Below are 72,089 nucleotides of genomic sequence, written 5' to 3'. Positions count from 1 at the left end.
AATCAACGTAACCCCAAAAAGCCTAAGGAGATATGGCTACTAAATGCAATATGGTATCCTGGATGGGAACCTGGAGCAGGAAAACGACATTAGGTTAAAAACTGAGGATATCTGAATAAGGAATAGGCTTTGGCTAATAATAACATATCAATATGGTTCATTAATTATAACAAATGTACCATAATAATGTATTTATAACAAGGGAAACTAATTGTGAGTATAGGGACATTTTCCATAATATCTTTGCAATTATTCTTGAAATCTAAAAAAATTACTTTAAAAAGTCAAAAAGGTACTAGTTAAATAAGTAAATTAAAATGTGGGCATGAAATATTAGAAATCTGCTACATAGGATTATGAGTAATCTAATTTTGTACACTTGATACTATATGTATATATATACTGATATAGTATATAGCTGTATTGGGCAAATATAAGCACAGAATTATGGCTGAGGTAACACTGCTATAACTCAAAAATTAACATTCACTTCAAAGAAAAACAATCATATGGAACAAAACATGAGTGAATTCAGCTTTCATAATTTTATGCCATAGTAACAAACAACTCAATGTTATCACAATTTAGAAAAACAAAGTTTATGTCTCAAAAAAAATTATATCAGCTGTGTTTGGGCAACAGTGTAGCTTTATGTATTTATATTCTTTTACCTAGACTTTAAGTAGTCATGCCTTTCTAGACAAATAAAATAAATGAAATAAATCACTGGCCACTGATTAGTAATATTGAGCATCTTTTCATATGTCCGGAGAAATCTTTATTCATATTCATAAGGAGGAAGTGTAAAATTATTAATCATAGATTGTGACAACAAAGCATCAGATACAATTTATGCTTCCAACAATGTGAAATTAAATGTGTACAATATGATGAATGCACATTATGGAGTAAGCAGAGCATTGAGTAGCAGTGTGCACACAGTAAAATAGTTTTTTTTTGTTTTTTTTTAATCATTGAGTAAAAGGACTAAAGTGCAAAATTACATCTATGGCATAATGCTATTCTTGAAAGTTAAAAATAAATGTATATTTGAATAAAAATAAATAAATGAATGAAGGAATTAAACACGTTAGATTAGTTACCTGTTAAAGGGGAAGGAAATCGGATTGGTGAATTAAATCAAATAAAAGCAATGATGAAAAAGAAAGGAAGGAAGGAAGGAATAAGTGAAAAATAGGTCAAAGCTCTGGATAAAAACATGTTAAAACCTTCATATTCAAAAATCACAAATAATATATTACTATTAAATTGAATTTAATAGTGAGATGAATTGGGATTGACATACATTATTGATACTATGTATAAAATAGATAACTAATGAGAAGCTACTGTATAGCACAGGGAACTCTACTCAATGCTCTGCAATGACCTAAATGGGAAGGAAATCCAAAAAAAGAGGAGATATATGTATACGTATAGCTGATTCACTCTGCTGTAGAGTAGAAACTAACACAACATTGTAAAGCAACTATACTCCAATAAAAATTAATAAAAAATAAATCCAAGTTAAAAAGAAAAGGAGCAAAGATGCTGACAACCCAAAAGTCCTTTAATGGAAGAATAAACAAATTTTGGTGTATTGATGCAGTGAATTCTACTCATCAATAAAAATAATTGAAAGTACATGCAATAATACAGATGAAACTCAGATGCAACATAAGTGAAAAAATTTAGATTAAGAGTACATACTATATGATGCCATTTATATAAATAACAATGACAGCCAAAATGAATTTATGGTAAGAGCTTATTTCAAATTGAGAATTGACTGGAAAGGGACATAAGGTAAATTTTTAGTGTTAAATAACTGCTCTAAGTCTTTTTTTGGGTGATGATAACAGGTTTCTGTAATTGTCAAAACTCATCAAACTGAGGATTTAAGGTCTGTATCTTAATAAAAATAATTTATTTCATGAGATATACATGTATTTACTCGTTTAATGTAAAGGACTAGACATTATTTAGACTTTAAAAATTTGTGGGTCACTGATGTTTAATTATAATTAATAACTGTAATTATTTTCACAAACATATTATTTTACCTAACAGTGATAGTAAGAGGTTAGATCTATCTGCAGATAGTGTGTATTTTATACTGGTGCTTCTGTTTTCATACTGAAAATTGTTATGTCTATTGTTAACATTGCAAGATAAATATTTTCACTACTGTGGCTGTTGGCTTAGCCAGGCAGAACCAGTACATTTGCGTGTCTAATTCAAATGACATTTTGAAATATTTCTGGCTCCTGTTTTTCATATAAAATTGACATTTTACTGTAATTATGCAAATACAGTTTTCTAGTGAGAGTTCCTTTTTTGTTTATACTTTAGGGAATTTTATTTTAAAAAAATAACTCATGGTAATCTCTTTAATTGAGAAAGAAACTGGATGTATTATATTAGCTCTTAGAATGTTAAAATATGAATAAAATTAACTTCTGTATTGCAATTTGTTTAGTTTAACCTCTGAGTTTATTTTTTTCCAAAATGTGCTTAATTAAACACTATGTGAATTTTTTATTCTAGTTCTAAATCACATAGACACAAATTTAAATTATCTATTTACTGAAGGGAAAAATATGTTCAGTCATATTATTGTACTTTGCCAGTTCATATAATTGTGAATAATAAAATCTGTTATTACTAGTTTCAACATAGAAAATTCTACCATGCCAAGGTACAATAGGGAATTTATAAAAATACTTTTGAGAATTGCCTGGTATTGCTGTTTTCAGCAACATAAGGCATTTGCTATTCTGGAAAAAAAAAATCTCATTTAAAAAAACTGAGATATTCTGGAACCAAGAAAACAAACATAACCTCAAGCATGGGCTGCTCTAGAATGCCTTCTAAAATCCAGTAATAAAATTCTTGTGTTTTAAGCAAACACAATGTTAGGTTTAGGGATAATCAGAACTGAGATTAGCCAACATATGCACAAAAGTTATTTCAAAAACATGGGAAGATTGGTGAAAAGATAAAAACAGCAGAAATAAGTGCAGAAAACTTGGACATTCTAATTTTAAATGAAAACCATTTTAAAAGCAAGTAATGATTTTATCAGAGAAAGAAATAAAATGATATCAAAATACTATAATTTAATATTAATATTAAATTTACACTAACACCAAGGTAAGCTGATGCCAAGTTATACGAAGCAAAATAGACATTAAGACAAAATATATCATTATATTTATAGAGGATGTACACAATGAATCACAATTTATTCACCACCCCAAAATATAAAGTTATTAAACTTACAGGTACTAATAACATAGCTCCAATTTTCACAAAGCAAATAACTAATAGAAATGAAATATAAGTTGACAGTTCCAAAATGACTCTAGTAGTTTTAAAAAACATCTCTTCTAGCACAATCAGACAAACATATGAGGATATTTAGTGATGCTTTGAATGGCAAAATTAAGCATTTTTATCTAATATATATATATATATATATATATACACACACATATGGTCCTGGTACTGTCAATACCAGTCTCCTAAAATAAACATAGATCTTTTACTAACACTGATCCAATTTTAGGACAGAAATAAAAGACATGTAGAAGACCTATAGGGAGAAAAATTAAAGGAAAATATACATTTTAAAAAATTAAATAAATAAATATACAAAGATCTACTGACTTCATACAAAGAAAGACCAAGTATAACAGTTCTTCCAGAAGAAAACAAAAATTCAACATAATATCAAGCGCATTTATAATAAGGGTTCTATTGGGTCTGACATAATTGATTATCTTTTTATTTTATTCTGAAAAAAACAATTTCCACAAATAGCAAACTTTTGAAATTAGAGAACAAGAGAGAAAGAGGAGAAGGAAGGGATAGGAAAGAAGAAGAAAATGAAGAAAAGGAGGAGAAAGAGTGGGACAAAGGAGGAGGAAGAGGAGGAGGAGGGTAGAAGGAGAAGCAGGGGAAAGGAGTAAAAGAAAAGGAAAAATGAGAAGAAAATACATGAAAAGATAGTTAACAAAATAGGAAACATTTATAAACATATGAAATGTGAAAATACCACATTTTCAGGAAAATTCAAAATAGAAATACAATTAGATATAATTTCACAAACTTCAAGTGAACTTTTTTTTTTAATCTGGTAATATCAAATAGCAGAAAGGTTGAAAATAAATATCTTTTTTACTTCTAGTATTAATATGCACTGGTATTATTTAACATTACTCACTCAATATGAAGAAGTACCTAAAATAAGATGCAGAAATTCTACTACCAGACATACACCCTAGTGAAACTTACATATATGTGCTGATGTAGACCTGCCCAAGAATATTAATAGATGCAATGCTTATAATAGCCAAGAATTAGAAGTAACTTAAATGTCCAATAGCAAGAGATTAAACATATACATTTTAGAAGCAATGATGCAGTGTACATAAGGGGTATTATTGAAAACAGCATAAGATTTATATAAGGTATTAAAATATCAAGAGCAATACTATATACTCTTTATAGATATGTAAATACACAGAGTTTAAATTAATAAATGATAATGATGAGCAACAATTCTAGGATAGTGATTTCCTCTGGATGGGATTCCATCAGGAAAGAAAGCACAGTTTTTTTTAAATGCTTAATTTTTTAAGTTTTGTGAAGTTTCATACATTACTTATTATAACTTTATTAGAAATAATTTAGTATATATTAAATGGCTAAATGCTGGCTTCTGTTTCTATTTGTAGCTTCTTTGATATTTTTATTCAAAATTATTTACATATTATTTCACTTTATATTTTGATAAAAGTAATTTAGTAAGTCAAACCAAATCAGAACACTTGTTGAGTGCTTAACTTCAGTTATTTACATGCATTTTGAGAGAAATTACAAACATATATGTAATTTTATACATATATGAAATTACATATATATATGTAATCAAGAAAAATTCATAGCCCAATTTGATGGATAACACAAAAGCATTTATAAAGTCAAACAGAAATATTCACTAGACTGAAAGCAGCAATTTTTTAAAAAAATTCTAAAGTAGAATATTAACCACCAATTTATTTTTCTTAAATGCTGTAAAGAGCATAATTAAAAAGTTTGCTTCAAAGATAAAATATTTTATATACTTCAGGAAATTGCAAAGCTTTAATAAGCTACACTTCATTGCTAATCTTCAGAGAGAGATACAATGCATTCCACCTGCCAAATTTATCTTAAAATGGAATATTTTCAGGAGTGGGGTAATTGTGTGGTTATCTCAAACAAACACTTGGAAATAAGGATTGGCCAAAACGTTCGTTTGGGTTTTTCCATAAGATGTCCCATAAGATGCTATTTGGAAACCCAAATAGCATTGTTGATTTCCAGAAGAGGAAATGGTTTTAAGGAGGCTTCATGAAAGCATTATGTTTTTTTGGTTGGCAAAGTGGAGAAAGAAAGCTAAACATAACAGTGATTTATAAGCATGCATAGACTAATAAAAAAATACATAAGTGATGAAGGAATAAAAATAATCAGATTATTAAATATTTCCACCAATTTTCCCAGAGTTAGTTAAGTTGAAAATACATGACTGTTTGTAATTATAATTTTTTAATGCTTTAATATTTTAACATCCTATCAGGTGTCAGGCCATACCATGGCTGAAAAGAAGCACTCTCTGTAATTTTGACTAATGTGTTAATGTTTGATTAGAATATTGTGTTAAATAGGGATAAAATAGAAACAGAAAAGTTTACTTTGTTTTCTAGTAAATACCCATTTTGATTCATGGGTATGTCTGTTTTCTCTTCTTTCTGCTCAACTGATCATCTGTTTTCCTAACCCTCTTTCTTCTCTAACAAGGATTGGGAACTTGGAAAACAATCTTGAAATCAAGTGCCAACTGTTTGTAAGACACTCAAGCCTGTTTTGGATGCCCTCTGGGACCCGATGGCATGTGAGGCTGTTTCCAGGCACAAACAGCAGAAAAGTTGACAGACGCTGGCGTTGTTCCTGAGATTTTTTTCTCTAATGGATTGGCAGCGAGAAAAGAGAAATAAAATGAAACCATATTTGGTGTCTTATATAAACTGCCCAGAATGTATGATACAAAATTATGAAGAACTAGTTGTTTTTGTTTTAATATAAAATATATCAAAACTGCTTTATACATTATTTTAAAATATTATTTTACAATAATGTATTCAATGAATATTTATTATTCACTGCATTTACTGAGATTTATGGGCATATCAAAAGAAAGAAAACATATAAATCACTCTTCTATTTACTACTCTGTTTTAAGATTCATTTCACCTGCTTTGTAGATAATTAATTTTTAGTATATTAATATTTAAATTTAATTTAAATATTTAAATATGTAAAACCTTAAAGATCGTAAATAAAGAACATTGTTTGAAACTAAGGTTGTAATAAGGCATAATCCATTTTTCTAATATACAGTGAATATTTGATAAAGGTTAGATTAAATTAAAAGAATAAATTCTGCACTGCTGCTGCCACAAAGAAGCCTGTGTGCCAGCACAGGTCACTATCCATAACCCTGCACCCCCAGGAACCTGTGCAGCCCGCCATTGCCAGGGTCCTGTGATCCAGGGAAAACTTCCCCAGGATAACACATGGCGTTCCTCAGCCTGTTGCAATGTCACGCTGGCCTCCGCCTCCTCAGGCATACCCCACATTCCGTATCACTCCCTTCCATCTCCCCAACAAGCCTGAGTGAGCCAGAGCACCCTAATCAGCTGCTACTTTAACCTTGTCCTGTCTGAGCAAAGAACAGATACGCTCAGGCGACCTGCGTGCAGAGGCGGAGCCAAATCCAAAGCCAAACCCCAGGAGCTGTGCGAAAAAAGAAGAGAAGGGGAAATCTCTCCCAGCAGCCTCAGGAGCAGCAGATTAAATCTCCACAATCAACTTGATGTACCCTGCATCTGTGGAATACTTGAAGAGACAACAAATCATACCAAAACTGAGACAGTGGACTTTGGGAGCAAATGTAAACTAGGGGTTTGCTTTCTGCATCTAATTTGTCTCTGGTTTTATGTGTATCTTAGTTTAGTATTTAGAGTTTATTATCACTGACAGATTTGTTTATGGATTTGGTTGCTCTCTTCCTTTTATTTATTTATTTTTTTAATGTATATATATACTTTTATCCATTTCTTCTTTTTGTGAGTGTGTATGTGTATGATTCTTTGTGTGATTTTCTCTGTATAGCTTTGCTGTTACCAATTGTCCTTGGGGTCTCTCTGTCTTTTTTTTTTTAGTATACTTTTTAGTACTTGTTATCATTGGTGGATTATTCTTTTGGTTTGGTTGCTCTCTTCTATCTTTCTTTTTTTAAAAATACTTTTTTATTTTTAATAATTTTTTTATTTTAATAGCTTTTATTTTATTATTATTTCCTTCTCTCTTTCTTTTTTCTCCCATTTCTTCTGAGCCGTGTGGCTGACAGTGTCTTGGTCCTCAGGCTGGGTGGCAGGCTTGACCTTCTTAGGTGGGAGGACTGAGTTAAGGACATTGGTCCACCAGAGACCTCCCAGCCCCATGTAATATCAAACAGCAAAAGCTGTCCCGGAGATCTCTATCTCAACGCTAAGACCCAGCTCTACTCAACGACCAGCAAGCTACAGTGTTAGACACCCTATGGCAAACAATTAGCAAGACAGGAACGCAACCCCACACATTAGCAGAGAGGCTGCATAAAATCATAATAAGTTCACAGACACCCCAAAACACATCACTGAATGCTGTCCTGCCCAGCATAAAGACAAGATCCAGCCTCATCCACCAGAACACAGGCAGCAGTCCCCTCCACCAGGAAGCCTACACAACCCACTGAACAAATTTTACCCACTGGGAGCAGACACCAAAAGCAATTTGAACTATGAACCTGCAGCCTGCGAAAAGGAGACTGCAAACACAGTAAGTTAAGCAAAATGAGAAGACAGAGAAACACAGCAAATGAAGGAGCAAGATAAAAACACTGAAGACCAAACAAATGAAAAAGAAATAGGCAGTCTACCTAAAAAAGAATTCAGAGTAATGATAGTAAAGATGACCCAAAATCTGGGAAATAGATTGGAGAAAATACAAGAAACGTTTAACAAGGACCTAGAAGAACTAAAGAGCAAACAAACAATGATGAACAGTACAATAAAGGAAATTTGAAATTCTCTAGAAGGAATCAATAGTAGAATAAGTGAGGCAGAAGAACAGATAAGTGACATGGAGAAAAAATAGAGGAAATAACTACTGCAGGGCAGAATAAAGAAAAAAAAGATTGAAAAGAATTGAGGACACTCTCAGAAACCTCTGGGACAACATTAAAAACACAAACATTGGAATTATAGGGGTCACAGAAGGAGAAGAGAAAAAAAAAAAAAAGATACTGAGAAAACATTTGAAGAGATTATAGTTGAAAACTTCCCTAATATGGGAAAGGAAATAGTCAATCAAGTCCAGGAAGGGCAGAGTCCCACAAAGGATAAATCCAAGGAGAAAAGCGACAAGACACATATTAATCAAACTAACGAAAATTAAATTCAAAGAAAAAAATATTAAAAGCAGCAAGGGAAGAGCAACAAATAACATACAAGGGAATTCCCATTAGGTAAACAATGAACATTTCAGCAGAAACTCTGCAAGCTAGAAGGGTGTGGCAGGACTTCTTTAAAGTGATGAAAGGGGAAAACCTACAACCAAGATTACTCTATCCAGCAAGGATCTCATTCAGATTTGATGGAGAAATTAAAAAACTTTACAGACAAGCAAAAGCTAAGAGAATTCAGTAGCACCAAACCAGCTTTACAACAAATGCTAAAGAAACTTCTCTAGGCAAGAAACACAAGAGAAGGAAAAGACCTACAATTACAAACCCAAAACAACGAAGAAAATGGTAATAGGAACACACATATCAACAACTACATTAACTATGTCCAAAGACACAGACTGGCTGAATGGATGCAAAAACAAGACCCGTGTATATGCTGTCTATAAGAGACCCAATTCAGACGCAGGGACACATACAGACTGAAAGAGAGGGTATAGAAAAAGATAATCCATGCAAATAAAAAACAAAATAATGGTGCTGTAGCAATTCCCATATCAGACAAAATGGACTTTAAAATAAAGATAATTACCAGAGACAAAAAAGGACACTACATAATGATCAAGGGATCAATCTAAGAAGAAGATATAACAATTGTAAATATTTATGCACCCAACATAGGAGCACCACAATGCATAAGGCAAATGCTAACAGCCATAAAAGGGGAAATTGACAGTAACACAATAATAGTAGGGGTCTTTAACACCTCACTTTCACCAATGGACAAATCATAAAAAATGAAAATAAATAAGGAAACACAGGCTTTAATTATACATTAAACAAGATGGATTTAATTGATATTTATAGGATATTCCATCCAAAAACAACAGAATACACTTTCTTTTCAAGTGCTCATGGGACATTCTCCAGGATAAATCATATCTTGGGTCACAAATCAAACAATGGTAAATTTAAGAAAACAGAAATTATATCACTATCTTTTCTGACCACAATGCTATGAGACTACCTATCACTTACAGGAAAAAAATCTGTAAAAAATACAAACACATGGTGGCTAAACAATACATTACTAAATAACCAAGATATCACTAAAGAAATCAAAGAGGAAATAAAAAAAAATACCTAGAAACAAATGACAATGAAAACATGATGACCCGAAACCTACAGGATGCAGCAAAAGCAGTTCTAAGAGGAAGTTTATAGCAATGCAATCCTACCTCAAGAAACAAGAAAAACTTCAAATAAATAACCTAATCTTACACCTAAAGCAATTAGAGAAAGAAGAATTAAAAAAAAATCCGAGTTAGCCAAAGGAAAGAAATCATAAAGGTCAGATCAGAAATAAATGACAAAGAAATGAAAAATGATAGCAAATATCAATAAGACTAAAAGCTGGTTCTTTGGGAAGATAAACAAAACTGAAAAACCACTAGCCAGAAATATCAAGAAAAAAAGGGAGAAGAATCAAATCAACAGAATTAGAAATGAAAAAGAAGTAACAACTGACACTGCAGAAATACAAAGGATCATGAGACATTACTACAAGCAACTATATGCCAATAAAATGGACAACCTGAAAGAAATGGACACATTCTTAGAAAAGCACAACCCTCCAAGAATGACCCAGGAAGAAATAGAAAATATAAACAGACCAATCACAAGCACTGAAATTGAGACTGTGATTAAAAATCTTCCAACAGGGCTTCCCTGGAGGTGCAGTGGTTGAGAGTCCACCTGCCAATGCAGGGAACACGGGTTTGTGCCCCAGTCCAGGAAGATCCCACATGCCGCAGAGTGGCTGGGCCCGTGAGCCATGGTCCCTGAGCCTGCACGTCCAGAGCCTGTGCTCCTTGGCGGGAGAGGCCACAACAGTGAGAGGCCGGCGTACTGCAAAAAAAAAAAAAAAAAAATCTTCCAACAAACAAAATCCAAGGACCAGATGGCTTCACAGGCGAATTCTCCCATTTAGAGAAGAGATAACACCTATCCTTCTCAAACTCTTCCAAAATATAGCAGAGGGAGGAACAGTCCCAAATTCATTCTACAAGGCCACCATCATCCTGATAACAAAACCAGACAAACATGTCACAAAGAAAGAAAACTACAGGCCAATATCACTGATGAACATAGATGCAAAAATCCTCAACAAAATACTAGCAAACAAAATCCAACAGCACATTAAACGGATCATACACCATGATCAAGTGGGGTTTATCCCAGGAATGGAAGGATTCTTCAATATACACAAATCAATCAGTGTGATAAACCATATTAACAAATTGAAAGAGAAAAAACAAATGATCATCTTAATAGATGCAGAAAAGCTTTCAACAAAATTCAACACCCCTTTATGGAAAAAAAAAAAAAAAAAAACCCGGAAAGTAGGCATAGAGGGAACTTACCTCAACTTAATAAAGACCATATTTGACAAATCCACAGCCAACATTGTTCTCAGTGATAAAAACTGAAATAATTTCCTCTAAGATCAGGAACAAGACAAGGGTGCCCAATCTCAGCACTGTTATTTAACATAGTTTTTGAAGTCTTAACCAAAACAATCGGAGAAGAAAAAGAAATAAAAGGAATCCAATTAGGAAAAGAAGATGTAAAACTGTCACTGTTTGCAGATGACATGATACTATACATAGAGACTCCTAAACATGCTACCAGGAAACTTTTAGAGGTAATCAATGAATTTGGTAAAGTAGCAGGATACAAAATTAATGCACAGAATTCTCTTGCATTCCTTTACACTACTGTTGAAAAATCTGAAAGAGAAATTAAAAAATCACTCCCATTTACCACTGCAACAAAAATAACAAAATACCTAGGAATAAACTAACCTAAGGAGACAAAACACCTGTATGCAGAAAGCTATAAGACACTGATGAAAGAGATTAAAGATGATACAAACACATGGTTCTTGGATTGGAAGAATCAAAATTGTGAAAATGACTATACTACCCAAAGCAATCTACAGATTCAGTGCAATACCTGTCAAACTATCGATGGCATTTTTCACAGAACTAGAACAAAAATTTTCACAATTTGTATGGAAACACAAAAAACCCCGAATAACCAAAGCAATCTTGAGAAAGAAAAGTGGAGCTGGATGAATCAGTCTCCCTAGCTTCAAACTATACTACAAAGCTACAGTAATCAAGACAGTATGGTACTGGCACAAAAAACAGAAATATAGATCAATGGAACAGGATGGAAAGCCCAGAGACAAACCTAAGCACATATGGCCACCTGATCTTTGATAAATGAGGCAAGAATATACAATGGAGAAAAGACAGCTTCTTCAATAAGTGGTATTAAGAAAACTGGACAGCTACATGTAAAAGTATGAAATTAGAACTCTCCCTAACACCATACACAAAAATAAACTCAAAATGGATTAAAGACCTAAATTTAAGGTCAGACACCATAAAATTCTTAGAGGCGAACATAGGCAGAACACTCTATGATATAAATCACAGCAAGATCATTTTTGACCCACCTCCTAGAGAAACGGAAATAACAATAAACAAATGGGACCTAATGAAACTTAAAAGCTTTTGCACAGCAAAGGAAACCATAAACAAGACAAAAAGACAACTCTGAGAGTGGAAGAAAATATTTACCAATGAAGCAACTGACATACGGTTAATCTCCAAAATATACAAGCAGCTCATGCAGGTCAATATGAAAAAAAACAAACCACCCAATCCAAAAGTGGGCAGATGATCTAAATAGACTTGTCTCCAAAGAAGATATAGAGATTACCAACAAACACATGAAACAATGCTCAACATCACTAATCATGAGAGAAATACAAATCAAAACTACAATGAGGTATCACCTCTCACCAGTCAGAATGGCCATCATTGAAAAGTCTACAAACAATATATGCTGGAGATGGTGTGGAGAAAAGGGAACCCTCTTGCACTGTTGGTGGGAATGTTAACTGATACAGCCACTATGGAGAACAGTATGAAATTTCCTTATAAAACTAAAAACAGAACTACCATATGACCCAGAAATCCCACTACTGGGCATATACCCTGAGAAAACCATAATTCAAAAATAGTCATCTATCACAATGTTCATTGCAGCTCTATTTACAATAGCCAGGACATGGAAGCAACCTAAGTGTCCACTGTCAGATGAACGAGTAAAGAAGATGTGGCACATATGAATATTACTCAGCCATAAAAGGAAATGAAATTGAGTTATTTGTTGTGACGTGAATGGACATAGAGACTGTCATACAGAGTGAAATAAGTCAGAAAGAGAAAAACAAATACCATATGCTAACACCTATTTATGGAATCTAAAAAAATGGTTCTGAAGAACCTAGGGGTAGGACAGGAAAAAGAGGCTGAAGTAGAGAATGGACTTGAGGACAAGTGGAAGGGGAAGGGTAAGCTGGGACAAAGTGAGAGAGTGGCATGGACATATATACACTACCAAATGTAAAACAGATAGCTAGTGAGAAGCAGACGCATAGCACAGGGAGAGCAACTTTGTCCTTTGTTTCAACCTAGAGGGGCGGGATAGGGAGGGTGGGAGGTAGACGCAAGTGGGAGGAGATATGGGGATATATGTATATGTATAGGTGTTTCACTTTGTCAGACAGCAGAAAGAAACACAGCAATTATACTCCAATAAAGACAATTATACTCCAGTAAAGTTATACTCCAATAAACAATTATACTCCAATAAAGTTGTTAAAAAAAGTAAAATAAGATAAAATTGTAAGTCAAAAGTCCACTAATCAGTGCTATGTGACATATAGCAACATCTTCTGTAGGAACTGGTTTTAAAGAAAAATATTTGTAGAGTTAAGCAGAAAGCAGAAATTTATTTTTTTAGAACTCTGCCTGAGTGATATTTTTCATTATTTCAAAGCTTAAATCTTTTTCTTTTGTTTAGGACATGCAATGCACAATATTATATCTCTGTAACATTTTATAACTTAAAAGTTCTTTCAAAATTTCTTGAAATCTTGTTTAAATTACATAACACCCCTGAGAGTTGATATGATACCTGTAAATATATACTCCTTTCTAGTGGTGAGAAAACGTAGGTCTAGCAATGTGAGGTGATGATTTAAGGTTGAATGCATGGTTACTATAATTTAAAAAAAAAAAAAAAACTGAGAAACTTATCTTCTAATCCTGTACTATCTTTGTGAGATTATGATTTAATATCTTCCCATATACCTAATACTCTGACAGAGCCACTGCCTCTTTTTAGAAACTAAATTTTAGAAACACATCAAAAATGAGAATTAATGGTTAAAACAGATGACTGAGAGCATTCCATTAAAAGCTACAAATTTTCTATCAGTTAATTCAACAAAGAAACAACATTGTCACTGAAAAAGTTTTTTTGCTGCAACGTGGGCTATAATAAACAAGTAACTACCCTTGTTTTTTGATTCTTTTTTCATTTTGTTTTGTTATTATAATAATTATATTTATAATAATCACCACAGCCATTTCCAAATTTTGAAGGCTTAAGCTAAATTAATTAGAAAACAGGAATATGATTCTTGCATTGGCAGTGTTATCCTTATCATTGATTAGAAATGATCATTACTTTTTCTTTAAATGAGAAGTATTTTTTCTTCCTTATATTTTATTGACTATAGATTTAAGTCTCAAGTCTTTTTTAACAATAACAGAACACTATATACATTTAACTTTTAAAATGATGGCTTTTGTGTAATTCGTAAGATAAAACAATAATTTGGAAATTTTCCAATTTACCTAATTTGTGACTCTATTAAATTCAGCATTCTTTAAGCACCAAGAAACCAATATTTCCATTCAAATACTACTTATATCACTAATTTATAATTTATTAATTTAATGCATTAATATTCATATACTTATTCATTAATTCATTTATTCAGATGGAAATATTTTAACAAATTAAAAATTCTAATATATCAGCTTCTAAGAAATTTAAACACGTTAAAAAGCAGATAAAGCAGAAACTATCACAATTATAGAACTTATTACCTCACATTAAACCAGATTAAAAGCCCTGGTACCTAAGACTGACATTTAAGTATCTATGTTCATCATCCTTCTTTTGAACAGAGACAACAAATCATTTTATGTTTTCTATCTTGCCAGCTTTATACACAAAAGCTGGCAGAAATTTTATCTGATGCTATCTTTATAGTTTTGCATGGTTGTAGTGCTCTTTCATGTTCAAAAGGAAAACCATACAAAACATCATTTCAAGCCAGCCAAGCAAAGGCTGACCAAATGATGTTTAATTAGAAGATAAGACCCTTGACTGTGAAATAAATACTACTAATTATGAAAATTAATGCATCTGGTATACTATTCCTGAATCACTTATTTATATGCTCTCCTAATTATCTTATACAGATCTGAGTTGAGAATTTTAAAAATAATTATCACCACAAAAATCCACTTGCTACAGAAGTGAGAAAAAGAAGAATGAATTGTGGAATATACCTGCAAGAAATTTGTAACCAACCAAGAAGATGAGATTCTTCACAAGAAATAGTACAAATGACTAGCATTTCAGTTTTTAAAATTACCAAAATTAATTGTTTATATCTGTATATACAGGCAGAAAATTTTATTGACTATTAGACTGTGTGTATATACATGAAAGAAGGATTCAGAGTTCAGAATGGGCTTCTTTATTTTGATTTAATTATCTTCCGCAATGTTTTTCTATCTCTGTTTGTCTTTGTAGACTTTCTAAGAAAATTAGCTTGCCTGAAATGAATGTTGAGAGTGGCTCCGTAATCTTGTTGATAACTGTGAGTCTAAACATAATCTCAGGACCTTTGCTGGAATGAATATTTTATTCCAAATCTAATATAGTTTGTGCAACAATCTCTGTGGCCCTTCACTGGACTCCACTGCCGGATCAGCCTGGCCAAGGTCCTTCTGGATCTATGATTTTGCAACACTGTCCACCAGCAATTCACAGGAGGATACAGTTACTTTACTCCAGTGTGAGTTACAGCAGACTTATGTTTCTTGATAGAGGAAAAGCACAGAGAGTAGTTCAGTGGTATCCATATTAACATCAATTAGTCTTACAAAAGCAGTTAGTATCAATTGCTGAGAATGCTGGTAAAGACTAAGTCCTTAAAGATTCATTGGGAAAGTAAAATTTATTTCTTACTAAGTATGTAGTGCCTACATCCTTGAAATTAGTTTATTTAGTGTTATCTTAAAACTGTTACAGAGTGGATGTTCACATGTATACAAGGGTTTGGAATTTTTTTCATCATTTTTTTTTTAGTCATCTAGAATATGATTTAAATTGCTAAGTTCGCGTCAGATAGCTTTAAATCCTAGATACAGTTCTTACATGTAATTTGCTGATTACTGATGAAAGCATAAATATAATTTAAAAATTCTGAGAGTGTGTTGGATTTTTCTGCAGAAGCACTGAAAGATTATGGATCAATAAAAAGATAAAGATTATTGCAAAGGGCTATTATTGGAACAGAATTAGTCACGTTGTGCTAAGGGTTGGGAGCTCTGTAAATAGCAAGATTCTCTTCTTCATTTTATCCTAACCAGAGCCTACTATCTTCCTAAACCCTAATAGTCCTTTTTTCTCCTTTTGTTCTCACCAAAACTTTTCTAGGTTCCTTTGTTTCCTACTTAGATCCCAGTAAGAAGCGTAGACTGTCAAGTATCCTACTTTTCCCCTTACCTAATAAAGGAAGCTTTAGCGAACATTGGTGATTGAAGGTATATATTGATTTTTCCTTAACTCCTATACAAACTTTTATGTGGTTTAACATGGCTGGGACCATTGTGAAAGGAAAATAGTCAAATATTTTCTGGATAATTGGAGGTCAGTAATGGTAGAAGTACCTATATTTTAACAGTTTAATCAGGCTTTGTGTGAATTAGGAAATATATAGAATTAAAAAAAAGAGAGACAAACACATAAATTAGCTTTCTTATGTACCCTTGTAATGATTTTGCATATTTTGTAATATGAACAAAGTTACCAATATAAGATCTGATTGGGAAGTCTTTGGCAAATATGGGAATTTACGTGGATAGGGAAGACATGATTAATTATGGGAAAAGTTTATTATGTCTTCTTGGTTTCAGATTTCAGATGTGGGTAATCACATAAACCACAAACTATAGGACAGAATCAACATCTAAGTAGAGGTCACATAATTCATTATGGAGTCACGGCGTGATTAATCCTGATTGGCATGTGAATTTCTTCACAAAGATTGATATTTTCAGGTTTATCTCTACACTGAAGGAACACTCTAACTCAAGATTAAATTATAAAACTAATTTCCTGGTTAGGGAATCCATTCATTAAACTAATTATTATTAAAAGGTGGAGGAGAATGGAATAAATATCAATAATAATAAAAATTATAATAATCTACATAGGTAATCATGTCTATATAGATGGAATAGGCCATTTAGAGAGCTTCTACTAAATCCTATAAATTACTCTCTGAACATTCATATAGCATATCTTCTAATTCTCATAAATATCTTATAGGGTAGTTATTGTCAACTTTTTTACAAATGAGGAGACTAAGTCTACCAGAGACTAATTAAATTGTTGAAAATGTAAGCATATGTATGAATGAGAAAGCTACAATTTAAATCTAGGACTTTTTTTTTTTATTGGAGTATAGTTGCTTTACAACGTTGCATTAGTTTCTGATATACAACAAAGTGAATCTAAATCTCTCGATGGTTCTACTGTAGAGATTGAATGATTAAATGTGCCAGAGTCATTTCTGTGTCCTGAGAAATGTAGGGTTAAATAGAAACAAGATAATTGAGGTGAATATAATGGTAAATAAGGAACAATATACATCTCAAGCAAATCAAGAACATCATAAGAGATAAGATGCAGATTTTTAAAAGGTTGTAAAATAGAAGTGGTGTTGGCAGGAGCTGAATTTGGAAGTTGTAGCAAAAATGATTGATCAGAAATGAAAGTGTAACCACAGAGAGTCTATCACAAAAGTCAAAAGAAAAAAAAATGTTCAAGGAGAAGATGGTGGTAAATAGTCTCAAATACTACAAAGGACTGAGGTGAATGAGAACACAGAAGACGGTATTATATTGTAGTGAAGAGAAGATGGAAGACTACTTTTGAAGTGATATCTTAGAGTGAAGTATTGGGAGTTAATGAGTGACTATATGATAAGGAGAGGGGACAATAAAGATTGAATCACCAAAATAGAAGCAAATTTTAAACAATCATTTTTCTAAACTTTCAAATAAAATGCTGTATGACCTTTATACCATTTCACACAAAAGAGTTACCAAGAGATGGAAATTTTTAAATAATATTCTTTTTTTTAACTTTTTATTTTATATTGGAATATAGTTGATTAACAATGTTCTGTTAGTTTCAGGTGTACAGCAAAGAGATTGTCATACTGAGTGAAGTCAAAGAAAGAGAAATATCATATGATATCACTTATATGCAGAATCTTTAAAAAAATGATACAAATGAACTTATTTACAAAACAGAAACAGACTCACAGACTTAGAGAACAAACTTAAGTGATATTCTTAATGTATGAGTTTTGAAAGTCACCTTACATTATTTGAGCTTTAGAATTACTTTATCACATTCTTTACCCACTAGTTCTACAAGATTGATGGTTTTCTTTTAACCCTAACAAGTTACATTTATAACATTGTTTAACTAAAATATCATTGTGTTAGCAATATTTTCTCTTTCCAGATCTAATTATCCCTGAGTAGGTAAAAATATTGGAAGCATTACATGCTAAAAAATGGAAGAGTAAGAGAAAGAAAACTGGGACTCAGGACTCAGCTGTTTTTGACTGGACGGAAGGGTAAAAGATGAACTCAACCACTGAGCTCTCACGAATTCAGATTTGAAAGGAAAATTAGAGCTCATTTATCCAATTTGTTAATTTATTGTCATATACTACTACCAAATTATTCTCTGACTTATGTTTTTACATCGTATTACACATAGACTCGGGATCTAAGTGGGTAAATTTGAGTTATTATATTTGTTAACCATCAACCATTTAATATCAATTAGAAATTTGATATTAAATGAAAGAAAGGTACTGTGCTAGGAGCAGAGTGATTTTATATTTTTTTACAGTTTTGATGTTACATTATAGATATTTAACAACAGACACAATGGAGACTCAAGCTCTCAAGCTTTAACTGGTTCCTAAGTATAAGAAGCCAATCCTGATAGGAACAGTTACTCTATTTCTTTGGACTTTTTTTTTATTCTCAAGGTGTAATCACATGGAAAGGAATACAGCCCCCAGCTGATGAAGGAAGGCAGCAAACATAATTTTTGTATGACAAAGACTTGGCAAACAAGAAGGTTGAAAGGGAAGTAGTAAAGGAATTTCTTCAGGCAATGAATTTTAATCCATATATTTCTAAACACAAAAGTGGGTTAATGAGAGCTTCCCTGGTGGCGCAGTGGTTGAGAGTCCGCCTGCCGATGCAGGGGGGGCACGGGTTCGTGCCCCGGTCCGGGAGAATACCACATGCCGCGGAGCGGGTAGGCCCGTGAGCCATGGCCGCTGAGCCTGCACCTCCGGAGCCTGTGCTCCGCAATGGGAAAGGCCACGGCAGTGAGAGACCCGTGTGCCGCAAAAAAAAAAAAAAAAAAAAAAGGTGGGTTAATGTTTATTTTCCGAGTTTTGTCTAAATAGTTTCATGCCCTATTTTCTTTCACCTACAAAGCAGCTCAGCCATGGAATCCAAGGATAGTTCCCCAGCCTAGCTCCAGCCTGTTACTCTACCTGTGAGTGTGAAGACAGGGCCAATGCTCACCAGTGAGCAAGAATTCTAGGTCCTAAAATGCCTCAATCCATCTTTGGGGACCTCTTTTTACGAAGTTTATATTTTACCCAAATCTATGCCTCTGCATCTTCCAATAATTGGAACCAGACTACATATTGCAGCAAATACCTAAGGCTAATCTATGTTCCAAAACAGAGGACTTTTATGTTGGATGAGAGCATTCAGGACACCTTAAATCATTTCTCTTGAGATCAAAAATAGGACTAGTTTCTTCCTTCTTTCTCATATCAAATGATTTCAAGTTCTTTTCTTGTTCTCAAGTCCCTCCTTTAAATGTGTGTGGCCTGGAGATGGGCAGTGTCAGAGGGTCGCTGTGTGTTTTTAAAGTATTTTTTAAAGTTTGACACCAAGAGAGGCATAGTGGATGAGCCATATCCTGTGCATCTTAATGACAACTCACACGCCGGTAGAATTATTTTCATGGGATCTACAAGTGGAAATTGTTAACCTAAAATAGCCAGTTTTTATTTGTTTGTTTTCTTACCAGTATAACAGGCAACAGGTTTATTTGGGAGCAGCGAAGAATTGCAGTTCAGAACATGCAGCTATGGTGAGCCACATGCAAGTTCCATAAAACAAAGGAGAGAAAACTCATAGATAAAAAGTTGGGAGGGGCTGTTATACACAAAAAGTCCATTGGAGAAAACTAGGAGTTCAAGGTACAGTGGCTTTTCACTGGTTGAGCTTGACAGTCTCTCATTGGCTGAGCTGGAGAATATCTTTCTTCCCACTGCTGGTGGTAGTAAAGTAGTGTCATTTCCTGCCAGAGATGAACTGTAAGTCTCTTCCTCTTGGGATCTGTATTGACCTCAAGTGGTACCTACATGAGAGCTCCTTCATCTGGCCTCCCAACTACATTTTATTGAGATTTCCCTAAAATTAATAATTTACCTAAAGTAATCATCATTTTTACACTCTTGCTGTCTCCGAGAAGAGTAGGATATTTCTCTTGTAAAAGAAGCAGAACCAAATAAGCTTGATGCATGTTTCAGACAATAATTGCAGTCATACACATCAGACTTTTAAAACATCCCTTCATTTACTATACTTCTGTGGGGTTAGCATCTCATAATATTTTTTTCTTTGTCTGGGCAATGCTACTAGGATAAAGGGCAGATATACTGAGTACTAGTATGTCTCATTGTTTTATTTACCAGGTGTAATAGTTCAGAGCTCTTCAGAAATACTGTGAGGTTCACATGTGGAATGTCTGACCTGAGCTCTTCCCATTCCAACATCTGTACCCTCCTTTTGATGGCTTGATGTTATATTCTATCTATGGAAACAATATACCAATAATATATGTAAATACCTTATTTCTCTCCACAATATAGTCATGGACCAAATAATATTCAGCAATTTTGTGTTGCAGAATTGAGTATATATTTTAACTACAAAGTAATTTATTTATTTATTTTAAAATATCCTTGTCATAAACTGTCCCTTAAAACTGAACAAACATGATGTTGAGTATTGGGGAAAATATATTTTTGATTTTTTATAAGATTAAAGAAACAGAACAAAATTTTCTCACCCTGGACATTTTTTAATGACTTTATTTTTTAGAACAGTTTTAGGTTCACAGAAAAGTTGAGAGGAAGAAGAAAGATTTCCCATACACCCCATCCTCACACATGTAGAGCCTCCCCCTTTATGAACATCTTGATCAAGGTAGTACATTGGATAAAATTGATGAACCTACACTGATACACGTCATAATCACCCAAAGTCCATAGTTTACATTACAGTTCATTTGTGGTATCATAAATTCTATGGGTTTGGGCAAAAGTATATTGACATGTATTCATCATTATATTATCATATAGAGTACTTTCACTGCCCTAAAAATCCTTTCTGCTTTGCCTAGTCACTCCTCCGCTCCCCTTCCAATCCCTGGCAAACACAATTTTTTTTAATGTCTCTGTAGTTTTGCCTTTTTCTGAATGTTATACAGTTGGAATTTTACAGTATGCCGCCTTTTTGGATTGGCCTCTTTCACTCAGTAATATACATTTAAGGTTTTTTCCATATCTTTTCATGACTTGAAAGCTCATTTTATTCTAGTGCTGAATAATATTTCATTGCCTAGATGTACCACAATTTATTTATCCATTCACCTACTGAAGGACATCTTGGTTGCTTCCAAGTTTGAGCAATTATGAATAAAGATGCTATAAACATCCACATGCAGGTTGTTGTGTGATATAAGTTTTCAACTTCTTTGGGTAAAAACTAAGGAGGAAGATTACTTGATCATATGGTAAAGTACACATGTTTTTCAAAGAAACCCCCAGTCTCCCAAAAGGGCTGCACAATTTTGCATTGCCGTCAGCGACAAACAAAAGTTCTCGTTGCTCCACATCTTCACCAGCATTTGATGTCATCAGCATTCCAGAGTTTGGCCATTCTCATAGGTATGTAGTGTTAGCTTTTCATTGTTTCATTTGCATTTCCTGATGACATGTGATGTGGAGCATCTATTCATGTGCTTATTTGCCATTCTCATATCTTCTTTGGAGAGGTGCCTATTAAGGTATTTGGCCCATTTTTAAATCAATTTTTTTTCTTATTGTTGAGTTTAAAAATTCTTTGTATATTTTAGATAACAGTCCTTTATCAGATGTGTGTTTTGCACATATTTTCTCCTAGTGTGAGGCTTGTCTTTCATTCCTTGACATTATCTTTCACAGAGCAGAGGTTTGTGATTTTAATGAAGTACAGGTTATCCATTATTACTTTCATGGATTGTGCATTTGGTGTTGTATCTAAAAATTCATTGCTACACTAAAGTCATCTACATACTCTTATGTGTTATATTCTAGTTTTATAACTTTGCATTTTACATTTATGTCTATGATCCATTTTAAGTGAATTTTTGTAAGGGATGTGAGGTCTGTGCCTACATTTACTTTTTTGCAGGTGGATGTCCAGTTGTTCCAGCACCATTTGTTGAAGAGACTATCTTTGTTCCATTGTATTGCCTTTGCTCCTGTCAAAGATCAGCTGACTACACTTTTGTGGGTCTATTTTTGTGCTTTCTATTTTGTTCCTTTGATCTGTTTTACTATTCTTTCACCAATACCACACTATCTTATTGTTCGTGGTGTTAGAGTAAGTCTTGATGTCTGGCAGCATTCTTCAATATTGAAATGGTTACTCTGGGTCTTTTCCCTCTATAAATAAACTTTAGAATCAGTTTGTAAATATCCAAAAATAACGTGCTGGGATTTGGGGAATACCTTGACAATAGATCAAGCTGGACAAAACTGACATCTTGACAGTAGTGAGTCCTCCTATCCATGAACATGGAATATTTCTCCATTTTCTTAGTTCTTCTTTGATTTTTTTTTCATCAGAGTTTTGTAGTTTTCTTCATATACATCTTGTGCATATTTTGTTCTGTTCAAACATAAGTATTTCTTTTTGGAGGGTGCTAATGTAAATGCATTCATGCTTTTTTAAAATTTTAAACTCCACTTGTCATTGCTGGTATATAAGAATGGGGTTGATTTTTATATATTACCTGTATATTTTACAACCTTGCTATAGTCACTTATTAGTTCCAGGAGTTTTTAAAATCAATTCTTTAGGATTTTCTACATGCATGATTATGTCATCAATGAACAAAATCATCTCTGTTTTGACAAATAGAATAAAAACAGTTTTATTTATTTTGTTTCCCAATCTGTATAACTTTTGTTTTCTTGTCTTCTTGCATTAGGAGGATTTCCAGTATCATGTTGAAAATGAGTGGTGAGTGGGGACTTCCTTGCCTTGTATCTGATCTTAGTGGGAAAGATTTGAGTTTCTCACTATTAAATATGATGATACATGTGGAGTACTTTTTTTTTTTGTAGATATTCTTTTTAAGCTGAGGAAGATCTTCTCTATCCTAGTTTACTGAGAGTTTTCATAATGAGTAGGTATTAGATTTTGTCAAATGCTTTTTCTACATCTAGTGATATGATAAAGTGAATTTTCTCTTTTAGCTTCTTGATATGATTGATTACATTAATTGATTTTCAAATGTTGAATGAGCCTTGTATAACTAGAAAAAAATCGCACTTGGTAATGTTATATAATTCTTTTAATTTACTTTTGCTTTCCACCTGTTAACATTTTGTTGAGGATGTGTTTATGAGAGATATCAGTCTATAGTTTTCTCTTATTGTAATGTCTGACTGGTTTTGCTATTTGGGTAGTGCTGACCTCATAAAATGAGTTTGGAAGTATTCAATCTGTTTCTGGCTTCTGTGATAGACTATAGAGAAATGATATATTTTCTTCCTTAAATGTTTGGTAGATTTCACCAATGAACCCATCAGGGCCTGTGGTTTCTGTTTTGGAAAGTTATTAATTATTGGTTCAATTCCTTTAATAGATACAGGCTTATTTAGTTTTTCTATTTCTTCTTGTGTGAATTTTAACAGAATGTATATTTCAAGGAATTGGTCTATTTTACCTAGGGTTAACTAATTGGTGGGCATAGAATTGTTTATAGAATCATTTATTATCCTTCTAATGTCCAAGAGATTTGTAGTGTAGTCCCTTCTTTCATTTTTGTTATTAGTGATTTATGCCCTCTCTCTTTTTTTAACAGTTATCTAAGCTAGAGGCTTATCAGTTTTATTGATCTTTTCAAAGAACCATATTTTAATATCATTAATTTTCTCTACTGATTTTCTGTTTTCAATTTCATTGATTTCTGCTCTAATTCTTATTATTTTTCTTTTACCTTCTTTGGATTTAATTAGCTCTTCTTTTCTTATGTCCTAAGACAGAAAGTAGATTATTGATTTTAGATCTTTTTTTAATATATGCATTTAATGGTATAAATTTCCCTCTAAGCACTGCTTTTGCTACATCCCACAGATTTTGATAAGTTGTGTTTTCATTTTCATTTAGTCCAAAATATCTTTAATTTTCTCTGGAGACTTTTTTTCTTTAACTCATTTGTTACTTTGAAGTGTTGTTTAATCTTACATATAGTGAGATTTTCCAGTTATATTTCTGTTACTGATTTGTAGTTTAATCCCATTACAGGTGACAGCAGACATAGTATGATTTCCATTCTTTTAAATTTGTTGCCGTGTGCTTTAAGGCCCAGAATATGCTCTATCTTGGTGAACGTTCCATATGAACTTGAGAAGAAGCTGTGTATTCTGCTGCTATAGGATGAAGTAGTCTGTAGATGTTATTATATCCAGTTGATTGATGATATTATTGAATTCAACTCTGTCCTAACTGATTTTCTGACTGCTGGACCTTTCAATTTCTGAGAGAGTGCCATTGAAGTCTCTAACTATGATAGTGGATTCATTTATTTCTCTTTTTGATTGTATTAGATTTTTCTTCACATATTTTTAACATTTTTTTATCTTCTTGAATATTTGACCCTTTATCATTATATAATCCCCTTCTTTATCCCTGATCACTTTCCTTACCTTGAAATGGACTGGGTCTGAAATTAATATAGTTACTCTGGCTTTCTTTCAATTTGTGTAAACATGGTATATTTTCCTCCAACCATTTATTTTTAGTTTACATGTATCTTTACGTTTAAAGTTGATTTTTTTGAAGATAATGTATAGCTGGCTATTGATTTTTGATCCATGGTGATGATCCCTGTCTTTTAATTGATACATTTAGACCATTTAATTTCAAAGCAATTATTGGTATAGTTGGATGAATATCTACCATATTCAGTACTGTTTTGTATTGATTGCCCTTGTTCTTTTTTCCTATATTTGCCTTCCACTCTTTTTCTGCTTTTTGTGTTTTTTTCTTTTTTAATTAATGTATTTATTTTTGGCTGCATTGGGTATTCGTTCCTGTGCACTTGCTTTCTCTAGTTGTGGCAAGTGGGGGCTACTCTTCATTGTGGTAACTTCTCTTGCTGCGGAGCATGGGCTCTAGGTACACAGGCTTCAGTAATTGTGGCATGCAGGCTCAGTAGTTGTGGCACATGGGCTTAGTTGCTTCACGGCATGTGGGATCTTCCCAGACTAGATCTCAAACCCATGTCCCCTGCATTGGCAAGCAAATTCTTAACCACTGTGCCACCAGGGAAGTCCCACTTTTTGTGGTTTTAATTTAACATTTTGTATGATTCCATTTTCTTTCCTTCTTTGACATAATATACTGTATGTTTTAAACTGTTTTTTAGTGGTTGGCCTAGAGTTTTCAATATACATTCATAACACTATACCACTTCACAGTAGAATGACTATCTTATAACAACAAAAACAATACTAATTCCTCTTTACTGTGTCTTTTATCATTGATGTCATGCATTTCACTTATATAGGACCATGCACCAGTATATATATAATTGAACCCATGTTGACATTATTATTTTGAACATAGTTGTTATCTGTTACATACCCTAAGAATAAGAAAAAATAAAGTTTTTATTTTACCTTTACTTATTCTTTCTTTGATTTCTTTGATGCTCTTTCTTTCTTTATGCTTCTCTGAGTTTGTTACCTATATTATTTCCCTCTCTTTAAAGAAATTATTTTACCATTTCTTGCAAGATGGATCTTCCTAACAGATTTCTTTAATTTTTTTTTTTTTTTTTTTTTTTTTTTGGTCTGAGAAAGTCTCTAATTCTCCTTTACCCTTAAATGATAATTTCAGAAGGTACAGAATTCTAGGTTGGATTTTTTTTTTCTCTCAACACTTTAAAGATTTTACTGCATGCTCTTCTTGCATGTTTTCTAAAGATAAGTCAGATGTAGTTCTTTTATATTCCTCTATATGAATGGTGCTATTTTTCTCTGATTCTTTCAGGATTTATTCTTTATCTTTGAATTCCTGTGGTTTGAAAATAATATACCAAGGTGTAGTTTTTATGGCAAACATACTGCTTGGTATTCTCTCAGTTTCCTTGATCTGTGGTTTGATATCTTACATTAATTGGGGAAATTTTCAGTTATTATTGTTTCAAATATTGCTTGTTTCTTTCTTGCTTCTCCTCTGGCATTCACATTACACATATGTAATAACTTTTTTAGTTATACCACAGTCTTTTTATATTTGTTCCTTTATTTTTAGTCTTTGGGTTTTTTTGCTTTTTAATTTTAGAAGTTTCTATGAATATACCCTCTAGCTCAGAGATTATTTCCTCTGTTGTGTACAGTCTACTAATACAAGCCAATGAAAGGCATCCTTCATTTCTGTTACAGTTTTTTAAATCTCTAACATTATTTTCTATTATTGTTTTTGTTAGAATTTCTAGCTGTCTTCTTATATTGCCCATCTTGCATGTTGTCTGTTTTATCCATTGGAGCCTTTAGCATGTTAATTATGATTGTTTTAAATTTTTGGTCTGATAACCAACATCCCTGCCATGTGTGGTTCTGATGGTTGCTCTATCTCTTTAAATTGTGTTTTTTGCCTTTTGACATGCCTTATAATTTTTTCTTATTAGTTAAACATGATGTAGTAGATTAAAAATTAAACTTCTATAAGCAGACCTTTAGTACTGTGGTGGTAAGGTATGTGGGGAGAGAAAGTGTTCTGTGGTCCTATGTTTAGATCTCTGTCTTTTAGTGAGCTTATGCTCCTGGATTGTGAACTTCACAGGGGTTTCTCAATTTCTTTTTTCTCTCCTGTTAGGTTGAACATGGTGGCTAGAGTGGGCAGGAAGTGGGTATTTCCCTTACCCAGGTCAATTAGTCTTTGATATTTCTCCAGTATATTAGGCACTGATTAACTAGTTTCCCTGTAGGGCAGGCTTTGTCAAGAAGAACAAAGAGCTGTGGTATATTTACAAAAGGTTCTTTTTCCCCTACCACTGCCTCAAGTACAAGGGGATTTTCCCTCAAATATTTACTGTGAGAACCTTGTAATGCCTGTGGAGATCCATCTCACAAAATTGAGGAGACTGCCTAATGAGTGTGTCTCCCTGGAATTTTTAACTCTCAGAGGGTTTCCTACCGTAGTAATGGATCCTGTGCCTGGTAAGCCATGACTCCTTGTATTCAGCTATCTGTCTCTGCTATTATGGGGACAGGTGTTTGATTTGTGTCTTCCCCTTTCTTATAGAAAAGAAGAGTGTCTATTTCTCAGGCTATTCACCTTTTTACTTGTTGTTAGAGTGGTAGGCATCTTCTAAGTTCTTTCCACACAGAACCCTTGACTTACATTCCAGATGTCAGAATATTTATTTTGGTTTTAACACATATATTTTAAAATGTGACTGTATATTAAGTTTGTATTTATTATAGTATGGCTCCTCTGGTGTTCTTGATACTTCATAACATGACAAAACATTTTAAATATTTCCTGTCCCGCATTTTTGATTTTCTTTCTCAAAACTATGGGTGTCTGCTTACCACACACTTATTTAAGTAGCACCCTCAATAATTATTTATACACCTTGATTTAGTAGATTCAAATTGCATTAAAATATAAGCCAGGTAAGTACAGATTTCTTTCTTGTGATCCTTGTGTTGCCAATACTTAATACAAGATCTGTCACATAGCAGATATACACTGAATATTTGTTGACTAGTCAATTATTAGAGAGATATTTAATACTTATTATTCTGATGAAAAAAATCCATTGTGACAGAATTAAAATGTATGTCAATCCTGTGTTTAACATTTAACTTTACATGTAGAATATTCTGACGTGTTATTTATTCTCATTCAAAATATTTCTCCTCTTAGCAAAGGAAAATGTTATAAAACATGTATCGAACAAAGCTGAAAACCCAACTTTTTCTGCTCTCCTCTTACATTTTTCATCACCATTCAGCTTATTCATAGCTGATCTTATAGTTTTGGATGTTTGCCAAATGTCTTGTTATTTGTGGGATTCTTAAAATACTCAAGGTCCCTACATGTGTTACAGAGTGTTTGGGTTGAAGTACTAGAGTTTGTGGTTCACAAACAGCAGGCATCTTGACTAGTTAGTTATAAACCTGGTCCTTATTAATCTTAGACCTAAACTTGGGTGAACGAGTTAGGCAATCTCCATTTATACAAAGAAAGGTAGAGAAAAACTGAAAATATGTTTCACTAAGGGGAAATTCCTATAGCCACAGATGGAGGCATAGAAGAGTGTAGGTTAGCAAAAGGACAGATGGATGCTTGGGTGGGAATGGAACATGGGAATAGGGTAGGAAAATGATATTGTGCCAGAACAATTCTTAAGACAAACATTTCACAATTAAAGATTAATCTACAGTTGTGTGTCTTTGGAATGTAAATCTCTCAAAGTTCCCAGCCAGTATCGGAAACTATCAGAATGGGGCAGAAGAAAAAAGACTTATGGTTACACCATAATGATGTGGAAAAATCATAAACTATTTGGAGAGTGAGATGGCAGAAATATCACATGGACTCCATCTGTCTTTCTCTCTTTTACTCAATCCATGCAGACATATCTTCTATTCAATACAGTAGGTTCAGGCAACAAACTGGCAATGTACTTGAGTGTCTTACAAGTGGTTTTCCCATTTATTTAACACCTATAAAGTTATGACTAACATGTGCCCATCATAGTAAACCTAGGAGGACAGTAATAATAAAATTTATCAAATATCTCTGCCAAGGTTTTTTTTTTGCATTGAAGTATTGTTGATTTACAATATTATATTAGTTTCAAGTATATAGCATTGTGTTTAAATATATTTATAGATTATACTCCATTTAAAGTTATTAAAAATTAATGGTTATATTTTCCTGTGCTATACAATATATTCTTACTGCTTAACCATTTTATACATAATAGTTTGTATCTTCTAATCTCACACATCTACCTTGTCCCTCCCCTTTCCCTCTCCCCACTGGTAACCACTAGTTTGTTTTCTGTGTCTGTGGGTCTGTTTCTGTTTTGTTATATACATTTGTTTGCTTTATGTATTATATTCCACATATAAGTGATAACACATACAGTATTTGTCTTTGTCTCACTTATTTCACTAAGCATAATACTAACTAGATCCTTCCACATTGTTGCAAATGGTAGAATTTTATTCTTTATTTATGAGTACCATTCATTTGTATATATATACCACATCTTCTTTATAAATTTTCCTGTTGATGGACACTTGGGTTGCTTCAATATTTTGGCTATTATAAATAATATGGCTGTGAACATTGGGGTGCATGTATCTTTTCAAATTAGTTTTTTCAGATATACCCAGGAGTGGAATTGATGGATCACATGGTAGATCTAATTTTAGTTTTTGAGGACTGTCTATACTGTTTTCCATAGTGGTTACACCAATTTACATTCCCACCAACAGTGTACAAGGGCACTCTTTTCTCCACATTCTTGCCAACATTTGAGCATCTTTTCATGTGCATGTTAGCCATTTCTATGTCTTCTTTGGAAAAATGTGTATTCAGATCTTCTTCCCATTTTCAACTGGGTTGTTTGTTTTCTTGATATTAAGTTTATGAGCTGTTTACATATTTTGAATATTAACCCTTAATCAGTCACATCATTTGCAAATATATTCTCCCATTCAGTAGGTTGCCTTTCCTTTTGTGAATGGTTTCCTTTGCTGTGCAAAATATTTTAAGTTGAATTAGTTCCATTTGTTTACTTTTGCTTTTATTTCTTTTGCCTTAGGAGACAAATCTAAAAATATATTGCTATGGTTTATGTCAAAGAGTGTTTTGCTGTTCTCTTCTAGGAGTTTTATGGTTTTGGGTCTTACTTTTAGGTCTTCAATCTATTTTGAGTTTATTTTTGTATATGGTGTTAGAAAATGTTCTAATCTCATTGTACTATATGTAGCTGTCCAGTTTTCCCAGCACCAGTTTTTGTAGTCTTTTTTCCATTGTATATTTTTGGCTCCTTTGTCATAGGTTGACTGTAGGTGAGTGGGTATATTTCTGGGCTTTCTATTCGGTGCCATTGATCTATGTGTCTGTATTTGTGTCAGTATCATGCTATTTTGATTACTTTGACTTTGTAGTATAGTCTGAAGTCAGGGAGCATGATACCTCAAGTTTTTTGTTTATTTTGTTTTCTCAAGATTGATTTGGTGATTTGGAGTATTTTGTGGGTCTGTATAAATTTTAGGATTATTTGTTCTAGTTCTGTGAAACATATCATGGGTTTTTTGATAGGGATTTCATTATACCTTTAGATTGATTTGCCTAGTATGAAAATATTAACAATATTAATTCTTCCACTCCAAGAATATGGGATATCTTTGAAAGCAGCAGGCTTTCAGATTCAGCAATTTATTTTTATAGCAGAGGCAGTGTGGATTGAGTCCAACAACTCTGCTTGCAGCTTTCAAATTCTGCTACTTCACTATCAGAGCAGACAAACTGGTTCTGTTGGTGATATGGTGTGGCTGCATACTTCCATTTTCCTGGAATTGCTTGGGATCTCCAACTGATTTCATACATCTTAGTAAATTATATCTTAAATGACTAGAGTGGATTATGATATCCACAATTAAAACTCCTTTCCAGGGCTTCCCTGGTGGCGCAGTGGTTGAGAGTCCGCCTGCTGATGCAGGGGACACGGGTTCGTGTCCCGGTCTGGGAGGATCCCACATGCCGCGGAGCGGCTGGGCCCGTGAGCCATGGCCGCTGAGCCTGCACGTCCGGAGCCTGTGCTCCACAACGGGAGAGGCCACAACAGTGAGAGGCCCGCGTACCGCAAAAAACAAAAAACAAAAAAACAAAACAAACAAACAAAAAACAACTCCTTTCCAATTCATAACCTTAAAGAATTCTTTAATTATTTCCCTGTTTTAGGCATAAAGAATTATAAATTTCTCTTCCACTAAGTTGTCTAATTTAATTTTTAGATTTTTCATAATCTTCCTAATCTAAAGACTATAATTCCTACTTATATTCAAATGAGGCCCAATTGGATTTTTTTTCAATTGAAGTATAGTTGACTTACAATATATATTAGTTTCAGGTGTACAACAGAGCAATTTGACATTTTTAAAGATTATGCACCATACAAAGTTATTGTAAAATATTGTCAATGTTTCCTGTGTTGTTCATTACATACTTGTAACTAATTTATTTTATAACTGGTAGTTTGTACCTCTAACCTCATTCACTTATCTTGCCCCCCTACTCCACCCCTGTCCCCTTCGGTAACCGCTAGTATGTTCTCTGTATTTGTGAGTCTGTTTCTGTTTCATTATATTTATTTGTTTTGTTTTGTAGATTTCACATATAACAGAAAACATACAATATTTGTCTTTCTCTGCCTAACTTATTTCACTAAGCATTATACCTTCCAGGTCCATCCATGTTGTGCCAATGGCCAGATTTCATTCTTTTTTATGGCTGAGTAAAATTCTATTAGATAGATAGATAGATAGATAGATAGATAAATAGATAGATAGACAGATAGATAGATAATCTCACATCTTCTTTATACATTCATCTGTCCATGGGTCCTTATGTTACTTCTATATCTTGGCTATTGAAAATAATGCTGATACAAACACTGGGGTGCATATATCTTTTCCAAATAGTGTCTTTATTTTCTTTGGGTAAACACCCAGGAGTGGAACTTCTGGATTGTGTGGCAGTGTTTTTTGAAGGATCCCCATACTTTTTTCCACATTTGCTGTACCAATTTACGTTCCCATTAATAATGCACAAGGGTTTCCTTTTCTCCACATCCTCGCCAACCCTTGTTATTGCTTGTCTTTTTGATGACAATCATTTTGACAAGTGTGAGTTGATGAGGTCTAAATGATTTTTGCAAATGTTTTATACCTTTCATCTGATCTGTAGCTACATATCTGAAGTTATGATAATGTTAGTAGGAGGTATAATGGCAAGGATGCTTTGCTCATACTGCAAAGAATCTGTCAATGAAGTCCAATTTATAAAAGTAAAACATAGCCCCTTTCAATTTCTTAAAAGTATACTTGATTCATACTGTTCTTTCTTTCAAAATATTATTTGCACAGACATTTTACTGAACTTTGTAACACTGTTGAAAAGTATTATATTAACTTAAATTTCATTACAAATATGTTTTCACTTCTTTAACCCTAGATTTTTAAAAATTTTGTCTGACATTTAAATTGACTTTCAGAGTATCTTCTCAAAGTGTCTTAATAATATCTCTCATTATTATAAATATATAAGTAATGGGACCAAGAAATAATTCTCTGTGCTCAGAGTTAAATGTCTCTTTATCTCTGAGACATTTCATTACTACCTGATATGTTTGGAAGCTATAATTGCATTCAGCATACCATCATGACACTTTTCTGCTGCATATTTTAAATGTATGAAAAGTAAAAGTTTAAAAACATAAATATGGTGAAAGCCTTCAAAATTAAGTTTTTCATTAAGACATTCTTTAAATAAAGAACTTTTAGAACCTACTATATGCTTTGCATTAATTAGGTGGTCCAGATAAAAGAAAATTTATATTGCCTGCTACAAAATAGATTTCATTTTATTTTTGCTATCTATAGGGAGTCATAAAAATAAATACAATTTCACTATAACAAATGACTCTGTGAAACATGATATATCTATAATAAAAACATGCTCAAAGTCAGACTCCAGAGAAGAGACACCTGTCCTGTTTTGTGACTAAGATGTTGGCTACAGAGCAGTGAGACTAAACTGTGGTGCCTGGAACTGCAATGATAGCATCACCTGCAAATTCTCAGGTCCAACTTCAGATATACTCAGTTTAACTTTCTGGGAATTTGGGCTCAATAATCTGCATTTGAACAAACTTTAAGTAATTCTAATGCAGACTCAAGTTTGAAAACAAGTGCATAGAATATTATTTTGATAGAGATAGTGTCCTTGCTAAGATATTAAAACGAGTCTGGAATCAGTCTATAAATCACAATTGGTTAAGGAATTATGATTAGTACAGGATTTCAGGACAGTACAAGGAGGCACAGTTACAAGAAACGAAGTTGAGCATTTGGTCACAGGCTTCACCATGAAGGGTCTTTATGTTGTGGTAAGAAGCTTTAATATTTGGTACAAGTCCATGGCTTTAATACTTTTGAATGGGAAGCACACTGAAAAATATTTTTTACATGTTTAAACAGATGAATGTGGAGTGTGTATTCACAAAATTATTCTTACTCTATTTTTATCTTCTGTTAAATTTTATTATTTTATAGCTCATTAAAATGTTGGTTGAGAAACATAAAACCAATTTTATAATCCACTTTTGGACTAAAATCAGCAATTTAGATAATACTAGTACATATGATTGAGAACAAAATAAGTGTTTAAAGCAAGGTGAAAACATGAAGACCAACAGAGCAATAACTTGGAATAGATACAGAAATAGAGCAAAACCATGTAGATGTCTAATCAAAAAATAAGAAGAAGAACAGTAAGAGATGATAAAGGATGAAATTAAATGAGTACCAGCAGGTGTACATGAAATAGAGAAATATTAAAGATAAGAAAATGATAAGATGTGGTAGCCAATTAAATCTAGGGGATGAGAGAGAAGAAGAAGGCAAGTTTGACCCTCATTTCCTGATTTATGGGACTGAGTGTAGGGTAAGGATACTACCTCCTCAAATTAAAAGGAGAGGAACTAGTTATTTATGAGGTGGCAAGAGGGATGGAAAACAATGACTTCAGGACTGAAAAATCATGTTTTCACTGAACCACTAAGAACATTCTGGTTACAAATATGCACATAATAACATCAAACTCACCTAAATGAAGAGAACTTGACAGTGGGTCATATTACATACATATATTGTTTTAGTTAGTGGTTATTTTTTCATGAATATGAATGCAGATGCATTTTTATTCCATGTCATGTTCCAAAAATATTTAAGGCAGTGGCAACTGAATAGGAGGCAATTATAGCTCTCAGAGTAACAGTGTGGAAGTGGTGAAGGTTAATCCAGTTATTTTTATAGCTATTTAGAGTTGTTCTTTTAGAAAGGTTTTTGTAGCCATGTTATTAGGTTTCCAACATTAGGAAATATGTTGTGAGGCCTGTTTTGGAGGAAGGGGCTAATGAAAGAGTATTGCAAAGATGGTTAAGCTTTCCAGTTTCAGTGAAAACTTTCCTTTCCTTTCCTTCTTACCCTACTTTTTCAAAGGGCAAATTTTCTAGTAAGTTAAATTATATTTTAGGGTCTTAGCTGCTAAATTTAATATCAAGATGTGTGAGAATCTCTCACTTAGAATGCAATATTGGGAGCTAGGGAAACTAAATGCTAGGATTCAATTAATAATTACTTCTATTAACACATTTCTCAAGCTTTAAGAACTTTAGTCAATTTAAAACATCTGTCTAATAGGTTCACTGTGTTGCTTTCATTAAGGAGAACCTGTGGATCTGCTTTCAAATTATATTGAAATATACTAAAATTAGGAAGTAATTAACTGATATTAGTATCATTTAGATAATTTCTCCATATTATAATTTCTCATTTTTGATATTTTGCTGTAAGATAGATACACTTTTAGGATTTTAGTAAGTTATCACTTATGATCTGAAAATAATAACATTTATATGTTTCCTCAGATAATAGTGTGAATATTACTTTTAAATTATTTTCTTTTTAGTCATATTCTATTTAACTTTCTTAAATATTGTTAGTAGAGCTGCTATTCATGTCATGGTGTCCAGTTATAATTATGAACTATACAACTGTCATGGTAGGAAAAATAGCCCCCCAAAATGCCCTAATACTTAAAACCTGTGAATGTTACCTAATATGCAAAAATTGTCTTTGCAGATAAGACTAAGGATATTAAGATGGGAGAGCTTATCCAGATTGGTCCAACGAATCACAATGGTATTTATAAGAGCAATGCACATGGAATCAGAGTCAAGGGAAAGGGGGATGGATGACTGAAGCAGAGATTGGAACGATGCCCTTTGAAGATGGAGGAAGAGACCACCAACTGAAGAATACAGGCAACCACTAGAAACCAAAAATGCTTGTAGAGACTCCCTCCCAAGTTTACAGAAGGAAACAGTCCTGCTGACACTTTGACTTTAGCTCAGTGATTTTGGACTTCTGACCTCCAGAACTATAAGAGAATAAACTTTTGTTGTAAGTCACTAGATTTCTGAGAGTGTGTTATAGCAGCAAAAGGTAATCAATACATATAGGCACATTCTACTTGTATTATTGGTAAGCAGTAAATCTGGAAGAAATATTTTTCAAAAACGATTGAATGTTGATTTTAAGTCATTTTATATTTACTTCTCAATTTACATATCTTATATAATAAAGTTATTTATTCAAATAACCAAGAAGTTCCACATTCATAAATGAACTCTCTTAAGGCTGAATAGGTCACTTTTCATGTTTGCTTTTACACACGTGTATGTTCCTAATTTATCCCATATGTAGGAATGCAACTCAGAATGACATGCGGCTAGAGTCTATTAGCAAGATGGTAGACCTGGGAAATTATCCTAAGGCTTATTCATTCTGGGAGAAGATACACAAGGGATGCCTTCTGCTTGGACTAATACACATGGAGGCACAGTCTATGAACAGTTGGGAAGTGCTAGGAGGATATACATATCTCCTGAGAATGGTAAGTGGAGTTTCTGGAAGGACTTCCATGATCTTTACACTGAAAATACTGTTGTTTACAGCACTGGTGTCTTTTTGGGGGCTATAAGGTAAGGGAGGCTGGCCCCTCCCCCTTGGACTCTACCTTTATTGCAGAAAGTTGAATTATGTCTTTGTGTTAATAAAATTTATATCCTTCACTAGTGCCTGTTTATTATCCCATTTATACCACAAACTATCATGAAATTCTCCCAAAAAGATTATTTATATGATGATATTTTTAAAATAAGCAATAAGTTAATGCATGTAAGTTTGTGTTTCCTCTAAACATTAGGTCTTATTTTAGATCACTTTTTTTTTTCTGTTCCTCATAAGCATTGAGTGTTACCAAGAATGAGCCTTCCTTTATCTAATGTTAGAAATAATTTTTATTTTTAGAAACTTAATGAAATATATATATATATGTGTGTGTGTGTGTCTGTGTATGTATATAAATGTACACATAACATATATAAATACTTTCATTACTTCTGAGAATGAATACAAAAGCTTGTGTGCATGTAGTCTTTTGTGTGCAAAGTTGAATAATATTATTGAAATCTAAGCTATGACATTTTAAAAGAAAAAGCTTTGCTTCTTTTAAACAAATATAATCATGTCTTTACATCTTCAGAGTATGAGAACAGTGGTATATTAAATCAATTTTATGGTACTTCACATCTTTAATGAAACACATTTTATGATGACTCTATGACATTCAATTATTTATTATTTTATTTATTCATTGATCTCTAGATACTTGTAAAATCAAGTGATCCTTAGTATCTATAAAACATCTCATCATCTTATTTAATGTTTTTTAAAGTCTCAAGATCAGGCAATCAGATACTGTAGGTTACCTAAGCTAAAATAAGGACTAAAATATGACAGGAGAGATGAGAGCTTTATCAACTATAAAAGTCAGTTGATTTAATCCAGCTGGAAGCCAAATGAAGAATATTAATGAGTCCAAGGGTTGCCTCATTTTTAACATCACAGTCCAAGAAACCTTTAAGGGCTGAGGTGATTCAGCATCAGATACCAACTTGCAGGCAGAAAACAAGATTCAGGGATGCACATGGAGCAGCCCATACTTAGGTATCCAGGCAGGATGCCCTTGAGATCCGTTAGTCCTATGTACGAACAGTAGAAACCCAGGTTCAGGCTAACATTGAAGACCAATATTACAGCAATCAGGAAATAAGTATAGCACAATATCCAAAGCTAGGAGGGGATTAGGTATTTGGCAGAGTCAAGGAAGCAGCCGGCACTTTAAGCTCTGTTTCTTAAATTAAGGTTCACAGAAGTTCTTGAACCCAGACACTCAGTGCAGGAAACCCATAATTACAGCAAAATGGTAGCAGTTCAATCAGATGAAGCCCAGTGGTCACAATTAGACCACAATACTATGCATCTGATCTGGATGCTTTCTTTGTCTTTTCACCTTTATTGAGATATAATTACATGTAACACTGTATAAGTTTAAGGTGGTTATTTGATATACATATATATATTGCAAAATGATCACCACATAGAGTTAGTTAACACATCCATCACCTCATATTTATTTTATTTTTTGTGATGAGAACTTCTAAAATGTATTCTCTTAGCAACTTTCAAGTATACTACACAATATTGCTAACTAAAGTCATCATGTTGTGCATTACATTCCCAGAATTTAGTCATCCTATAACTGGAAGTTGGTATTGTTTGACTACCTTCACTCATCTTCCCACTCTCCCACTGCCCCAATCCCCACTGCTGAACGTGATTTAGAAGCTCAGCTATTAGGGTTCAGGCATCACTTCCTCCATCATTTTCAGAGGAAGGTTAACACTAACCTTGCATTGTTTTGGTGATGGTGGAAAGAAGAAAGGGAGAATAAGAAAGCTGGATCAAAGGACAAGGTTTAAGAGTAGATGCAAAGTAAAAGTATTGGTTAAACTTGCTAAAATCTTTTCACTAAGCTACATCATTTTTCTCCTGTTGCCTGTGAGAAATACAGGCAAATTCTAAGTTGTCAATCAACAGAGATTATTTTAATTGTTTTTTAAAATGTTTATGTCTTTTCCTTTCTTATGTGGACCATTAAACTCATCAATTTTTACATTTCTGCCTTGGCTTTCAGAAAGCTAGGAGCTCTTTTGACTATACAATCACATGATTATATAGTTAATTACATACAGTATTTATGTTTATACAATAAAAGTAAAGGTTTTTTTGTTTTCTTAGGCTGTAATCATTTCCTGAATTGGGATGTAGGTGGATTAAAATAATGGATATTAAATTTTATATGAATATCTAAAGCAAATTTGTTTTTTTTTATTAGAAAATTGATACAAATGGTTCAATAGTTTCTGCTAGATATTTTGAATAACTTCTAATTTTGACCTCTTTCTATTCTCCATCCATGGTCTTCTGAATATCTATAGCTATGTCAATACTTGAATTATCTTTTTTTTAGCTATTTAGAAATATTTCTTTTGATCAGTACTAACTCCTCTCAATAAGAAATAAATAACTTTAGAGATAAAGAGGAGATAACAATGTGAAAAATTCAAAGAGGCCCCTTCTATAAATGTAAGATGCTATCTTGTCCTGTTTCACCAATTGTTGAATAATACTTTGCTCACCCCCTTACTGGCTGAGATTTTTGTTAATCTTCATCTTCAGGATTGTAGGTTCAGTTTAATAGTCTGTATTAGACATTTCAGGGATTAACATAATTTTATTTTTAAAGATACTAGAGCTTTCATCTTTTGAGCTCTTCTTTTCACAACTGGGTGTTATTTTTAGCTCTGTGATTAAAAGTCACAGATGGCAGGGAGGTATTTCTTATGATTGGATACTCATTTCTCATTAGCTCACAATTTCTAGTTAATGCCTCTTTCTACAGCTCTAATATGCCTTTCTTCTCTTTAAGATGAAGGGGAAAATGTGATATGATATAGCTACTCTGTTGCTGCTCCTTTCTTCCTGTTACCCTCTAAATGCTAAAAATTTTCTTTACAGGATGTGGTGGCTAAGGTACTAACTGTTGCTTCATTTTATGCCTAAGAGTCTTCTTTTCTTTGATTCTGATGTTACAGCACTTCTTTTCCCTATGCTGTATTTACAATTCTTACCTGCTTAGGTGTTTTTTTTTTTTAACCATATATCTTTGGAAACAATTAATGGAAATAATTTTTTAAAACAGTTTAAATGAATTTTTGACAAATATTAAAAAAATACAGTTTGGGAGTATTTCTAAAAGATCCTATACAAGGAGTATGTTTAAACCCACTCCGTGCTTCAGAATGGGCCATCAAACTGACTCTTCTCTTCCACTGTCTCAACTAAGACTAGTCTATCTATGGCTCTTTTTGATGCTTCTTTGTCAAGGTATTCATGAATATCACTATCGTGGCATATTCTTGTTGCCCACTGTTAATTAGTAACATACTTGGCTTTATGCAGATGCTTAATAAAAAATTATTGGTGAAGAGTTGAATTTTTCACATAGTATAACTCTATTTTTTCAAGAACATAAGTGTAACTGTATTAACTTTTTTGTAATATTTAAAATGATTTTCCAGGAATGATAATTTACAATATTAATTTTGAATTACACACATGAAGATTTAAGGCCTTGAATTTATTTTGTGCTTTCAAGTTGTGTGAGTGTTCAGCAACTATTTTAAGTGCTTCTCTTTTTCTGAAGTCCTTGTTTTGTAATGTGAACTTGAAATGATGTCAATTTTAAAAAGACAGAACACCTATTATCTGTAATGATACAATTAAAAAGAAATCACTCATCCTTTGAGTAAACTCAAATTTTCTCCCAACAGTGTTTTCCCTAGATTAAGAATTAGTTATTACTGAGAAGTTTAATGTACAGTAACTGCTTTTCTATCACCTATTTTATGAAAGAAAAATTGATAATGCTTATTTTGGTTCCCCAGGCAAAGAACATTTAAACTTAAATAAGGATATTTGCACAGAACTTAAATGCAGATAAAGAGACTGAGATCAACCAATTTAGAAAATTATGAGGCCAAAGGACAATTGATTAAACTGCTTATGTAGTTTACAAATTGAATTCACATATTTCTTTATGTATAGAATCAGATGAAGCATAAAAAGGCCTCCTTTTGTTACACATTACTTGTAATTATAATTTTTTCCTATTCTAAATGTTTCTGCCCCAAAGCGTTATGAAATAGGTTGGTGCTTTCCATGTCACTGAATACTATGTATCACAGTATAAACTCAAAGAGACTAGAGAATACTTGGTTTGTAAAAATAATCCAGAGGCAAAAGGAAAATCACTGTGCAAACAATAGATTCTAATATATCTTTATATATCAAAACACACTCACACACACTCAGACTCAATCACACACCAGAAAAAAACATTGTTTGAAACTGTATCATGAAAAAATAAATAAAACTTGAATTCCTTGACCAGCCTAGTTTGTATTTAATTCACCAGTAAATGATAATTTAGTATATATTTTTAATCCTTATTATAGATTTTGTAAGTCTGATATATTTTTATTCTATAGAAAACATTGCATTTGAGAGGTATTTAAAATAATTACTATCATCATTTATTGTAAGCCAACAATAAACTATGTTTTTCTCAATGAGTTATTTGTTTAAATAATCAAGCTTAAAGATTTTAATGAATTTAAAAGCGTAGCTACAATTGATTCAATGAAATAGCACAGTTGAAGTCCAAGTAGATGCAACATTATCAGAGTTATCAATGAAGATTATAAATTTTATGATTTGTGATAATGATAAATATTTAATATATCCATTTCTCTGGCTATTGTAAAGTTTAGAACTAAATTTGATCTTCTATATCTGTATTGCATACTCTTAGGATTAGCATATTTCCCTCCTATTCCCTGCAATGGAATTGTTTCCTAATCTCCATTTTTTGTGTTTATGTCACTTTAAATTTACTTTTGAAAATAAAATACATACCTAATAAATTATATAAAGTAAATACTGTAAACAGTAGTTGACAAAATATATTTTGGTTATCGATTTCTATTGAAAATTCCTAATGGCATAGTGAAAACTTCTTTGCAACTATTTCTACATATATAGATTCTTATATAGACAACACATCTGAATTACTATATAAATTTTGACTGATATTTACTGGATGTCATAGACCAATGTTTCTAACATTTTACTTTAAGAAAAAATTACCCAGATAATTAGCTAAAAATGCACATTTTGGGGCCAAATCTCCTTATGCTCTATGTATTTAGCTGTCACCAAAATATGAATATGTAACAGATTCTCATTCTTTTTGAGGGATCACAGGATCTAAGTTTTGAATATCTTAAAATGAAAATTATAAAGGTGTTTACACTATTAAAAAGACATTTGTATGTATATGTCTGGCATTCAGGATCTATTTAATACAATCCAATAGGTCTCAACGAATAGGGTGACCACATAATTTATTTCTCTATTCAACTCATCTTTGAAATTGAAAGGGAACACTATTACTGGTAAATTCCAGGATGACAGACAAACTTGAGCAATTCAGGAGAAGTAAGCAAGTTGGATGTTTTCCCTATTAGAAATTTGGTAGTTCTTTCATGAAACTTGTCTTAGACATCCATTTGACTGGGTGCTGCACTGCAACATTCCCCATCTTAGTTAAAGGAAAACTTTGTATCTCGCTTCATTATATATCCAATTCAGCGGAAAATTCTGTTAGAAGCACCTTCTAAAGGACTCAAAATATGATCCTTTTCTACTTGTCATTATGTCAGTTATTCTGCTTATATATCTGGGAAGACTCCCCATTTCTCTTAAACTAAGTGTCAAGTTCTTTCAATGACCTTTTCTGACTTTCTCTCCCACTATTGTCCATTGCTTTCTTGGCTCCAAGCAGACTAATCTCCAAGACGTTCTTTGTATACATCAAACATACTCCATCTCTAGGCACTGCCTCAATCAATCACTAAGTCTAGTTAATTCATAATCCTTTATCATTTTTTCTGTAGTCATTATTTTTATTCTTTTCTCACTGCCTTAATTGTCTAAATAAAGAAAATCACAGTTGCTATTTTCACTTGTGCATTATTTTTCTATATTTATATTTTATTAGTTATATTTTATCATGGTAAGAACATGTACATGAGATCTAACCTCATAAACAAACTTTTAAGTGTACAATACAGTATTATCAACCACACTAAGAAAAAAGACAGGGCTCAAAATCAGGAATGAAAAAGGAGACATTACAACTAATATTACAGAAGTAAAAAGGATCATAAGAAAGTACTATGCCAACAAATTGGAAAACCTTGAACAAATTGATAAATTCCTTAAACGATTAACCTACTAAAGACAAATTATGAATAAATAGAAAGTCGAAATAGATATATACCTGGTACGGAGATTGAACCTGTAATTAAAACCTCTTAACAAAGAAAATTCCAGAACCAAATGGCTTTACCTGTGCATTCTTAATCTCTACCAAAATATTTGGCATGAAGTGAACAGGAAATTAAGACTTTTAGTATGAAAGAAGGGATTATTGAATAAATAATTGGTCCAACTTAATATCCTGCTCTCCCGCTTTTTTACCAAAGCTCAACCTCCCAGGTTAAAATTTCTGCCCAAAAGTATCAAGCTTCTTTGTATCTCTGCTTTCACTATGTTCTTAATCTCAAATGCCATTCCTCTTCTTGTTACAAATCCTACATAGCTTTCAAGTTCCCAATAACGTACACTTGTCTTTTATGAAAATTTTATTTATGAAAGAGCAAAACTTATTGCTTTATCCACTTTAATCCAAAAGTATTTTCTTATATCTCTGATAAATATTTTTCCTTATGATGAAAGTCTAATTTTATTCTAGGCATGAATTATAAAATTTAGAAATCAGAGTATAATATGATAAATTAGAAAATATATTTACTAAAATTGTTTTAATAAAATATCAAATAGTTTTAAAAAATGTATTAGACTTGTGAAAACAATTGCTACATGTGCAAAGATATCCATATTTTGACTGTGTACACAAGTTTTGTTTTGTTTTGTTGGCTTGTTTTACATTTTAAAGTGGATCAGACAATACAATATATTTCTATGGCTTACTTTTATTTTCTTACACCATACAATAAGAATACTGAGTAAATGTGTAAATAAGTTTGATCCAGGCCAACAGTACAAACTGCCCTTTATGAGGCTGATATCTACTTTAAATAAGATTATTTTAAGCGTTGACAAGCTTGGAGTCTTTAAGAAATTGTATTTAAAAAAAAATTCACATTGTACTATTTTCCCTTTATTTATTTTTCAATATTCTAAATCATATGATTGCCCGGTTGTTTAATTTTTAAATTGAATTACAATTGACATACAACATTATGATGTTAATTTAGGTGTACAGTATAATGATTTTATATTTGTAAAAATTGCAAAATGATCACCACAATAAGTCTAGTAAACATCCATCGCCATACTCAGTCACAAAGCTTATTTTCTTGTGATGAAAAACTTTAAGATCTACTCTCTCAGCAACTTTCAAATATGCAATGCAGTATTATTAACTATAGTCACCATGTTGTACATTACATGCTCATACATGTCAAGTTAATTTAATTATAAATCTTGAAAAACAGTATCATTTTACTCCTTATATTCACTGGGAGACATGACAATTGACAGAGTTCCTGATGCCAAGAGCTTACAATTATTTTTGAAGGAAGCAGCTTGGTAGATAGGATATAGAAAGAATTTTGGAGCCCCAGATTCTTACAGTTTCATTCTGGCTCATTCTAGTTGTGTAAATTATGACATCAAGTAACCACACGAGATTAAATTATCATATTGCAAGACAATATATCACTTAAAAAATGTCATTATGATTAAATGATATAATGTAGGTAAAAGCCATAGCAATTATTTGCCACTTAGTATGGATCCAACACTTATCATTGTGCTGATAATGTTATCATCATCAGTATGTATTCATAAGTTAACTAAAAATAAACATATTCAACACAGACTTAAGTAGAAAATTGAATAGTACAAAAGATACACATTCCAAAAACAATAGGAAAAAATGTTTCTAGATCAGTGAAAAGGATTCTTAAAGATGAAGAGGAGAAATGCTGACTTTAAAAATTGTACTGGGATTTCAAGACAGTAACACAAAAAAAGAAAATGTGGAAGAGGATATAACAAAAGGATTAAATTTGTGAATGACTATGCCAAGATCATGGATCATGATAATACCTTGGCATGTATGCCAAGATCATACCTGCTTGCATATGGTGATTTATATTGTCGATAATGAGGTTAAATTTGGGTAAATATTATCTGAATATGGAAGATCCTGTATTAGATGATTAGAAAGATGAAACTGCTAACTACACATTGAAGCTTGGTGAAGGTGATGATGAAAAGAGTGTTTTAAGATTATTAATTTAGTGGCAGATAAGTAGAATATATTGAAATCAACAGTGACAAAGGTTGTTTAGTCTGACAACTTGGAGGTACTACTTTAGCATTTTCAAGACTTTAATATCATTAAATAGGTTTTATAAATTAATTATATTGAAACTTAGCATTTCCTTTAATTTTCTTCCTGAATCTAAGTATGAACTATGAAGTGTCTGATGAAAACTACAAAAGTAAATATTTGGGCAGAGTGATGATTACTCCCCAAATGCCTGGTAATCAAATCCTACTATTATTCTAGTTAATAAAAAGATGTTTTCCTATGATAACAAACTCTAAGCTCACCAAGAAATATAAATGTTATGTCTTCTGAATTAATATGATAAGATTACTTCAAAAAAGTTTGTGATAAAAGGTGCACTGATCCAACAAGTCATGAATACATCTCAAATTTAGTTGTTTTAAAAATCATCTGGAAGTTTCTTTCAAAATTCAGGTTTCTAGACCTCAAATCCTCTAAGTTTCCAATTCATTAGATCTGAGGCAGGACACAAATTAATAACTTAAGTGTTCAAGAATTCTAATGCTGTTGAGTTTCTGGATACATTTTGGGCAATTATATCCTAGAGTTCAGGGCCAAGCCATCGCCCTAGTGAGATATTAGTCCACGAGAAGGTGTTTGAGATTTTATTTAATTCTCCAATGCTGTCACAACACTTACTACTTTATAATAAAATATGAGTTCAACAACAACATGATATATTAAGCCAGAAATGTGAGATGTTTTACTGCATATCACAGATTCACATTTTAGTTTTGCTGAAATAGGAACAATGCCATCTTTAATTTGGTTAAACTTGGTATTTACTGTCTTAAATAAAAGAGTTTGCATAGAAATTTAATAATTAACTGTTTTTATAATATTTATATTGCCTTCATCTCTACACATTCAATTCAAGCTTACTTCTTGAGTTTATATAGTTTGTTAAGGACACTTCACTTCTACAAATTAATGTTTCACTCACCAAAGTGTTTGAAGCCAATTTTAACCAATTTTCACAGTTTTGAGACAAAGTCCAATTGTATTTATGTTTTTTCATATTTAGTCTGAGGATATGTTGCTTAAAAACAAATGTAGGAAATCAAGGAAGATGAAGTAAAAACAACTTTTCGACGAGCTCGGAGTTAAAGTCTGGAAAAGGCAATTCCGTGGAGGATGGATTTCTAGTTCTTGTCCTATCAGTGCCCATGACCTCTCCATGTATATCTTGAGTACTCTAACTTATTAAACTAAAGAAGAAATGATATGCAAATACCTCTGGCAATAACAACCCTTTGGAGTTCAGTAATTTTTCTAATTATATAAATTTTGGATAAATACAATGTAGTTTATTCTGTAATGTGAGATTTTAATGAAGTAATGCTTATGAAAGTGCTTTAAAATCTGTTGAATCTTTCAGCAATATTTCACATAATTAAAGCCAAGTCTCAGGTTCAAAAGGAAAGTAGTTTTTTTTTTTTAAATTATAATGGCATTATACTATTATTAAAGTGTTAGGCATTATATGAGTAAAATAGCAAAACTATTGGCAAAAATTCATTACCCAGAGGTAACCATGTTTACTACTGGGAAACATCCTTCCAGAAACTCTCATTGAGCTCTGGAAGGAAGTACTAGAATATATCATTTTAAGCAATATTTTTAAAAAATTAAGCATCACAATTCAGTTGACACTGCTATCCTCACTTATGTGTATTTTAGGTGATAAAGGAAAACTGAGATCACCACAGTCAGGAGAGCTTGAGATCCTCACCCTCAGATGCTTACTATTTTCAGATACTGCAATTCATTGCAGTTTTTGTGCTACAGATTGACATAGATGTTGTCATATTAGTTTTTAAAAAGACATTTAAATAGTAGACTATTTAAAATATAATGTAAAATCATGGAGAAGGAGATTAAAATTAATATGTACCACACAGAAATTTACTAGCTGTACCATGGAAAATAAATTGTAAAACTTGGAAACATTCTCAGGTCTCAATGTTTAAATATGGAAAATAGTAATTTCTAATCCGATAAATGGAATTTATTAAATAAGAGTTTGGGTAAGAATTCTTCCCCCAAATGTCTGACATTGGGAAAGATGGAAATTTACTAGCTTATATTTAAAAACTGAATCTACTAGCTTATATTTTAAAACTTTTTGTAAAGCAGTTGATTGGAACTGAAAGATGAATGAGACCATTTTTAGCAAGCATAGCCAAAGAGGCTTTTGTTCCATTTACATATAGTTTTACTTGGGAGGTATTTTTTTATTGTAATTTTTTTAGAAAACAAATTTTGAAATAATCTTAAATGAAAACCACCACTTGAAATCAATATTTCATTGTCTTAAACTAAGAATTTTAAAGATGAATGTGAATATGTAACCACAACTCATTAAATTTTATTTATGAATATTACAATATTTAAATAATTTATTTTATCTATCATTATTTTTAAACTTTGATCATCATATCTTTTTTTATTGTTAAAATAGTAATAACAATAATAAATACATATTTATTACTAATAATAGTAGTAAATTATAATAATAGTAGTGGTAAATAACAATAATAAATAACATAATAACAATAAGTACACATTTATTACTAATAATAGTAGTAAATTACTAAAAATAGTAGTAGTAAATAATAGTAGTAAACTTGTACAACTCAATATTTTTTCATTGATAATGATGTTTGATCTGAATCATTTGGTGACCAAAATAATGTACTCTGTCAATCCTTTCTTCAAATATTAATTAATTCCTCATACCCTTTTGAATCTCTGCAAAGAGTCACAATGAAATGCATCATAGGCTTGGAATAGAGGGGAGTGTTTTTTCAGGGGATAGCTGGGAAAGAATTGTATATATATACATATATGTATTCTGCTAAGAAATTTAGATTGTATTTTTAATACAAAATTTGAAAACATACAGTTCTTTCTATTTTTCTAGAAAATAATAATGTATACAGGTTTTATTGTGTATTTGGTGTACATTAAATTAAGACTAAAAAATACTTCAAGGTAAAATCAATATGGACAATAATATTATGCTATAATTACGTAATGTGATAAATCTTGCTACAATGGCAGTCATATTATAATAAATAAATGTACAAAGTAACATTATGTACCCCGTAAACTTAGGCAATGTTACATGTCAAATTTATTCAATAAAAATTAATTCAATAAAAAATACTTTAAAGTCCATCTAAATTTAGAATTCTATGTCCAAGTTTTTTTATCACCATAAAATGTGGCAAATAATTATTTATTAATTCTGAGATAATATTTCTTCAAAGACAAGATTGCGACTGCAGCATAACAAAGACTTATTTGGATGGTGATTGTTGTTATTTCGGTAAGATTTTCCAGTGTGTTATGAGTACGCTAAAGGTCCCAAGAAGAAATCACATATAAATGATGCATCAAAAGCCCTTCTAAATTGCTAGGGATTTTGACTCCAGCTAGGCTATTATATAAGTAATTATTTTGCTATTGATATTTTATTTGTCTTTAGAATTTAACATTTGTATTTGATTTCTTCCAGAATGGACTATTTATGAGTTTCTTCAAGTGGTTCTAAAAGTTTTCTTTAAATGTTAATTTCTTTGTTGAGATACCAATGAATTATGAAGTAATGAAATGGCTTGTTATCGATTAATCCATGAAATTTCTAGGTGGACTACAAGGAATTTTTTATTACAAAAGGCTGCATACAAATATTAACTGACTCTAAATTCTCCTATTTCCCCACAAAATATCAGTTTCTGCTTTCTTTATGCATTCTATAAAGACCCAGAGTCACCATTCTTATTCCCATGAAATCACAAATATATGAAAAATAATTCTGGCAAAAAAATATGCTCACTAGCAAGTGGTGTCTGAATTTAGTCAACTGTGCTAACCAGTTGAGTTTCTAGTACCTGTATTAAAATGAAGGCTTCACTACTATAAAGTGGGCTCAGCCTCACTAAATTTATTAAGGAATTATTCTATTTTTATATTTTCTTATAGTAAATCTTCTTTCCACTCCTAGAATAAATTCCACTTGTCAGGTAGATTATTCTTTAAATATATGTTTACCTCAGTGTAGCATGCTTACACATATTTTACTTATGTTTACCTTAGCATGCTTTGCACATATTTTACTTAAAAAGGCCATTCTCTACATTTTATTATATTATTTTTTTAAATTTTAGGTACTGGTGTTAGATTACAAATGCAAATTTTTGTGAGTTGTGTCTTCCATGATTAATATCTCTCTAGATAACATAAATATTTTTCATTCATATATACTTGGAAGAACCTGGCTATAAAAGTGTAATTGTAGAAACAGGAATTGTGAGTTGAAGGGTGGATTTTTGTTTCTTTACATTTCATTTTACTAGACTAGGATTTCTGTCCTATTTTCTCCTATTTTGTTTAAAATTAGTGTTTTTTCCTACTTTTTCAATTGATGCTTGAAACTGTATTTTCTAAAAAACAAAAAACGAAAAACTTTTGTCCTTCACTTTGTCAAAATTACCTATATAGAGGTAGAAATATTTTTCTTATAAAATTAAATTACATTTTGTAAGAAAATGAATGCTTTACCTAATACATTTGAGGTACTTTTCCATTTTAATTTTGAATTATGAAAACAATTTAATTATGAAAACAATATATATTGGTGTGCTTTTTAAGACTTTTCTTAAGAGCAGTTTTAGGTTTATAACAATTTAAGAGGAAGGTACAGAGATTTCCAATATACCCTCTATCCGCAATCATGCATATCTTCCCCATTATCAACATCTCCCATCAAAATATTTCCTTTGTTAACCAGGATGAACCTCACTAACACATCTTAATCATCTAAGTTCATACTTTACATTAGAGTTCCTTCTTGCACGTTCTATGAGTTTGGATAAATGTATGACATGTCCTCATCATTTTGGTGTAATAGTATTAACACTGCCCTAGAAATCCTGTTCTCTATTCATCCGACCCCTGCTGCCAACCCTAGCAAACACTGACTGTTTTATTTTCTCCATAGTTTTGACTTTCACATAATGGCATATAGTTGGAATTATACAGCATGTAACATTATCAAATCGGCCTTTTTCACTTGGTAATATGCATTTACGATTACTCTATGTCTTTTTATAGCTTGATACCTCCATTTTCTTTAACACTGAATAATATTCTATTGTCTGGATGTACCACAGTTCATTTATTCATTCATCTACTGAAGGACATCTTGGTTACTTCCAGGCTTTGGCAATTATGAATAAAGTTTCTATAAACATCCACTTGAAGGTCTTTATGTGGACATAAGTTTTCAACTCCTTTAGACAGATAGATACCAAGAAGTGCAGCTGTCAAATCATACGGTAAGAGTATATTTAGTTTGGTAAAAAGTGGCCAAACTGTCTTCCAAAGTGGTTGAATGATTTTGAACTCCCACCACAATGTATGAGAATTCCTGTTGCCTCACATCCTGGTCAATATATGGTATGCCCCGTTTTGTTCATTCTAATGTGTATAATGGTATCTCATCATTGTTTTCATTTGTATTTTCCTGATGACATATGTTATAGAGCATCTTTTCATATTCTTATTTGCCATCTCTATATCTTCTTGTTGAGATATCTGTTGAGTTCTTTGGCTCATTTTTAATCAGGTTGTTTGGTTTCTTACTACTGAGTTTTAAGAGTTCTTGCATATTTTGGATAACAGTTTATCAGATGTGCCTTTGGCAAATATTTTCTTCCAGTCTGTAGCTTATTTTCTTATTGTACTGACACTGTCTTTCACAGAGCAGAAAGTTTTAAGTTTAATGAAGTTCACATTATCAATTATTTCTCTTATAGTTTGTGTCTTTAGGTTGTATCTAAAAGGGCATCACCATACTCAAGGTCATCTAGGTTTTCTGTGTTATGCTTTCTGAGTTTTATACTTTTGCATTTTACATTTAGAACTGTGCTCCAATTTGTGTTAATCTTTGTGATATAGCCACAAAATATCTTGCTGGATTTTTGACTGAGATTGCCTTCACTGGATAGATCAAGTTGGAAGAAACTGACATCTTGACAATGTTGATTATTCCTATATAAACATAAAATGTATCCTTATTTAGTTAGTTCTTTGATAGCATTTCAGATCAGGGTATTAAGCTTCCTCAGTTTATTAACTCTTCCCTTTTGTTAATGATTTTTATAATCTTTATTTTATCAGTACAAATAATTATTCAAGAAACATCCACCTTGTGCCTATTTCATTCATTTGCTAACAAATATGAGGAAAGTAGAATTGTTGGGTTACAGGATACGTGCTTCTGACATTTATGTGAACCTTTCAAAATGCTCTTCAAAGTTGTTGCAGATTAATGTTGCATAAATGATTTAAAAATCCTAGTCCACATTTGATTCTATCATTCTATTTAATGTTTTTTAATTGTAATGAGTCAGAACTGAGTTATTATTAATATGAGTTATATTTCCTAGTTACTAGTTAGATTAGATACCCTTCAAATGAATAACAGCTTTATATTTCTGGGAAAATAGTATACATCAATTCATCTATTTTATTTTGGGTTGCTCTATTCTCACTTTATAAAGATCGATTATAACTTTTGGGTAGTAAATACTATTTACATACAATACAAATATTTTCTGCAGTCTCTTTTATTTGTCTTAACCTTGGTCAATGGCGTTTATTAAGAGAAATAATTTAAAATTTCAATATATCCAAAATTTATCAATCTTATTTGTGAATTTTGCTTTTTGAGTATTTTTTAAGACTTCTGTACATCAAGGATGAATCATATTCAGTTTCATTCTTTCTGAATATTAGTATGGTCTTAAAAACATTTTAAAATTTTGTTTTATATTTTTGCCCTTAATAATTTGCAACTCATTTGTATGAATATGTAAAATAAGGCATGACCTTTTTTTCAAAATGGAAAATCAAACTAACATTATTCATTAATTAGTTAATGCTTTCCATAATTAATTAACTCATCTTCATTAATATATTTTCATATATAAATAGAGCTCTTTCTAGGTTTCAGACTTTCTATCTACTTGTTTTTATCTACCTTTTATTCCTGTCTGACATACTATCACTATAATTACCATACTTTTATAATATATTTGAATATTTTAGGAAATATATCTGCACATTTTTCTTTTTCCAACATTTGTTAGTAATTTTTTCATACTTATTTTTGGTATGAATTTTTAGGAAAATTTTTAAGTTTTAGAATAAAAATTCTAATCAGATTGTCTGGGACTGTATTGAAATCTTAAATTGATTTGGTAAGAACCGGCATCATTACACGACTGAATCTTCCAAAATAAAATCAAGTTCTATTTTTCTGTTATTTCAGTATTAATTTTATGTCTCCCATGTTGCAAGGCAACATAGCATATTTTGTTACAAACATGGACACAAAGTCATCCTTTTATTACAAATTCTGACTTTTCAGTAACTAAGTCTTTTTCTAAATGTGTAAGGTTTTAGTAGGGGTTAAATGTGCTATGTAAAAGCATACAACAGTGCATCATGCAAAATGAATGCACAATAATTGTTAGTTATGATGACACCCTATAAAACAATTTCTTAAATATCTTGCTAGATGTATTTAATAATATTGTAAAAATGTTTCTAAATATTTTATGATTTCCCTAATAGAGTAATGCTGATATATAGAAAAGCTCTGGGATTACTAAATAAATAATATATAGATCTTTCTAAATACTTTATTAGTACTTACAATTCACCAGTTTGTTCTTTAGAATTTCCAGCTGGAAAATAATATTGTCTAAAAATAATGAGGATTTATCACTTCATATCCAACTTGTGCACCTGATTTATCCATTTTTTTACTTCATTGGTTCAGAGCTTTAGAATAATGAACAGTATATTTCATAATGGATGTTTTGCTTATTTATGACTTTAATGGAAATGCCTATCACATTTTGCCCATAATTTGATGTTTAATGTAGGATTTTGCTAATATAATTTTTTTCAAGCTTGGAAAAGAAAGGATCATCTCCAATATTCGTTGTTCATATTTTTTTTAAAAAATTGCCTGTGCATTAAATTTTAGTCAATATATTTTTTTAATCTACTGAGATTACCATGTTGCTTTTTGAAGTCTTTTGATCTATTAATATAGAGAATTATTAGATATTTTAATGTAGTATCAAGAACCCCTAAATGATACTCCCATTCTCTTCCTCTAGACTCATTACCAGTCATCAGGCAGGGGGAAGGGTTAACACATGTTTTCAAAGAGAGAAACAAACATCAGAAATGTAGATTGGTGGTTTCTGGATTTTCTATGGCTTGTTCAAAACTCTAAATCCACCATTCATTAACGTTATGTTATTGTATCAAATGAAATTATGTGTATGTATATGTACATATGTATGTGTATATGAAAGTTTTGTATGTTTATGCATATAGAGATAAATATAGCTATATATGATTGTATGTATATAATGTATGTGTGTATGTATATATATAGAGAGAAAATTGTACAGATATATAGGTATATATACACATACTCATAAACTATTTGATCACAATGTCAGACATGGTATTGTTATCTTATAAATATTGGTTATTATTCTTTTGGAACAATTAATAATCAAAAATTAAAACTTTAATTATATAATCCCACAAATAATTCATTTTATCATTTTTAAATGAGTTTATAAAATAAAAAGTGATCAGAAAGACAGTTGCTGAATGATAAGAGATTTTGTAACATAATAGGGTCATGGCATCATCTATGAAGTTATGAGAGAGCTACTTGTAAAGGTGGGTCTTAAAAGATGAGTGGAGTTTAACTAAAGTGATGGAATTGAAAAGATGTTACGAACAGGCAGAGTAACAACATGTGCAAAGACTTTAAGGTGAGAGGAAGATTTGCATTGCAGTTCTATCTGATATTAAAATTTTGACAGCTGTGGTTATCTTACTACTAGTTCATATTGTATATAAACTAAACAAGTGCTACTCAGAGTGCTATCCTCACTGAGATTAGGAGAATGCACCAGAATGTAAATCAACTGTCTTTTAAAGGCACTGTTTATTTCAAATTATATTATTATTTTTTTCATGGTAAGACTTCTCCAAAGAAAGAAGCAGCAATTGATTTATGTTTTGCTGCAAGTTAATTACACATCTTATACCCATCTTATGAGTAACACTTAACATCTGCAGTGAGGGTAGGAATCTCATTTGTTTTGTGCACTATTATAAACCCAAAATATACTGTAGTTTCTGGAATAAATTAGGGGCATAATTAATATTAAGCATTGCATTTGGGCATGAATATATAACACAAAAAAACTGGAAAACTATTTCAGGAACTGGTGAAGTTCAATAAAATTTTTAGCTGTTTAGAAATATGAAGCATTTCAAGGTAACTCTTTTAAGATAGAGAACTTGTTATTGCATCTGGCCTCTCCTAACAAGAAACACTATAAGTAGGCCTCTTTGAATTTGGGAAACAATGTATAATTAATCTGAGATGCTGGTTATTGACTAACTTAAAAGGCTACCAGTTTTGAACTACCAGATGCTAGTTATTGACTAACCTAAAAGACTACTAATCTGAAAGGTCTTACTTGTCTAGAGCAAGTAAAACCCCATTAAAGTCTGGCCTGCCATGAAACTTACTTTGCCAATGAGATTCTATGAAAAGATACAATGATGGTTGAATGTCTGTAGCAGATACTAATGCTACATGGAGTCTTTGTCAGACCCTTTTGGTAAAATACAATGTAAATGTCAAGGTTTTGGGGACAAGTCAATTCCATCATCTGCAGGTAAGTACTTTATTTTTAGAAAAAGCATCTAGCTTACTACTGACCTTAGTAGAGACTGGAGGTCCACCACGTTAACATGTGACCTGATTTCTCCATCATGAAGTAGGATTTTCCTGATCCATCACTCTATAAAGTTGAGGTACACAGTGACAGAAGTACTCCATCACTACATGGTAGTGGTATAAATAAGATCAAGCTCAAGTAACTCCTGAAGCAATAAGCAAGTTCCATAAGCAAGATGCTTAGACTCTCATGGATCTTATTCCTGCTATACCATCTCCTCTCCCTCAACTCACATTTATGGCTTCTTGGGATTTCTCTATGATCAGATGATAGAGAAAACAAAACTTTAGCCTTGATTTACAGATAGTTGTGCATACTATACGTAATATGCTTGTACTACCAGAAAGTGGACAATTGCTGCACTATAGCCCCACTCAGGCATTGCCCAGAAGGAAGGCTCTGGTGAAGGAAAATCCTTTCAATAGGCAGTTGCAGTATACCTGACCACTAATTTTGCCTAGAAAGAGTCAGAGATAAGGTTCTACAGTGAATATTAGTTTTTGGCTTATGGATTAGGTGGGTGGTTAGGACCTTGGAAAGAACATGATTAGGAAATTGGTGCCAAGTGTTTGGGGATGAGGAGGTATTCAAATAGACATTTAGAATGAGAATAGAATGGAAAGATATGTATGGACACTGCACAAAAAGTCAAAGAAGAGTCACCTTAGCAGAGACGATCTGAATTACCAGGTAGACAACGTTTACTGTTCTGTGGATGTCAGTCAGGCTTTTGCTCTATGCCCATGTGCAATGGGATCATGAACAGTGTCTCTGGTGGAAGTGAGTTGCACAGTGGGAATTGGAATGGCAGAACTACATGTCTGAACTTCAGCTCAATTACACATTAGCAATGTAATTATGGAGAAATCACTTAATATTTCATATTCTTAGATTCCTCCTCAGTAAAATGGGGATACTATTCATGTCATAAGATTGTTAAAAGATTTAGTAAGATAACACACAAAAATTCAGTAAAATAATATACATAATATATAAGAATAACATGCAGGCAAATATAAGCTTGTCTTCCTTAGTTAATTCTATTTCTTACCCACTCAAGTATCAAGGACATTTTCTAAAATTATATGAAACTTTTGTGAATTTCTTATTAAAAATAGAAAAAAATAAATGAAAATTTGATTAGAAAGCTAAACATGTAACAATCTGTATCCAAGTAATATTGCTAACATTATTCTATTCCACTATGCATTCATATTTGCTATCAGCCAGGCCTCTTCTAGCCAGGAGATGAAAGAGTTAACAAAGCTGATAAAAAATCCTACTCTATAGCACCTTACAGTCTATTGGAAATTAGAGGAAATATATAAAATAAATAAGTAAATTATATATTTTTTCAGATAATCTATGGTTCTTTGTAGTAGTCAATTTCCAAAGGAAAATGCATTCAAATAGCAAAAGTGGTATGAAAATATAGGAAGACATTGATACAGGAAATAACTTTTTAAATATTATTTTAAAAAAAGAGATATGAAATTTTTTCTTTTAAGAAAAATGAGTATACCCTTCCTCATTGTTTTGTGGACAAATACATCAGAAAACCATCCCGGAACCAGTTTTTATATGTGTGGAAACAAGAATGAAAATGACATTCAGCTTATTTTTATATTAGCGTAATTTGCAAGTATAATAATCAGTATAACTTTGATATATCAAAGTTTACTAAAAGATCATATAATATAGTGTCATCTATATGTATTTGTAATTATACCCATATAACAAAAGATGTACCATTATTGCTCTTATTATATAGCTACATATAATAGAAAAGCATGTTTACACACTTCACTCAGTGAGCATTTACCCCCTCTTGCCCTGGGCTTCATGGGAGCAAGGACTGCTCTAGTGTGAGAAAATTAGAACAAACATATCTGTACAAGGTGAGTAAATATTCCTCCAGTTTGTATGCAGAAGGGTGCTCTGCATCTTTAGAAGGGTTTCTAAAGATTTCTTAAGAAAAGTGATATGAGGATTTTAGTTTAGAATAGGTGTCATAGCCTAAAACCTGCCCATCACCTCTTTGTAAATAAAATTTTACTGAAACACAGCATGATCATTCATTTACATATTGTTTATGGTTGTTTTCCCACTTCAATAGCCAACTTTAGTAGTTATGAGAGAGGACATTGCTCAAAAGCCTAAAATATTTACTATCTAGCTCTATACAGAAAATATTTGCTGACCCTTTAGTTTAGGGCAGTAATTTCTGGAAAGTGAGAAGGGAACTAAAGGGGCCAAGAAAAATGAACCATCTAGATTCGAAGTAAAAAGAAAGTTTTGACTACCAAAATGATACAATAACCTTCTCAATCAGAGCAACAAGTTATATGCTAATACTTGCAGTCTATGGCTCTCAAATGAACCTGCTTACTGACCTTGAATTTCCGTTTCACATACTCTCTGATATACAAGGATCCAGAGCAATATCACTGGGAAAGTCTGACTAGCTTCATTAGGTAATCCAAAAATAATTATATCATACATTTCTCGTCAAGTCCTACAGTGAGTGTTGGCATTTGAAAAAGTATTTTTAACTGCTGAATTACATGATGTTTGACAATTCAGGCTTTTAAATGTGTCTACTCAGTCTGTATGACTTTGCATTTGATATAAAGAGAATTATAGACATGAATTATAATGAGTACATAGCAAAATTATAGTTTCTTATCACTAGTAACTTTATGTTGCATTATATGTGAAAATATAGATATTTCCATTTAAATAATTAAACCATTTTTATATTTAATCCGTATTAATGAATGTTAGGTGTTATTAATTTTAAAGGCAAATAGCACATCAAGTGAGGGTATGTATCTTTTAAATAAAACAAATTTTAAATAAAAGTAGACCACTATGAAGTATAAATTTTGACTATAGATATAGAAGACAAATTAATGGTTCAATCCAGTGTTTTAAGAAATGTCATAAACTACTGCAAGGGTGAATTCACCATTCAAAAAATAGTTATTGAACATTTACTATGCCGTTCTTTGTGGTTATAAGTGCACATTTTTAGGAGTAAATAAGGCAGAGGATATCCTTTCTCAAATACTAAGGATACTATTTTATAATGAGGTTTAGTAATGTGTATCAATTTCTAAAATCCGGTCCCTTACAGTTTCAAGGTAATATACTGAGAAAATGCTTCAAACTGATACTCTGCTCAGAGAGAATGATTAGAGCCCACTTGTTCATTCTTAAAATCCACTGCAGAATTTTCTTAAATAGCTGTTGCTGAATAAAAATTGGCTCATTATTACTGTCTCTCACATGTAAGTTAGTAGAGCTGCCACAAATCAATTGAACTTTATCTACTTTTAAATGTCATTAGATTATTTTTCTCTCTTGGTTAGGCATTTTTAATAAATGTATTTGAAAGAGAAAAATGTTCCCTCAAATTACAAAAATTACTCATGTATATTGGTAGAGAAAAGTAATTCAGAATGAAGAATATTTTGAAAATGAAGTGTCCAGTGAATTAAATGAAAGATAACGTATTTCATTTTGTAAAGCAGAAGGAAATGACACTTTTTTATTATCTATCAAACAGGCCCTCAGGGCAAAGATTGCTCTTAATATGACTGAGCTGGGGCTATTGTGTTAAAGAAAACTGTTTGAAAATATATTGTATTTGGTGTACTCTAATATGCATGTATATATTCTGGAGATATGTGTTGGTTAACTTCTGTGGTAACATATGCTGTAAAAATGCACAGTTTGTAATGTGAAATCAAGAAATTGTTTTAAATTCTGGCTAGATTTGATTAAATAATAAAAGCAGGCATCTCTTATTTCTCTTTTCTACCACATTATCCTTTAGTGCTCTGTCATCTGTTGTAGCTTCAGTTAGGTACTTACATATTTTGGCAAAACCTCAACGTTAATAATCTTGCTAAAACTTTTTCACATACACACACACACAACTGTATGGAAGAAATGGGCTGAATTAACTGTTTTCTCTTTATTAACGTTGTAAATTTTACCATTACAATTGCTGCTCAGTCTGCCTTTTTTTCTTTTGTGCAGACAGTGGTTGGGGATGATTCTCAAGCTTTAGAGAACGCCAGAATCACGTTGAACACTTTAAACAGATTGCTGGGCCCTACACCAGGTGTTTCTGATGTACTAGGTTTGGAGTGGAGCCTGAATATTGTCATTTCCAACAAGTTCTCAAGTGACCTTAATGCTTTTGGTTCAGAAATACATTTGACCCATAAACACCGAGGGGGTTAGTGTGCCAAACCACATATAACTTTTGACCCCCCCAAACTTAACTACTAATAGCCTACTCTCAACCAGAAGCCTTACAGACAACATAAACAGTCAATTAACACATACTTTATATATGTATTATACATTGTATTCTGACAATAAAGAAAATAAAATGTTACTAAGAAAATCTTAAGGAAGAGGAAATACGGTTACAGTACTGTACTATATTTACCAATACCGTAAGTTTATGTTGTCTGTTTACAAGATGAAATGTCTGTCAGTACCTACATCAATATTGTCTTATTCGATACAAAACACTATAGATGTTATACAAATTATTAGCTACTAGCATTAGGTATCAAAAATGGAAAGATGATGTGAAAAATAAATTCATATTTACTTACCAGTATAATAATTAATGTATTGATAATGAAGAAGCAGAAATATGATTGCTTTATGGTAGCTTAGTGCAATCAATATGATTGTTTCATGGTAGCCTAGCATATACATTAATAAATAAATCATTAGAAAATAGTTGTGACATACGGTACTACAGTCATATTCATAATATAATATTGAAAACATTGCTACCCATGATGATAGGCTGAGGGAGAGGCATGCTTAAGGTAAACTAACACACTATTAATTTTAGATTAAGTAGCACTTATGCCTATGTAAGTATCTACATATATTTTATGCATTTAAGACACATTTTTTCTTAATTTTCTCTACGTATCTATGTTATGTGGTGCATACATGAGTTTTTTCAAATTGTCACAAATCTCCAAAAATTTTTCCAGTGTATTTATTGAAAAAATTCAATGTGTAAGTGGACCTGCACAGTTCAAAGCTGTTTTTTTCAAGGGTCAACAGTACTTTCAGAAACATTGCCTTAGACCAGAAGATAGCTTTTCAACTTCACTGCCTGTATCTTGATGATCATTTTTCTCAAAACAAAATAGATTGTATAATCCAAAGTAAAATGACAAACTAACTCCAGAAATGTTATATTTATATATGATACTGGAAATTAACATTTACAAAAGGCAAGGGTCTACTTAGTATTCTCCTTTTAACTTAGTGCCTGGTTTGTAATTCTTTTTCAGCTTTTGTTTGTTTGTTTTTCCTTTTTCAGCAATATAAGCTATCTTCTGTTTCTATAATAATTGATTTATAGTTATTTTTTTGACTCAGCTGAAAGAATACCCATCAATGAGCACCATTTTATAACATGGAAATTTTAATTTTTATCTTACACAAACATCAAGTATAAATACAGATAATTCTCTTAAGGTTAATAAATTCAATCTATTATTTTCATGAAAAAGACAAAATTTTAGCTATTTTTAAAATATTGAGTATTTGGGGTTGATGTAGGGAAAAAATAGCATTTTCAAGATTTTGTTAACTGGCCTTTGATTTTACAATTTTTGATGTAATGTATTCCTGATTATTCTTTTGGAGAATAAATTTAAATGGGATATTCTTATTTTCATAAACACTTTGGGAACGCTTGGGAACAGGCATATGGTCACAGTATATTTCTAAAGTTATGCAAAAATATATGGAAATAGGCCTATTTTTGTTTTAAATATTAGTTTTAAAATTAGAAGTACTATGAGGAATACGATACTGGGATAAGCAAAATAATGTTCCTTTTTACACCACTCCACAACACACACACAAAATAGTAATGTCCAAATACTGATTTGGGGAACTTGTGAATATATTCTGTTACAAGATAGAAGAGAATTAAGTTTATAGATGGAATTAAGGTTGTGACTTGCATCAATGGGCAAAGTTATAGACAGTGTGGCCACTTGCTTATGTTTTTTTTGTAAAACACAGGCATCCTTTAAGAAATTTAACACATGTCCTTGTCTATTTTGGGTAGAAAGCCAGATGGTAACTTAGTCTGAACAATGCTAAAAACACTTCCGATTCTTATAAAGTATTAGAAGGACATCGGTGCAATGATTAAACTATATACCTTTTATCAAGACATTTGTATTTTGAAAATACCAAATCACAAGTTTCCATTTTAAAATTACGTCCCATTATTAGTTTATTTATTTATTTATTTATTGCAGTACGCCAGCCTCTCACTGCTGTGGCCTCTCCTGTTGCAGAGCACAGGCTCCGGGCGCACAGGCTGAGCGGCCATGACTCACAGGCCTAGCCGCTCCGCGGCATGTGGGATCTTCCCAGACCGGGGCACGAACCCGTGTACCCTGCATCGGCTGGCAGACTCTCAACCACTGCGCCGCCAGGGAAGCCCTATTATTAGTTTATTCTTTTCACAAATATTTTTAGAGTTTTTCTGCTATTCCAACACTGTATTATATATTGAGAATGCAAAGATGATTAACTATGACCCCAGCCTTTAAGGTTCTTCCAGACTAATGGGAGACAAACTAAAATAAACAATTAGAGTTCAGGGTGATGTGCCTTATCAGTTTTACTACTTGCTCTTTTATTATCCTTGAATTTAAATCTGTTGTTTAAAATTACTGAAAAAATAAAGTGAGGAAAGGTTATGTATATTACTTCCCCAAAGGAATTAATTAGCATTGCAAAGCTAAAGTCGATCATAAATTAGTAAAAAATAAATAAATATATTATTATCAAGAAATTTAATGAGACTTTTCTGCTACTTTATTAATTTAAATCATTTGAAAATATATGTTTAGTTGAATTTACTTTAATAGACTTTATTTTTATTTCTCTGTGTCTGCCTGCACATATAACCTTTCTTTAAAATTTAAGCTAAATATAGCAGTTTATTATAATTATAGAGACAACCAATTGTTCAAGCAGAAAAATATAACTAATAATAGGAACTATCTATAAAAATGATAATAACCAATTTAATTTATTCTCTAAAAGAATAATCAAGACAACTTTTAGATCCAGAGCATTTTATATTGTGTTTTGCACTTATTTGATATTGAAATAAAAGCAAAATTAGTTTTAAGATTTACCTTCTCTGCATTGTGATTATTTTCAATGTTATGTTTGTTGTAGTTTTACTGTATCATAGATAATTAATATGTACTGTATTCTACAAGAGAACATGGTATTACGATCATAAGTGTCCATTTACTAAGTGGCACTATTCTAATCCATCATGAGGATTTTTGTCCCATTCTCAATAATAGAAAAAAAAATGGTCAGTATATTGCTAACTAACATTCACTAACTCTTTTAGTCACTTTTGTATACTATTTAACAATGTACAAATTGATAGTGTTGTAATCTGCAGATAGCGTTTTGTCTGTAATTTCCATCTGTATGTGTTTGTCTATAAGTGTGTTTTACTAAAACAGAGTTATATTTGTAAGTACATAAATCATTAATTAATTGTGTGAATTGTTTTAACTTACCTTGCCTACAAAATTGCCAATATAGCAATTTCAACTGGAAAAGTGTAGATTGCAGAGATTTTAACTAATCTAATTATTCACAATTGTGAATTTATATAAACTATTTTAGGTATAAGCATCTTCATTTGTATTTTGATGTAAATCATTATATATATGTATATATATGTATATACATATATATATACACATATGTATACATACGTGCATATATATATGTATATACATATATATATGCACGTATGTATACATATATATACTTATTCACAGCAGATTTTTCCCCTTCTTTTTCATATACCAAAAATGTAAGCCCATCATGTAAAACATGCAAGATCTTTATGATTGTCTCTGTTTTATTGAATACTGGTGGATTACACACACACACACACACACACACACACACACACACTCACACTTTAAAACTTAGAAACTAGAAAAAACTTAGAATTAGAAAAAATATTACTTTTTCCCTATTCCCTCAAGTCCCCACCATTACTTGCTCAACATTATTCCATATTTGTTGTCATCAATGTGGAGACAGACAATTTTCAAAGTGCAGTCTATCTTCCATGTCTGGTTTAGTTTGCATTGCCTTGTACAATGTTAGCTGAATATCTTCAGTTATCTTTGATCCCCATTGAGGTCTGTCATTCCCCTCACCTAAGGCAACCCATCTCCTCAAAGCTTCCCTGTATACACTAAGGAACTCCCAGTCAGCAAATTACTCTTTATCCTTAGTACTTTTTCAGTTTTTTTCCATTGCTTGCCATGATTGGAAACTACCTGTTCGTCAAGCAGGCTGATTTCCTATATTCCTCTTATCATTATTCATTCCTGTGATTCAAATTTCCGGTGTTGAAGTCACTCACTGTTTTCCTTTTTCCCTAAAGTCACTTCTAGATTGTCAGTCACCTATCTTTTAAAACTAAGTACAATCATAATACTAATAACAATAATATTAACAATCCCACTGCATCCCCATGCACCACCATCCATTCTCATTACTGTCATTTTCCTCCCCCTGGTGGAAACCTCCAGATTCACTGAAGACTTCAGCAAAATATCTCACTGCATTCTATACCCCATTAACTTCTAAGCTATAAGATGACTTGCTCAAGCTTTCAGAAAGTGCTGAGACATTCTGAATAAAACATGATGAAAAGGAAATCCTGATATTATAAAACTTCAGAGGGAGGGTGATTTGGAGTATTGTGGTTACGGAGGAATGCAACTTGTGATGCTTGGTGGATAAGTATTTGCTTGTGTTTATATATATCAGCATACAAAAAATCTTTTAAAAATTGAATAATAGGTATTGAGATATTACCTAAATTGAGCAAAAATTAAGATGACAAAATAAAAAGTTGATATTTTAAGGACTAATACAGAGCATTTGAAAAATAGAAGATTAAGGAAAGCTATTATACATTTAACTTTGTGGTTTGATTGCCTAAGATAGTCTATCTCTTATACTTGAATATATATATTTAAAACTTATATAATGAGGAAAAGGAAATTAACTCAAAAATTATTGGGCAATTACAAGACTATGATGAAATAAAGATAACTTTAAAAACTAAATCTGCTAGTATTTTAATACTATTTAGTTTTTTAGATGATTTAAAAAGGATTCTGGTAGAAGTTGGAGAAAGGGAGCCCACACATTTTAAGTCATGTTCAAAATCTACATATTAGATAAAACTGCTCATGTGTGGCATTGTTCGGTAATACATTCAGCTAGATAGCTCTCAAACTTGCTCTTGTATGAGAATCAACTGGGGGAGTTTATCAAAACTGCAGATGCCTATGAATTACCATTAGAGATTTTGATACAGAGGTCTGAGTTGAGGTTAGTCATTTTCACTTTTAATAACCAACTCCAGTTATTTTAATGCACTTCAAAACTTGAGAACCTGTGCTTATATAAGGAGGGTTTATGTGTGTGCATGTGTGTGTTTTGTTTGTTTGTTTTGCGGTACGTGGGTCTCTCACTGCCATGGCCTCTCCCGTTGCGGAGCACAGGCTCCTGACGCGCAGGCTCAGCAGCCATGGCTCACGGGCCCAGCCGCTCCGCGGCATGTGGGATCTTCCCGGACGGGGGCACGAACCCGTGTCCCCTGCATCGGCAGGCGGACTCTCAACCACTGCGCCACCAGGGAAGCCCCCGTTTGTTTGTTTTTAATAATGGTGGCATGAGGAGCTTGGAGAAACCTCTCTCCTAAAGAGACACTTTTAAGCTGGGCAAAATTTGAACAGACAAGTATCCAAATTTCTGGAATTTGATCAATGATTTACAACAAATTAAGAAGCATTTATTCAATAAAATTATAAAAACTCAGTTAGAAAATTGACAGGCTGTAGCATTTGAGCTAAGGATCGCACCCACGCCCCTACCACTCAGTCTTGTTGAAAAGTTGTCCCAGTAGACTCAGCAGCTGAGTAGCAGCTTGCATTTTTCCAAGATCCCTAAGAGAAGAGCTAGTTCATGTGATTTCAGCAGCTTATGAACATTGGCAAAACACATTTTTCACAGCTTTATGCTGTGTAAGGTTTTTATTGAGTGGCTAAAGTCAACTAGGTGGCACACATTTCCCACCCACCCCCAAATCCTACTATACAAAAAGGATGCAAGTGGGTGGTTTTGTGAAGAGAGCTGTCTTCTCTTTCCCTACAAATATGTGTTGAGGGAGAGCTTCTCTGGTGGGTGTGGGCGATGAATGGTGGATCATATCAACCCCAGCCCCCTAGAGAAGAAGACTTATTCTAGATAGATTGGTCGGGCAGTGAACCTTGACAGATGATTCCATCATCTTTGGCTCTGGGCTACAGAATATCCATATAGGACAGTGGTAGCAACTGGATGATAAAAACAGTTCTCACCCCATTCTCTCTACACACGGATGTAGAGAGCCCTGCATCTTCCAGATTCTGGGGCTTTCCTTCAGAAGGACTGGAACCGTAGGTGAACTGAAGCTGAACCTGACAGGTATCAGAATATCCCTGCTCATTAATGTGCTAGACACTCATTTAACTCTGACATAAGTTTAATCAATATTCACTTATCATTGATAAAAATGAGATTTAGAAACTTTCCAAGGTCATCCCAATATATTTAAAATTGCTTTTTATATTTTACCTCAAAAGTTTTTTCCCTGTATATTATCCATTTAAAACTACTTATTGTCTGTTACAGATAATAAAATTGTTGCAAAGGTATCTGAGGTTCAGAATAAAATTTAAATGACTTTATACCTTCTGGAAAGCATAAATATAAGGGCAAAGGAAGTCTATTTGTAAAGAGTCCTACTCTCATCTCCCTTTATTTTTATAAATGTTTCAGCAATTGAGCCATACTGAAACACAGTAACTGTCTTTCTTAACTAATTTTGTCATTTCTTTTTTCAAACCAGAATAGAATAGACTGGAAATATCCAGTCATATCAATAGTGCAAATATTATGTTGCAGCCTAATTTTTATTTTATGGATTGTCTCCATATGGCACAATTATCTTCACTATAAAAAGTTGGGGCATAAATTAGTAAGGGGAAAGCTCTTGCTTTACATTCATCTAAGTGAAGACAAAATGAAGATACTGTGATTCTAAAGGAATATTTTATCAGGAATAATTTGATGCGATAATTACATGTAGAGGGACTTAAGTCTTTTCAGAAAAATTGCATATTTATTATATGATAGAACATTTGTAATAACACAAAGAACAACAACAAAAAAATACAGTTTACAAAGAAAAAGATGAAACACATATATTAATAGATTAAGTGACCTGCCAAAGGACACATAAATTTAGTAAGTGAGAGGGTCAGCAATTAAAATTGTTTTTGCCAGCTCCTGCAAAAGACTTTCTCCCATCTCACTAAAACACCTCTACTTACATACATATACATGGATTAAAAATAGCATAGAGTGAAATCAAAACACATATTTTAAGATATATAAAATATCATATATAATTAAACAAATCAAATTAGCTTAAATTGTACATTTTCAAGTGTTATAAATCTGATGTAATTAATGGCACATAGTCAATTTTAAATGGCTATAACATTAATTTAAAGAAGAAAAGTACTAAATATAACAGATCATCTAAGCATAAAATTACCTAAAGAATATGTGGGCAGAAATAATTGTCTATTTTTACTTTGAATAACTGTGAGGATATTAAGATAATCTGAAAGACATTAGAAAGGCAATATTTAACATTAGTGAGCATCTAATTCCTTAGTTGAGCACTAACTCAACATATGAATAAGGTCAAGTAGATGTTTTTCCCCACTTTTGGATTTTGCTATGTAATCTGGAAAGAAATGTAACTCAATAGAGTCACTGCTTTCACTGTTAAGATAATTATCTACTAACCATACTGTATTCTCTCAACCTCACAATTTTACAAATGGTAACTTTTGGTCCCTGGCTCAAGTGGCTACACCAGCTAGATTGGTCAAAATCTTATAAAGCTTGATTTCCATACTAAAATTGGCAAGAATGAAGTTGGGTTAAATTTTAATATATTATTTTTGAATTATTTTTGTTGTTACTAAGTATTATTCATTATTTTTATTCGAAAGAGTAGTTTGCTTTTGTCTGATTTACTATTTGAATTATTGGTATTTTGAGTTCTAATTTTGGCTGAAGAAATTTAAAGTCACCAGGACAAAGGTATTAGCATTCCCAGTCTTTAAGCTAGTTTTGTTAAATCTTTAAAAAATATGTAATTGTGTTACAGAAAGCCATTTAAAGCAGAAAATGAAACTAGTACGATTCTGATGTCAGCTCCTAACAAATTCAGAGGAACAAAAACTTAGATCATTATTATGTATGTATGAAACTGTAGGTAAATAAATAAATATGTTAAAAAGCTCACTTCTGACACTTTGTTATTAACAATTAAATCTTATTTGGGTTTATAGCTGAATTTACAGCTACAAAATTGATAAACCAAACTTTACCAAATTAAACAAAACAGAAACTCAGCCAAAGAATATATTTCAAAGTAGTCCAGTGTTGAGAGCACCGCCAAGCACAGAGATAAGCAAATTTAAATCCTCTGGCTGAATATACCTTCAAACCACAGGTCAAGGTTTATGAGCTCTTAGTAAAAAAAATAAACAAAACCTACAACATGCACCACGGGCATGCACATGTGCACACAGATGGCATTATGAGTTAGAATCAGTAGAAACAGAAGCCAAGTCAATCAGACCCCAAAATATGCACCTTATTAAGATTATTTTTAGAATAATAAATAAATGTTTCACCTATTTAAATAAATTAAAAGTGAGACTTCAAATATTAAGTTAAAATTCATATTATAAAGATAGTAATATTGCTATTTTTGAAATCAAAAATAGTAAAAAGATTTCAAAAAATAGTATTTTAAACCTGGAAATGAATTGAGATTTATAAAACCCTGCATAAACAGTTTAAATAATAGAATAGGTACAGCAGAAGAGAGAATTAGTAAACAAAAAGAAAGGTAAAAAGACATTCAGAACATACCAAAACAAAACAAAAAAGACAAAGGGACTATTAAAGAGAGGTTGAGAGACATGGAAGAAAAAATTGAGAATTGGAATAGAATTCCATAGGAAATTTTTTTCAATATTTATTTATTTGGCTGCACGGGGTCTTAGTTGCAGCACGCAGGATCTTTATTACAGTGTGTGGGATCTTCGTTGTATCGTGCAGGATCTCTTTTATCTGCCGCATGCAAATTCTTAGTTGCGGCATGTGGGATCTAATTCCCTGACCAGAGATCGAACCTGGGCCCCCTGCATTGGGAGCACAAAGTCTTAGCCACTGGACCACCAGAGAAGTCCTCATAGGAAAATTAAAAAAAAAAAAAAAAGAATTGATTGAGAAGTTTCTAGACTGAACTAACAATATAAATAATCATTTGTATGAGTCCAAAATTCACAATTAGGGTAAATGAAAATAAATCCATACCAAAAGTGCAGAACCATATTGTGGTAAGCAGTCTAATGGCCTTCCCAAAGCTGTCTATGTCTTAATCCCTGGAACCTGTGAATACATCCCCTTATGTGACAAAGGTACTTTGCAAATATGATTAATGTTAAGAACCTTGACGTGGAGACATTATTTTTGATTATCCAGGAGTTCCCAATCTAATCAAATAAATCCTGAAAATCTGCACACATTTCCAGGTTGTAATCAGAGAGATGTGTGACATTTCTGTCTCTGAAGATGAAGGAAGAGGTCCAGGATCAAAGAAATGCAAACGGCCTCTAGAAGGTAGAAGCCACAGAAATAGACCCTTCCCATAGAGCCTTCAGAAAGAAAACAGCCCTTCTGACCTTGATTTTGGTTGAGTGAGACCTGTGTTGGACCTGTGTAGACCAGTCTACAGAACTGTAAGACAATAAATGTGTGTTGTTTTAAGCCATTAAGTTTGTGGTAATATGGTACAGCAGCAAAAGAAAGCTAACACACATACAAAGGGATATTTCTTAAAACATTCAGAGGAAAAAAGACAGCTTTCAAAAAGAAAACATGATTGGACTGACATTTGACATAGAAGCATTAATGGAATTCAGATGTATATGAAATAATGCACTCAAAGATCTGAAAGAAACAGCTGTCGACCCAGAATTGTGAATCCACTGAATGTGTCATTCAAGAATGAGATCAAAGCAGCAATATATTCAGGTAAAGCAAACCCAAATGAGTTTACCACAAAAAAAAGAAAAGAAAAAATCACCAAAATCTAAGCAGTGGTACTCAAAGTGTTGTCCTTGGACCAGCAACATGAACATTATATTTGTGAGATATGGAGAAGCAAAAAATAAAATAAAGAGATAATAAATAATAAAATGATTATCAAATTGATAAACTGATGCAGGAAAAATTTGATAAAATTGAACTATCCATTCACGATAACAGCTCTCAGCAAATTAGGAATAGAAAGGGATTCTCTAGCTTGTTAAAAGAAGTTGACAGGAAACCTACAGCAAATGCTGTACATAATAGTAAAACTTTTATTCCCCTTTAAGCTGAGGAACGAGATAAGTATACCTACCATTATCTTCCATATAAAGTGTTGAACTAGAAGACTGAACCAGCACAACACAGAAACATAATAGACCTATAAATATAAGAACTAAAATTGAAAACAAAAATAGTGTATGTTGATAGATGATGTGATTATATTCATAATCATCCATAAAGTAAACTGCTTCTTAGTTCAGTGCATTTACCAAATTAATTTCTAATTTGTAACAAGTGCTTATACTATATCTCAAGAATAGCTTGCAAAAAGTAACCCCTGTACTCTTCAGTGAAATAAACAGACATCTAGAAAAATCTCCCCTATCTACACTAAATAACCCCTTGATAATACAACTATTTGACACATATATTCCAGTTGCCTCATTGCTTATAATAGACCCTTTTCCTTATAATTAAATGACAAGGCATGAAAAATCTAGGAGAAAAAAATCTAGAAGAGCAAAATTGTTATTTTCAAATTTGGTTATGCAACAACATTGTGAATGAAAATGGGTGTCTGATAGTCAACCTCCATTGAATAAGCATAGCATGAATAAGCATAGCAAGACCTGGATATTGTGAGTGGTAAGTGTAAATTCTCAGTTGAATTGTTTCCAGGAAAAGTGATACCATATGGAGTGATAAAGAATGGTTTTAGTTATTTAAAAGTGTGTGTGTGTGTGTGTGTGTGTGTGTGTATGTGTGAAGAAGTGAAAGTTATATTATTATCCAAATAAAGGAAACACAAATATTTCATCATGAAATTTTCTCTTCCAGATTGAAAAATAGTCTGTTTTGCTTGTGAAAATTCTATTTATAATTTAGTGAAAAATACTAATGTATAATTGTGTTTTAAAAAGTGTAATAAATATTTTATATGGGGTAGGTATCACATGGAACTGTAGATGCACTTGAGTATATAAAATAATATTTGCAAATATACATTGCCTGTATTAGACCTGTAAACATACAAGGACATCATCTGTTATAGTGAAAGCTACATGATTTGTAGTATGAGTGAAATCTCAAGAAAAGCAAAGGCTCAAGTCTCAAATGCCTTTGTGCAAATACAAATTACAGAAATCATTTTCTATGTGCAATTCACTAATCTAGAATGTAAAAACAAAATAAAATATTTATTTTCCTCACTGTGGGAAATTTGAAATTGATATAAACCCTTCCATAAGTTTATGAACACATTGAATTTAGATCAATTATATAGATGGCTGATTATTTACAATGGAATTGGATTTGCTTTGTGGCCTGATTAATTTAAGACATATCAAGTTAATCTCTCAGTAATACAATATGCATGTTGTAATAGGAATCCGTGGATCTATCTCAGTAATCTCAGCAATAAATGCTAAGAATCAAATTCACAGTTACTATAATTATTTAAAACACTTTTAAGGAAAAAACAAACAAACAAACAAAAAAACAAACATTAGCTCTATAAGGATAGCAAGCAAAATTCACTCTTAGCAAATATGCCTAATGTCATTTATTCAGTATTCTTCCTTAAGGTAAAATTATATATATGTATACGTATGCTATTTCTAAGTAACAGCTACTTAAATTAGGTATCTTCTATTAAAAACGTTTTTTTTTTTTAAATTCCAATAACAGAATTTTTATTGAAGCTTAAATTACTGATAAAATATGATGCATTTTATCAGATGAGATGTTAATTTGGAAATAGAACACTTTCATTAGAAGTATTTATTTTATAATAAATGTTTCTCCCTGTTACCTCAAGGTTAAAATATAATAAAGCTGCCTTCTGAGAAACATTTCTGAATTCATCTGCTGAATGAACCAATTACCCTCCTGTAGACATCTCAACTAATTAAATCCAACAGAGGAATTTTCAAACATATCACTTTTGGAAGAGAAATTGCTTCCTGGGTTTATTGAACTTCATTTCAGAAATGAAGAAAGTTAGAATCAAAGAACACTGTGAGAATGGTTCTGAAAGATGAATGAAGTAGTTGAATACAGATTGCATTCAGTTGTTTATATTCTAACCAGAGTAGATGTTGAATAATATATTTGTATGGAAATCTTTTAAGACAAAGAAGCACAAGGTACAAAACCTCTAAATTGTACAGATAGAAATGGTCATTCTAAAATGGTTGTTAACACTTAAATGTCATCATCAGTGTATTTTTATCTTATGCAAATGCAGAAAATTCAGTATCAAAGCAACTGACGCATGGTGCTATCACTAGAGGGTTGACTGTCATCCTGTAAGATATTTTTTCATAGCAACATCCCTTAGTAGTTTGATAATAGCTTCAGACAGCAAGTCACTAAACTTTTTTTTTTTCGTCACGTGGGCTTCTCACTGTTGTGGCCTCTCCCATTGCGGAGCACAGGCTCCGGACGCGCAGGCCCAGCGGCCATGGCTCACGGGCCCAGCCGCTCCGCGGCATGTGGGATCTTCCTGGACCGGGGCACGAACCCGTGTCCCCTGCATCGGCAGGCAGACTCTCAACCACTGCGCCACCAGGGAAGCCCACTAATCATTTTTATAGTGAGAATTATCCAGGGAAACAGAATACCAAAATATACAGAAGGCCAAAAAAAAAAAAAAATCGATATATTCCAAACTAGGTAAACATTAATGGATTTATATAGGTCTTTTCCCTCCTTTTATTTAGCAGGTGAAATCAAGACATTAAGTAGCTGTATTTGGAGAAAGAATTTTCTGGGAGGAATAAAACTGTGCTTAGGGATTGTTGGTGTCCTTTGTTGAAAGGTCCCCAGGGAAAAAAAAACTGTCATTGTTGGACAATTCCTGTTCCCATTGGTGGGTACTCAGCAAAGCAAGAAGATCCTTGCATTAGAAGCATTGGTGGATTAAAAAAATTGAATTGGATATAATGAATATAATATTTCAACAGACAACCATTTTTATACTCAATCAAAATAGTGGAAACATGTTTTATACTTGCTTTACAGATTGCGACTTGCAAGGCCATTACAGATTCTTAGATCATACCAATCAGTTGCTAAAATTTGCAGCACTAAAATTTGCAGCTCAGTGGCTGTCACTTTATAATTAACTACTTGTTTTTCACTAGCAGTTAACAAAGCATTTTACTAGTCAAGAACTGATAAAGATACATAGAACCCCCCCACATTATT

The sequence above is a fragment of the Pseudorca crassidens genome, chromosome 5 (assembly GCF_039906515.1).
Source record: "Pseudorca crassidens isolate mPseCra1 chromosome 5, mPseCra1.hap1, whole genome shotgun sequence".
In the NCBI taxonomy this organism is placed as follows: Eukaryota; Metazoa; Chordata; class Mammalia; order Artiodactyla; family Delphinidae; genus Pseudorca; species Pseudorca crassidens.
The sequence above is the reverse complement of the archived record's forward strand: the minus strand, read 5'-3'. Positions refer to the sequence as shown.